The following is a 70,781-nucleotide window of genomic DNA, read 5'->3' on the forward strand; positions in this document are numbered from 1 at the left end:
AAGGCGGGGAATCAGAGCTGGGGAATCTGAGGCAGGGAATCAGAGTTGGGGATTCAGAGGCGGGGAATCAGATATGGGGAAACAGAGGCGGGGAATCAGAGGCGGGCAAACAGAGGCGGGGAATTAGATATGGGGAATCAGAGGTCGGGAATCAGAGGTGGTGAATCAGTGATGGGGAATCACAGGCGGGGAATCAGAGGCAGGGAATAGAACGCGGGAAATCATAGGCAGGGAATCAGAGCTGGGGAATCAGAGGAGGGGATTCATAGTTGGGAATCAGAGGCGGGAATCAGATATGGGGAAACAGAGGCGGGGAATCAGAGGCGGTGAAACAGAGGCGGGGAATCAGATATGGGGAATCGGATGCAGGGAATCAGAGGCGGGGAATCAGAGCTGGGGAATCAGATTCGGGGAATCAGAGTTGGGGCATCAGAGGTGGGGAATTAGATATAGGGAAACAGAGGCGGGGAATCAGAGGCGGGGAAACAGAGGCGGGGAATCAGATATGGGGATTCAGAGGTGGGGAATCAGAGGCAGGGAATCAGATGTGCGGAATCAGAGATGGGGAATAAGAGGCAGGGAATCAGAATCAGAAGCGGGGAATCAGAGGCCGGGAATCAGAGGCCGGGAATCAGATGCTGGGAATAAGAGGCCGGGAATCAGAGGTGGGGAATCAGATATGGGGAATCAGAGGTGGCGAATCAAAGGCGGTGAATCAGAGATGGGGAATCAGAGGCGGGGAATCAGAGGCAGGGAATCAGATGCGGGGAATCAGAGGCGGGGAATCAGAGCTGGCGAATCAGAGGCTGGGAATCAGAGGTGGGCATTCAGAGGCGGGGAATCAGATATGGGGAATCAGAGGCGGGGAATCAGAGGCGGGGAAACAGAGGCGGGGAATCAAATATAGGGTATCAGAGGTGGGGAATCAGAGGTTGTGAATCAGAGATGGGGAATCAAGGCGGGGAATCAGAGGCAGGGAATCAGACGCGGGGAATCAGAGGCGGGGATTCAGAGCTGGGGAATCAGAGGCGGGGAATCAGAGTTGGGGAATCAGAGGCAGGGAATCAGATATGGGGAATCAGAGGCGGGGAATCAGAGGCGGGGAAACAGAGGCGGGGAATCAGATGTGGGGAATCAGATATGGGGAAACAGAGGCGGGGAATCCGAGGCGGGGAAACAGAGGCGGGGAATCAGATATGGGGATTCAGAGGTGGGGAATCAGAGGTTGGGAATCAGAGGCAGGGAATCAGAGGCTTGGAATCAGATGCAGGGAATCAGATGCGGGGCATCAGAGGCGGGGAATCAGAGCTGGGGAATCAGAGGTGGGGAATCAGATTTGGGGAATCAGAGGTGGGGACTTAGATATTGGGAAACAGAGGCGGGGAATCAGAGGCGGGGAAACAGAGGTGGGGAATCAGATATGGGGAATCAGAGGTGGGGAATCAGAGGCAGGGAATCAGATGTGCGGAATCAGAGATAGGGAATCAGAGGCAGGGAATCAGAGGCCGGGAATCAGAGGCCGGAATCAGATGATGGGAATCAGAGGCCTGGAATCAGAGGCGGGGAATCAGAGGCAGGGAATCAGATGCGGGGAATCAGAGGCGGGGAATCATAGCTGGGGAATCAGAGGCGGGTATTAGAGTTGGGGAATCAGAGGCGGGGAATCAGATATGGGGAAACAGAGGTAGGGAATCAGAGGCGGGGAAACAGAGGCAGGGAATCAGATATGGGGAATCAGAGGCGGGGAATCAGAGGTGGGGAAACATAGGCAGGGAATCGGATGTGCGGAATCAGAGATGGGGAATCAGAGGCCGGGAATCAGAGGTGGTGAATCAGAGATGGGGAATCAGAGGCGGGGAATCAGAGGCAGGGTATCAGACGCGGGGAATCAGAGGTGGGCAATCAGAGGCGGGGAATCAGATATGGGGAATCAGAGGCGGGGAAACAGAGGCGGGGAATCAGATATGGGGAATCAGAGGTGGGGCATCAGAGGTTGTGAATCACAGATGCCGAATCAGAGGCGGGGAATCAGAGGCAGGGAATCAGACGCGGGGAATCAGAGGCGGGGATTCAGAGCTGGGGAATCAGAAGCGGGGAATCAGAGTTGGGGAATCAGAGGCGGGGAATCAGATATGGGGAATCAGAGGCAGGGAATCAGAGGCGGGGAATAAGAGGCAGGGAATCAGACGCGGGGAATCTGAGGCGGGGAATCAGAGCTGGGGAATCAGAGGTGGGGAATCAGAGTTGGGGAATCAGAGGCAGGGAATTGGATGTGCGGAATCAGAGATGGGGAATCAGAGGTGGGGAATCAGAGGCGGTGAATCAGAGATGGGGAATCAGAGGCGGGGAATCAGAGGCAGGAAATCAGACACGGGGATTCAGAGGCTGGGAATCAGACGGGGGGAATCAAAGGCGGGGAATCAGAGCTGGGGAATCTGAGGCAGGGAATCAGAGTTGGGGATTCAGAGGCGGGGAATCAGATATGGGGAAACAAAGGCGGGGAATCAGAGGCGGGCAAACAGAGGCGGGGAATTAGATATGGGGAATCAGAGGTAGGGAATCAGAGGTGGTGAATCAGTGATGGGGAATCACAGGCGGGGAATCAGAGGCAGGGAATAGAACGCGGGGAATCAGAGGCAGGGAATCAGAGCTGGGGAATCAGAGGCGGAGAATCATAGTTGAGAATCAGAGGCGGGAATCAGATATGGGGAAACAGAGGCGGGGAATCAGAGGCGGGGAAACAGAGGCGGGGAATCAGATATGGGGAATCGGATGCAGGGAATCAGAGGCGGGGAATCAGAGCTGGGGAATCAGAGGTGGGGAATCAGAGTTGGGGCATCAGAGGTGGGGAATTAGATATAGGGAAACAGAGGCGGGGAATCAGAGGCGGGGAAACAGAGGCGGGGAATCAGATATGGGGAATCAGAGGTGGGGAATCAGAGGCAGGGAATCAGATGTACGGAATCAGAGATGGGGAATCAGAGGCAGGGAATCAGAAGCGGGGAATCAGAGGCCGGGAATCAGAGGCCGGGAATCAGATGCTGGGAATAAGAGGCCGGGAATCAGAGGAGGGGAATCAGAGTCCGGGAATCAGAGATGGGGATTCAGAGGCGGGGAATGAGATATGGAGAATCAGAGGCGGGGAATCAGAGGCGGGGAAACAGAGTTGGAGAATCAGATATGGGGAATCAGAGGTGGCGAATCAAAGGTGGTGAATCAGAGATGGGGAATCAGAGGCAGGGAATCAGAGGCAGGGAATCAGATGCGGGGAATCAGAGGCGGGGAATCAGAGCTGGCGAATCAGAGGCTGGGAATCAGAGGTGGGCAATCAGAGGCGGGGAATCAGATATGGGGAATCAGAGGCGGGGAATCAGAGGCGGGGAAACAGAGGCGGGGAATCAAATATAGGGAATCAGAGGTGGGGAATCAGAGGTTGTGAATCAGAGATGGGGAATCAAGGCGGGGAATCAGAGGCAGGGAATCAGACGCGGGGAATCAGAGGCGGGGATTCAGAGCTGGGGAATCAGAGGCGGGGAATCAGAGTTGGGGAATCAGAGGCAGGGAATCAGATATGGGGAATCAGAGGTGGGGAATCAGAGGTTGGGAATCAGAGGCAGGGAATCAGAGGCTTGGAATCAGATGCAGGGTATCAGATGCGGGGAATCAGAGGCGGGGAATCAGAGCTGGGGAATCAGAGGTGGGGAATCAGATTTGGGGAATCACAGGTGGGGACTTTGATATTGGGAAACAGAGGCGGGGAATCAGAGGCGGGGAAACAGAGGCGGGGAATCAGATATGGGGAATCAGAGGTGGGCAATCAGAGGCAGGGAATCAGATGTGCGGAATCAGAGATGGGGAATCAGAGGCAGGGAATCAGAATCAGAAGCAGGGAATCAGAGGCCGGGAATCAGAGGCCGGAATCAGATGCTGGGAATCAGAGGCCTGGAATCAGAGGCGGGGAATCAGAGGCAGGGAATCAGATGCGGGGAATCAGAGGCGGGGAATCAGAGCTGGGGAATCAGAGGCGGGGTATTAGAGTTGGGGAATCAGAGGCGGGGAATCAGATATGGGGAAACAGAGGTGGGGAATAAGAGGCGGGGAAACAGAGGCAGGGAATCAGATATGGGGAATCAGAGGTGGGGCATCAGAGGTTGTGAATCACAGATGGGGAATCAGAGGCGGGGAATCAGAGGCAGGGAATAAGACGCGGGGAATCAGAGGCGGGGATTCAGAGCTGGGGAATCAGAAGCGGGGAATCAGAGTTGGGGAATCAGAGGCGGGGAATCAGATATGGGGAATCAGAGGCAGGGAATCAGAGGCGGGGAATCAGAGGCAGGGAATCAGATGCGGGGAATCTGAGGCGGGGAATCAGAGCTGGGGAATCAGAGGTGGGGAATCAGAGTTGGGGAATCAGAGGCAGGGAATTGGATGTGCGGAATCAGAGAGGGGGAATCAGAGGTGGGGAATCAGAGGCGGTGAATCAGAGATGGGGAATCAGAGGCGGGGAATCAGAGGCAGGAAATCAGACACGGGGATTCAGAGGCTGGGAATCAGACGGGGGGAATCAAAGGCGGGGAATCAGAGCTGGGGAATCTGAGGCAGGGAATCAGAGTTGGGGATTCAGAGGCGGGGAATCAGATTTGGGGAAACAGAGGCGGGGAATCAGAGGCGGGCAAACAGAGGCGGGGAATTAGATATGGGGAATCAGAGGTAGGGAATCAGAGGTGGTGAATCAGTGATGGGGAATCACAGGCGGGGAATCAGAGGCAGGGAATAGAACGCGGGGAATCAGAGGCAGGGAATCAGAGCTGGGGAATCAGAGGAGGGGATTCATAGTTGGGATTCAGAGGCGGGAATCAGATATGGGGAAACAGAGGCGGGGAATCAGAGGCGGTGAAACAGATGCGGGGAATCAGATATGGTGAATCAGAGGTAGGGAATCAGAGGTGGTGAATCAGTGATGGGGAATCACAGGCGGGGAATCAGAGGCAGGGAATAGAACGCGGGGAATCAGAGGCAGGGAATCAGAGCTGGGGAATCAGAGGCGGAGAATCATAGTTGAGAATCAGAGGCGGGAATCAGATATGGGGAAACAGAGGCGGGGAATCAGAGGCGGGGAAACAGAGGCGGGGAATCAGATATGGGGAATCGGATGCAGGGAATCAGAGGCGGGGAATCAGAGCTGGGGAATCAGAGGTGGGGAATCAGAGTTGGGGCATCAGAGGTGGGGAATTAGATATAGGGAAACAGAGGCGGGGAATCAGAGGCGGGGAAACAGAGGCGGGGAATCAGATATGGGGAATCAGAGGTGGGGAATCAGAGGCAGGGAATCAGATGTACGGAATCAGAGATGGGGAATCAGAGGCAGGGAATCAGAAGCGGGGAATCAGAGGCCGGGAATCAGAGGCCGGGAATCAGATGCTGGGAATAAGAGGCCGGGAATCAGAGGAGGGGAATCAGAGTCCGGGAATCAGAGATGGGGATTCAGAGGCGGGGAATGAGATATGGAGAATCAGAGGCGGGGAATCAGAGGCGGGGAAACAGAGTTGGAGAATCAGATATGGGGAATCAGAGGTGGCGAATCAAAGGTGGTGAATCAGAGATGGGGAATCAGAGGCAGGGAATCAGAGGCAGGGAATCAGATGCGGGGAATCAGAGGCGGGGAATCAGAGCTGGCGAATCAGAGGCTGGGAATCAGAGGTGGGCAATCAGAGGCGGGGAATCAGATATGGGGAATCAGAGGCGGGGAATCAGAGGCGGGGAAACAGAGGCGGGGAATCAAATATAGGGAATCAGAGGTGGGGAATCAGAGGTTGTGAATCAGAGATGGGGAATCAAGGCGGGGAATCAGAGGCAGGGAATCAGACGCGGGGAATCAGAGGCGGGGATTCAGAGCTGGGGAATCAGAGGCGGGGAATCAGAGTTGGGGAATCAGAGGCAGGGAATCAGATATGGGGAATCAGAGGCGGGGAATCAGAGGCCGGGAATCAGATATGGGGAAACAGAGGCGGGGAATCCGAGGCGGGGAAACAGAGGCGGGGAATCAGATATGGGGAATCAGAGGTGGGGAATCAGAGGTTGGGAATCAGAGGCAGGGAATCAGAGGCTTGGAATCAGATGCAGGGTATCAGATGCGGGGAATCAGAGGCGGGGAATCAGAGCTGGGGAATCAGAGGTGGGGAATCAGATTTGGGGAATCACAGGTGGGGACTTTGATATTGGGAAACAGAGGCGGGGAATCAGAGGCGGGGAAACAGAGGCGGGGAATCAGATATGGGGAATCAGAGGTGGGCAATCAGAGGCAGGGAATCAGATGTGCGGAATCAGAGATGGGGAATCAGAGGCAGGGAATCAGAATCAGAAGCAGGGAATCAGAGGCCGGGAATCAGAGGCCGGAATCAGATGCTGGGAATCAGAGGCCTGGAATCAGAGGCGGGGAATCAGAGGCAGGGAATCAGATGCGGGGAATCAGAGGCGGGGAATCAGAGCTGGGGAATCAGAGGCGGGGTATTAGAGTTGGGGAATCAGAGGCGGGGAATCAGATATGGGGAAACAGAGGTGGGGAATAAGAGGCGGGGAAACAGAGGCAGGGAATCAGATATGGGGAATCAGAGGTGGGGCATCAGAGGTTGTGAATCACAGATGGGGAATCAGAGGCGGGGAATCAGAGGCAGGGAATAAGACGCGGGGAATCAGAGGCGGGGATTCAGAGCTGGGGAATCAGAAGCGGGGAATCAGAGTTGGGGAATCAGAGGCGGGGAATCAGATATGGGGAATCAGAGGCAGGGAATCAGAGGCGGGGAATCAGAGGCAGGGAATCAGATGCGGGGAATCTGAGGCGGGGAATCAGAGCTGGGGAATCAGAGGTGGGGAATCAGAGTTGGGGAATCAGAGGCAGGGAATTGGATGTGCGGAATCAGAGAGGGGGAATCAGAGGTGGGGAATCAGAGGCGGTGAATCAGAGATGGGGAATCAGAGGCGGGGAATCAGAGGCAGGAAATCAGACACGGGGATTCAGAGGCTGGGAATCAGACGGGGGGAATCAAAGGCGGGGAATCAGAGCTGGGGAATCTGAGGCAGGGAATCAGAGTTGGGGATTCAGAGGCGGGGAATCAGATTTGGGGAAACAGAGGCGGGGAATCAGAGGCGGGCAAACAGAGGCGGGGAATTAGATATGGGGAATCAGAGGTAGGGAATCAGAGGTGGTGAATCAGTGATGGGGAATCACAGGCGGGGAATCAGAGGCAGGGAATAGAACGCGGGGAATCAGAGGCAGGGAATCAGAGCTGGGGAATCAGAGGAGGGGATTCATAGTTGGGATTCAGAGGCGGGAATCAGATATGGGGAAACAGAGGCGGGGAATCAGAGGCGGTGAAACAGATGCGGGGAATCAGATATGGTGAATCGGATGCAGGGAATCAGAGGCGGGGAATCAGAGCTGGGGAATCAGAGGCGGGGAATCAGAGTTGGGGCATCAGAGGTGGGGAATTAGATATAGGGAAACAGAGGCGGGGAATCAGAGGCGGGGAAACAGAGGCGGGGAATCAGATATGGGGAATCAGAGGTGGGGAATCAGAGGCAGGGAATCAGATGTGCGGAATCAGAGATGGGGAATAAGAGGCAGGGAATCAGAATCAGAAGCGGGGAATCAGAGGCCGGGAATCAGAGGCCGGGAATCAGATGCTGGGAATAAGAGGCCGGGAATCAGAGGTGGGGAATCAGATATGGGGAATCAGAGGTGGCGAATCAAAGGCGGTGAATCAGAGATGGGGAATCAGAGGCGGGGAATCAGAGGCAGGGAATCAGATGCGGGGAATCAGAGGCGGGGAATCAGAGCTGGCGAATCAGAGGCTGGGAATCAGAGGTGGGCAATCAGAGGCGGGGAATCAGATATGGGGAATCAGAGGCGGGGAATCAGAGGCGGGGAAACAGAGGCGGGGAATCAAATATAGGGAATCAGAGGTGGGGAATCAGAGGTTGTGAATCAGAGATGGGGAATCAAGGCGGGGAATCAGAGGCAGGGAATCAAACGCGGGGAATCAGAGGCGGGGATTCAGAGCTGGGGAATCAGAGGCGGGGAATCAGAGTTGGGGAATCAGAGGCAGGGAATCAGATATGGGGAATCAGAGGCGGGGAATCAGAGGCGGGGAAACAGAGGCGGGGAATCAGATGTGGGGAATCAGAGGTGGGGAATCAGGGGCAGGGAATCAGTGGCAGGGAATCAGACGCGGGGAATCAGAGGCGGGGAATCAAAGGCAGGGAATCAGACACGGGGAATCAGAGGCGGGGAATCAGAGATGGGGAATCAGAGGCGGGGAATCAGAGGCAGGGAATCGTATGCCGGGAATCAGAGTCGGGGAATCAGAGCTGGGGAATCAGAGGCGGGGAATCAGAGTTGGGGAATCAGAGGCGGGGAATCAGATATGGGGAAATAGAGGCGGGGAATCAGATATGGGGAATCAGAGGTGTGGAATCAGAGGTTGGGAATCAGAGGCAGGGAATCAGAGTCGGGGAAACTGAGGCGGGGAATCAGATATGGGGAATCAGAGGTGGCGAATCAAAGGCGGTGAAACAGAGATGGGGAATCAGGGCAGGGAATCAGAGGCAGGGAATCAAACACGGGGAATCAGAGCTGGGGAATCAGAGGCGGGGAATCAGAGTTGGGAATCAGAGGCGGGGAATCAGAGGCGGGGAAACAGAGGCGGGAATCAGATATGGGGAATCAGAGGTGGGGAATCCGAGGTTGGGAATCAGAGGCAGGGAATCAGAGGCGGAAAATCAGAGGCGGGGAATCAGAGGAAGGGAATCAGATGTGCGGAATCGGAGATGGGGAATCAGAGGCAGGGAATCAGAGGCGGGGAATCAGAGGCGGGGAATCAGAGGCCGGGAATCAGATATGGGGAAACAGAGGCGGGGAATCCGAGGCGGGGAAACAGAGGCGGGGAATCAGATATGGGGAATCAGAGGTGGGGAATCAGAGGTTGGGAATCAGAGGCAGGGAATCAGAGGCTTGGAATCAGATGCAGGGAATCAGATGCGGGGAATCAGAGGCGGGGAATCAGAGCTGGGGAATCAGAGGTGGGGAATCAGATTTGGGGAATCAGAGGCGGGGACTTAGATATTGGGAAACAGAGGCGGGGAATCAGAGGCGGGGAAACCCAGGCGGGGAATCAGATATGGGGAATCAGAGGTGGGGAATCAGAGGCAAGGAATCAGATGTGCGGAATCAGAGATGGGGAATCAGAGGCAGGGAATCAGAATCAGAAGCAGGGAATCAGAGGCCGGGAATCAGAGGCCGGAATCAGATGCTGGGAATCAGAGGCCTGGAATCAGAGGCGGGGAATCAGAGGCAGGGAATCAGATGCGGGGAATCAGAGGTGGGGAATCAGAGCTGGGGAATCAGAGGCGGGGTATTAGAGTTGGGGAATCAGAGGCGGGGAATCAGATATTGGGAAACAGAGGTGGGGAATCAGACGCGGGGAAACAGAGGCAGGGAATCAGATATGGGGAATCAGAGGCGGGGAATCAGAGGTGGGGAATCATAGGCAGGGAATCGGATGTGCGGAATCAGAGATGGGGAATCAGAGGCTGGGAATCAGAGTTGGTGAATCAGAGATGGGGAATCAGAGGCGGGGAATCAGAGGCAGGGAATCAGACGCGGGGAATCAGAGGTGGGCAATCAGAGGCGGGGAATCAGATATGGGGAATCAGAGGCGGGGAATCAGAGGCGGGGAAACAGAGGCGGGGAATCAGATATGGGGAATCAGAGGTGGGGCATCAGAGGTTGTGAATCACAGATGGGGAATCAGAGGCGGGGAATCAGAGGCAGGGAATCAGACGCGGGGAATCAGAGGCGGGGATTCAGAGGCGGGGAAACAGATATGGGGAATCAGAGGCAGGGAATCAGAGGCGGGAATACAGAGGCGGGGAATCAGATATGGGGAATCAGAGGCGGGGAATCAGAGGCAGGGAATCAGACACGGGGAATCAGAGGCGGGGAAACAGATATGGGGAATCAGAGGCAGGGAATCAGAGGCGGGAAAACAGAGGCGGGGAATCAGATATGGGGAATCAGAGGCGGGGAATCAGAGGCAGGGAATCAGACACGGGGAATCAGAGGCGGGGAATCAGAGATGGGGAATCAGAGGCGGGGAATCAGAGGCGGGAAATCAGAGCTGGGGAATCAGAGGCGGGGAATCAGAGTTGGGGAATCAGAGGCGGCGAAGCAGATATGGGGAAATAGAGGTGGGGAATCAGGTATGGGGAATCAGAGGCGGGGAATCAGATATGGGGAATCAGAGGCTGGGAATCAGAGGGGGGGAAACAGAGGCGGGGAATAAGATATGGGGAATCAGAGGTGGGGAATCAGGGGCGGGGAATCAGTGGCAGGGAATCAGAGGCGGGGAATCAGAGGCGGGGAATCAAAGGAAGGGAATCAGACACGGGGAATCAGAGGTGGGGAATCAGAGATGGGGAATCAGAGGCGGGGAATCACAGGCAGGGAATCAGACGCGGGGAATCAGAGGCGGGGAATCAGAGCTGGGGAATCAGAGGTGGGGAATCAGAGTCGGGGAATCATAGGCAGGGAATCGGTTGTGCGGAATCAGAGATGGGGAATCAGATGTGGGGAATCAGAGGCAATGAATCAGAGGCGGGGAAACAGAGGCGGGGAATCAAATATAGGGAATCAGAGGTGGGGAATCAGAGGTTGTGAATCAGAGATGGGGAATCAAGGCGGGGAATCAGAGGCAGGGAATCAGACGCGGGGAATCAGAGGCGGGGATTCAGAGCTGGGGAATCAGAGGCGGTGAATCAGAGTTGGGGAATCAGAGGCAGGGAATCAGATATGGGGAATCAGAGGTGGGGAATCAGAGGCGGGGAAACAGAGGCGGGGAATCAGATATGGGGAATCAGAATTGGGGAATCAGGGGCAGGGAATCAGTGGCAGGGAATCAGAGGCGGGGAATCAGAGGCGGGGAATCAGAGGCAGGGAATCAGACACGGGGAATCAGAGGCGGGGAATCAGAGATGGGGAATCAGAGGCGGGGAATCAGAGGCAGGGAATCGGACTCCGGGAATCAGAGTCGGGGAATCAGAGCTGGGGAATCAGAGGCGGGGAATCAGAGTTGGGGAATCAGAGGCGGGGAATCAGATATGGGGAAATAGAGGCGGGGAATCAGATATGGGGAATCAGAGGTGTGGAATCAGAGGTTGGGAATCAGAGGCAGGGAATCAGAGTCGGGGAAACAGAGGCGGGTAATCAGATATGGGGAATCAGAGGTGGCGAATCAAAGGCGGTGAAACAGAGATGGGGAATCAGGGCAGGGAATCAGAGGCAGGGAATCAAACACGGGGAATCAGAGCTGGGGAATCAGAGGCGGGGAATCAGAGTTGGGAATCAGAGGCGGGGAATCAGAGGTGGGGAAACAGAGGCGGGGAATTAGATATGGGGAATCAGAGGTGGGGAATCCGAGGTTGGGAATCAGAGGCAGGGAATCAGAGGCGGAAAATCAGAGGCGGGGAATCAGAGGAAGGGAATCAGATGTGCGGAATCGGAGATGGGGAATCAGAGGCAGGGAATCAGAGGCGGGGAATCAGAGGCGGGGAATCAGAGGCCGGGAATCAGATATGGGGAAACAGAGGCGGGGAATCCGAGGCGGGGAAACAGAGGCGGGGAATCAGATATGGGGAATCAGAGGTGGGGAATCAGATATGGGGAATTCAAGGCGGGGAATCAGAGGCGGGGAAACAGAGGCGGGGAATCAGATGTGGGGAATCAGAGGTGGGGAATCAGGGGCAGGGAATCAGTGGCAGGGAATCAGAGGCGGGGAATCAGAGGCGGGGAATCAAAGGCAGGGAATCAGACACGGGGAATCAGAGGCGGGGAATCAGAGATGGGGAATCAGAGGCGGGGAATCAGAGGCAGGGAATCGTATGCCGGGAATCAGAGTCGGGGAATCAGAGCTGGGGAATCAGAGGCGGGGAATCAGAGTTGGGGAATCAGAGGCGGGGAATCAGATATGGGGAAATAGAGGCGGGGAATCAGATATGGGGAATCAGAGGTGTGGAATCAGAGGTTGGGAATCAGAGGCAGGGAATCAGAGTCGGGGAAACTGAGGCGGGGAATCAGATATGGGGAATCAGAGGTGGCGAATCAAAGGCGGTGAAACAGAGATGGGGAATCAGGGCAGGGAATCAGAGGCAGGGAATCAAACACGGGGAATCAGAGCTGGGGAATCAGAGGCGGGGAATCAGAGTTGGGAATCAGAGGCGGGGAATCAGAGGCGGGGAAACAGAGGCGGGAATCAGATATGGGGAATCAGAGGTGGGGAATCCGAGGTTGGGAATCAGAGGCAGGGAATCAGAGGCGGAAAATCAGAGGCGGGGAATCAGAGGAAGGGAATCAGATGTGCGGAATCGGAGATGGGGAATCAGAGGCAGGGAATCAGAGGCGGGGAATCAGAGGCGGGGAATCAGAGGCCGGGAATCAGATATGGGGAAACAGAGGCGGGGAATCCGAGGCGGGGAAACAGAGGCGGGGAATCAGATATGGGGAATCAGAGGTGGGGAATCAGAGGTTGGGAATCAGAGGCAGGGAATCAGAGGCTTGGAATCAGATGCAGGGAATCAGATGCGGGGAATCAGAGGCGGGGAATCAGAGCTGGGGAATCAGAGGTGGGGAATCAGATTTGGGGAATCAGAGGCGGGGACTTAGATATTGGGAAACAGAGGCGGGGAATCAGAGGCGGGGAAACCCAGGCGGGGAATCAGATATGGGGAATCAGAGGTGGGGAATCAGAGGCAAGGAATCAGATGTGCGGAATCAGAGATGGGGAATCAGAGGCAGGGAATCAGAATCAGAAGCAGGGAATCAGAGGCCGGGAATCAGAGGCCGGAATCAGATGCTGGGAATCAGAGGCCTGGAATCAGAGGCGGGGAATCAGAGGCAGGGAATCAGATGCGGGGAATCAGAGGTGGGGAATCAGAGCTGGGGAATCAGAGGCGGGGTATTAGAGTTGGGGAATCAGAGGCGGGGAATCAGATATGGGGAAACAGAGGTGGGGAATCAGACGCGGGGAAACAGAGGCAGGGAATCAGATATGGGGAATCAGAGGCGGGGAATCAGAGGTGGGGAATCATAGGCAGGGAATCGGATGTGCGGAATCAGAGATGGGGAATCAGAGGCTGGGAATCAGAGGTGGTGAATCAGAGATGGGGAATCAGAGGCGGGGAATCAGAGGCAGGGAATCAGACGCGGGGAATCAGAGGTGGGCAATCAGAGGCGGGGAATCAGATATGGGGAATCAGAGGCGGGGAATCAGAGGCGGGGAAACAGAGGCGGGGAATCAGATATGGGGAATCAGAGGTGGGGCATAAGAGGTTGTGAATCACAGATGGGGAATCAGAGGCGGGGAATCAGAGGCAGGGAATCAGACGCGGGGAATCAGAGGCGGGGATTCAGAGGCGGGGAAACAGATATGGGGAATCAGAGGCAGGGAATCAGAGGCGGGAAAACAGAGGCGGGGAATCAGATATGGGGAATCAGAGGCGGGGAATCAGAGGCAGGGAATCAGACACGGGGAATCAGAGGCGGGGAAACAGATATGGGGAATCAGAGGCAGGGAATCAGAGGCGGGAAAACAGAGGCGGGGAATCAGATATGGGGAATCAGAGGCGGTTAATCAGAGGCAGGGAATCAGACACGGGGAATCAGAGGCGGGGAATCAGAGGCGGGGAATCAGAGTTGGGGAATCAGAGGCGGCGAAGCAGATATGGGGAAATAGAGGTGGGGAATCAGGTATGGGGAATCAGAGGCGGGGAATCAGATATGGGGAATCAGAGGCTGGGAATCAGAGGGGGGGAAACAGAGGCGGGGAATAAGATATGGGGAATCAGAGGTGGGGAATCAGGGGCGGGGAATCAGTGGCAGGGAATCAGAGGCGGGGAATCAGAGGCGGGGAATCAAAGGAAGGGAATCAGACACGGGGAATCAGAGGTGGGGAATCAGAGATGGGGAATCAGAGGCGGGGAATCACAGGCAGGGAATCAGACGCGGGGAATCAGAGGCGGGGAATCAGAGCTGGGGAATCAGAGGTGGGGAATCAGAGTCGGGGAATCATAGGCAGGGAATCGGTTGTGCGGAATCAGAGATGGGGAATCAGATGTGGGGAATCAGAGGCAGTGAATCAGAGGCGGGGAAACAGAGGCGGGGAATCAAATATAGGGAATCAGAGGTGGGGAATCAGAGGTTGTGAATCAGAGATGGGGAATCAAGGCGGGGAATCAGAGGCAGGGAATCAGACGCGGGGAATCAGAGGCGGGGATTCAGAGCTGGGGAATCAGAGGCGGTGAATCAGAGTTGGGGAATCAGAGGCAGGGAATCAGATATGGGGAATCAGAGGTGGGGAATCAGAGGCGGGGAAACAGAGGCGGGGAATCAGATATGGGGAATCAGAATTGGGGAATCAGGGGCAGGGAATCAGTGGCAGGGAATCAGAGGCGGGGAATCAGAGGCGGGGAATCAGAGGCAGGGAATCAGACACGGGGAATCAGAGGCGGGGAATCAGAGATGGGGAATCAGAGGCGGGGAATCAGAGGCAGGGAATCGGACTCCGGGAATCAGAGTCGGGGAATCAGAGCTGGGGAATCAGAGGCGGGGAATCAGAGTTGGGGAATCAGAGGCGGGGAATCAGATATGGGGAAATAGAGGCGGGGAATCAGATATGGGGAATCAGAGGTGTGGAATCAGAGGTTGGGAATCAGAGGCAGGGAATCAGAGTCGGGGAAACAGAGGCGGGTAATCAGATATGGGGAATCAGAGGTGGCGAATCAAAGGCGGAGAAACAGAGATGGGGAATCAGGGCAGGGAATCAGAGGCAGGGAATCAAACACGGGGAATCAGAGCTGGGGAATCAGAGGCGGGGAATCAGAGTTGGGAATCAGAGGCGGGGAATCAGAGGTGGGGAAACAGAGGCGGGGAATCAGATATGGGGAATCAGAGGTGGGGAATCCGAGGTTGGGAATCAGAGGCAGGGAATCAGAGGCGGAAAATCAGAGGCGGGGAATCAGAGGAAGGGAATCAGATGTGCGGAATCGGAGATGGGGAATCAGAGGCAGGGAATCAGAGGCGGGGAATCAGAGGCGGGGAATCAGAGGCCGGGAATCAGATATGGGGAAACAGAGGCGGGGAATCCGAGGCGGGGAAACAGAGGCGGGGAATCAGATATGGGGAATCAGAGGTGGGGAATCAGAGGTTGGGAATCAGAGGCAGGGAATCAGAGGCTTGGAATCAGATGCAGGGAATCAGATGCGGGGAATCAGAGGCGGGGAATCAGAACTGGGGAATCAGAGGTGGGCAATCAGATTTGGGGAATCAGAGGCGGGGACTTAGATATTGGGAAACAGAGGCGGGGAATCAGAGGCGGGGAAACCCAGGCGGGGAATCAGATATGGGGAATCAGAAGTGGGGAATCAGAGGCAAGGAATCAGATGTGCGGAATCAGAGATGGGGAATCAGAGGCAGGGAATCAGAATCAGAAGCAGGGAATCAGAGGCCGGGAATTAGAGGCCGGAATCAGATGCTGGGAATCAGAGGCCTGGAATCAGAGGCGGGGAATCAGAGGCAGGGAATCAGATGCGGGGAATGAGAGGAGGGGAATCAGAGCTGGGGAATCAGAGGCGGGGTATTAGAGTTGGGGAATCAGATATGGGGAATCAGATATGGGGAAACAGAGGTGGGGAATCAGAGGCGGGGAAACAGAGGCAGGGAATCAGATATGGGGAATCAGAGGCGGGGAATCAGAGGTGGGGAATCATAGGCAGGGAATCGGATGTGCGGAATCAGAGATGGGGAATCAGAGGCTGGGAATCAGAGGTGGTGAATCAGAGATGGGGAATCAGAGGCGGGGAATCAGAGGCGGGGAATCAGACGCGGGGAATCAGAGGTGGGCAATCAGAGGCGGGGAATCAGATATGGGGAATCAGAGGCGGGGAATCAGAGGCGGGGAAACAGAGGCGGGGAATCAGATATGGGGAATCAGAGGTGGGGCATCAGAGGTTGTGAATCACAGATGGGGAATCAGAGGCGGGGAATCAGAGGCAGGGAATCAGACGCGGGGAATCAGAGGCGGGGATTCAGAGCTGGGGAATCAGAGGCGGGGAATCAGAGTTGGGGAATCAGAGGCGGGGAATCAGATATGGGGAATCAGAGGCAGGGAATCAGAGGCGGGAAAACAGAGGCGGGGAATCAGATATGGGGAATCAGAGGCGGGGAATCAGAGGCCAGGAATCAGACACGGGGAATCAGAGGCGGGGAATCAGAGATGGGGAATCAGAGGCGGGGAATCAGAGGCAGGGAATCGGATGCCGGGAATCAGAGGCGGGAAATCAGAGCTGGGGAATCAGAGGCGGGGAATCAGAGTTGGGGAATCAGAGGCGGCGAAGCAGATATGGGGAAATAGAGGCGGGGAATCAGATATGGGGAATCAGAGGCGGGGAATCAGATATGGGGAACCAGAGGCTGGGAATCAGAGGGGGGGGAAACAGAGGCGGGGAATAAGATATGGGGAATCAGAGGTGGGGAATCAGGGGCGGGGAATCAGTGGCAGGGAATCAGAGGCGGGGAATCAGAGGCGGGGATTCAAAGGAAGGGAATCAGACACGGAGAATCAGAGGTGGGTAATCAGAGATGGGGAATCAGAGGCGGGGAATCACAGGCAGGGAATCAGACGCGGGGAATCAGAGGCGGGGAATTAGAGCTGGGGAATCAGAGGTGGGGAATCAGAGTCGGGGAATCAGAGGCAGGGAATCGGTTGTGCGGAATCAGAGATGGGGAATCAGATGTGGGGAATCAGAGGCAGTGAATCAGAGATGGGGAATCAGAGGCGGGGAATCAGAGGCAGGAAATCAGACAGGGATTCAGAGGCTGGGAATCAGACGGGGGGAATCAAAGGCGGGGAATCAGAGCTGGTGAATCAGAGGCAGGGAATCAGAGTTGGGGATTCAGAGGCGGGGAATCAGATATGGGGAAACAGAGGCGGGGAATGAGAGGCGGGCAAGCAGAGGCCGGGAATTAGATATGGGGAATCAGAGGTGGGAAATCAGAGGTGGTGAATCAGAGATGGGTAATCACAGGCGGGGAATCAGAGGCAGCGAATAGAACGCGGGGAATCAGAGGCAGGGAATCAGAGCTGGGGAATCAGAGGCGGGGAATCAGATATGGGGAAAGAGAGGCGGGGAATCAGAGGCGGGGAAACAGAGGCGGGGAATCAGACATGGGGAATCGGATGCGGGGAATCAGAGGCGGGGAATCAGAGCTGGGGAATCAGAGGTGGGGAATCAGAGTTGGGGCATCAGAGGTGGGGAATTAGATATGGGGAAACAGAGGCGGGGAATCAGAGGCGGGGAAACAGAGGCGGGGAATCAGATATGGGGAATCAGAGGTGGGGAATCAGAGGCAGGGAATCAGATGTGCGGAATCAGAGATGAGGAATCAGAGGCAGGGAATCAGAATCAGAAGCGGGGAATCAGAGGCCGGGAATCAGAGGCCGGGAATCAGATGCTGGGAATAAGAGGCCGGGAATCAGAGGTGGGGAATCAGAGTCTGGGAATCAGAGATGGGGATTCAGAGGCGGGGAATGAGATATGGAGAATCAGAGGCGGGGAATCAGAGGCGGGGAAACAGAGGTGGGGAATCAGATATGGGGAATCAGAGGCGGGGAATCAGAGGTGGGGAATCATAGGCAGGGAATCGGATGTGCGGAATCAGAGATGGGGAATCAGAGGCTGGGAATCAGAGGTGGTGAATCAGAGATGGGGAATCAGAGGCGGGGAATCAGAGGCGGGGAATCAGACGCGGGGAATCAGAGGTGGGCAATCAGAGGCGGGGAATCAGATATGGGGAATCAGAGGCGGGGAATCAGAGGCGGGGAAACAGAGGCGGGGAATCAGATATGGGGAATCAGAGGTGGGGCATCAGAGGTTGTGAATCACAGATGGGGAATCAGAGGCGGGGAATCAGAGGCAGGGAATCAGACGCGGGGAATCAGAGGCGGGGATTCAGAGCTGGGGAATCAGAGGCGGGGAATCAGAGTTGGGGAATCAGAGGCGGGGAATCAGATATGGGGAATCAGAGGCAGGGAATCAGAGGCGGGAAAACAGAGGCGGGGAATCAGATATGGGGAATCAGAGGCGGGGAATCAGAGGCCAGGAATCAGACACGGGGAATCAGAGGCGGGGAATCAGAGATGGGGAATCAGAGGCGGGGAATCAGAGGCAGGGAATCGGATGCCGGGAATCAGAGGCGGGAAATCAGAGCTGGGGAATCAGAGGCGGGGAATCAGAGTTGGGGAATCAGAGGCGGCGAAGCAGATATGGGGAAATAGAGGCGGGGAATCAGATATGGGGAATCAGAGGCGGGGAATCAGATATGGGGAACCAGAGGCTGGGAATCAGAGGGGGGGGAAACAGAGGCGGGGAATAAGATATGGGGAATCAGAGGTGGGGAATCAGGGGCGGGGAATCAGTGGCAGGGAATCAGAGGCGGGGAATCAGAGGCGGGGATTCAAAGGAAGGGAATCAGACACGGAGAATCAGAGGTGGGTAATCAGAGATGGGGAATCAGAGGCGGGGAATCACAGGCAGGGAATCAGACGCGGGGAATCAGAGGCGGGGAATTAGAGCTGGGGAATCAGAGGTGGGGAATCAGAGTCGGGGAATCAGAGGCAGGGAATCGGTTGTGCGGAATCAGAGATGGGGAATCAGATGTGGGGAATCAGAGGCAGTGAATCAGAGATGGGGAATCAGAGGCGGGGAATCAGAGGCAGGAAATCAGACAGGGATTCAGAGGCTGGGAATCAGACGGGGGGAATCAAAGGCGGGGAATCAGAGCTGGTGAATCAGAGGCAGGGAATCAGAGTTGGGGATTCAGAGGCGGGGAATCAGATATGGGGAAACAGAGGCGGGGAATGAGAGGCGGGCAAGCAGAGGCCGGGAATTAGATATGGGGAATCAGAGGTGGGAAATCAGAGGTGGTGAATCAGAGATGGGTAATCACAGGCGGGGAATCAGAGGCAGCGAATAGAACGCGGGGAATCAGAGGCAGGGAATCAGAGCTGGGGAATCAGAGGCGGGGAATCAGATATGGGGAAAGAGAGGCGGGGAATCAGAGGCGGGGAAACAGAGGCGGGGAATCAGACATGGGGAATCGGATGCGGGGAATCAGAGGCGGGGAATCAGAGCTGGGGAATCAGAGGTGGGGAATCAGAGTTGGGGCATCAGAGGTGGGGAATTAGATATGGGGAAACAGAGGCGGGGAATCAGAGGCGGGGAAACAGAGGCGGGGAATCAGATATGGGGAATCAGAGGTGGGGAATCAGAGGCAGGGAATCAGATGTGCGGAATCAGAGATGAGGAATCAGAGGCAGGGAATCAGAATCAGAAGCGGGGAATCAGAGGCCGGGAATCAGAGGCCGGGAATCAGATGCTGGGAATAAGAGGCCGGGAATCAGAGGTGGGGAATCAGAGTCTGGGAATCAGAGATGGGGATTCAGAGGCGGGGAATGAGATATGGAGAATCAGAGGCGGGGAATCAGAGGCGGGGAAACAGAGGTGGGGAATCAGATATGGGGAAATAGAGGCGGGGAATCAGATATGGGGAATCAGAGGTGTGGAATCAGAGGTTGGGAATCAGAGTTGGGAATCAGAGGCGGTGAATCAGAGGCAGGGAAACAGAGGCGGGGAATCAGATATGGGGAATCAGAGGTGGGGAATCCGAGGTTGGGAATCAGTGGCAGGGAATCAGAGGCGGGGAATCAGAGGCGGGGAATCAGAGGAAGGGAATCAGATGTGCGGAATCGGAGATGGGGAATCAGAGGCAGGGAATCAGAGGCGGGGAATCAGAGGCGGGGAATCAGAGGCCGGGAATCAGATATGGGGAAACAGAGGCGGGGAATCCGAGGCGGGGAAACAGAGGCGGGGAATCAGATATGGGGAATCAGAGGTGGGGAATCAGAGGTTGGGAATCAGAGGCGGGGAATCAGACATGGGGAATCAGAGGCAGGGAATCAGAGGCGGGAATACAGAGGCGGGGAATCAGATATGGGGAATCAGAGGCGGGGAATCAGAGGCAGGGAATCAGACACGGGGAATCAGAGGCGGGGAATCAGAGATGGGGAATCAGAGGCGGGGAATCAGAGGCAGGGAATCGGATGCCGGGAATCAGAGGCGGGAAATCAGAGCTGGGGAATCAGAGGCGGGGAATCAGAGTTGGGGAATCAGAGGCGGCGAAGCAGATATGGGGAAATAGAGGCGGGGAATCAGATATGGGGAATCAGAGGCGGGGAATCAGATATGGGGAATCAGAGGCTGGGAATCAGAGGGGGGGAAACAGAGGCGGGGAATAAGATATGGGGAATCAGAGGTGGGGAATCAGGTGCGGGGAATCAGTGGCAGGGAATCAGAGGCGGGGAATCAGAGGCGGGGAATCAAAGGAAGGGAATCAGACACAGGGAATCAGAGGTGGGGAATCAGAGATGTGGAATCAGAGGCGGGGAATCACAGGCAGGGAATCAGACGCGGGGAATCAGAGGCGGGGAATCAGAGCTGGGGAATCAGAGGTGGGGAATCAGAGTCGGGGAATCATAGGCAGGGAATCGGTTGTGCGGAATCAGAGATGGGGAATCAGATGTGGGGAATCAGAGGCAGTGAATCAGAGGCGGGGAAACAGAGGCGGGGAATCAAATATAGGGAATCAGAGGTGGGGAATCAGAGGTTGTGAATCAGAGATGGGGAATCAAGGCGGGGAATCAGAGGCAGGGAATCAGACGCGGGGAATCAGAGGCGGGGATTCAGAGCTGGGGAATCAGAGGCGGTGAATCAGAGTTGGGGAATCAGAGGCAGGGAATCAGATATGGGAAATCAGAGGTGGGGAATCAGAGGCGGGGAAACAGAGGCGGGGAATCAGATATGGGGAATCAGAATTGGGGAATCAGGGGCAGGGAATCAGTGGCAGGGAATCAGAGGCGGGGAATCAGAGGCGGGGAATCAGAGGCAGGGAATCAGACACGGGGAATCAGAGGCGGGGAAACAGAGATGGGGAATCAGAGGCGGGGAATCAGAGGCAGGGAATCGGACTCCGGGAATCAGAGTCGGGGAATCAGAGCTGGGGAATCAGAGGCGGGGAATCAGAGTTGGGGAATCAGAGGCGGGGAATCAGATATGGGGAAATAGAGGCGGGGATTCAGATATGGGGAATCAGAGGTGTGGAATCAGAGGTTGGGAATCAGAGGCAGGGAATCAGAGTCGGGGAAACAGGCGGGTAATCAGATATGGGGAATCAGAGGTGGCGAATCAAAGGCGGTGAAACAGAGATGGGGAATCAGGGCAGGGAATCAGAGGCAGGGAATCAAACACGGGGAATCAGAGCTGGGGATTCAGAGGCGGGGAATCAGAGTTGGGAATCAGAGGCGGGGAATCAGAGGCGGGGAAACAGAGGCGGGGAATCAGATATGGGGAATCAGAGGTGGGGAATCCGAGGTTGGGAATCAGAGGCAGGGAATCAGAGGCGGGGAATCAGAGGCGGGGAATCAGAGGAAGGGAATCAGATGTGCGGAATCGGAGATGGGGAATCAGAGGCAGGGAATCAGAGGCGGGGAATCAGAGGCGGGGAATCAGAGGCCGGGAATCAGATATGGGGAAACAGAGGCGGGGAATCCGAGGCGGGGAAACAGAGGCGGGGAATCAGATATGGGGAATCAGAGGTGGGGAATCAGAGGTTGGGAATCAGAGGCAGGGAATCAGAGGCTTGGAATCAGATGCAGGGAATCAGATGCGGGGAATCAGAGGCGGGAAATCAGAGCTGGGGAATCAGAGGTGGGGAATCAGATTTGGGGAATCAGAGGCGGGGACTTAGATATTGGGAAACAGAGGCGGGGAATCAGAGGCGGGGAAACCCAGGCGGGGAATCAGATATGGGGAATCAGAGGTGGGGAATCAGAGGCAAGGAATCAGATGTGCGGAATCAGAGATGGGGAATCAGAGGCAGGGAATCAGAATCAGAAGCAGGGAATCAGAGGCCGGGAATTAGAGGCCGGAATCAGATGCTGGGAATCAGAGGCCTGGAATCAGAGGCGGGGAATCAGAGGCAGGGAATCAGATGCGGTGAATCAGAGGCGGGGAATCAGAGCTGGGGAATCAGAGGCGGGGTATTAGAGTTGGGGAATCAGAGGCGGGGAATCAATATGGGGAAACAGAGGTGGGGAATCAGAGGCGGGGAAATAGAGGCAGGGAATCAGATATGGGGAAACAGAGGCGGGGAATCAGAGGTGGGGAATCATAGGCAGGGAATCGGATGTGCGGAATCAGAGATGGGGAATCAGAGGCTGGGAATCAGAGGTGGTGAATCAGAGATGGGGAATCAGAGGCGGGGAATCAGAGGCAGGGAATCAGACGCGGGGAATCAGAGGTGGGCAATCAGAGGCGGGGAATCAGATATGGGGAATCAGAGGCGGGGAATCAGAGGCGGGGAAACAGAGGCGGGGAAACAGAGGCGGGGAATCAGATATGGGGAATCAGAGGTGGGGCATCAGAGGTTGTGAATCACAGATGGGGAATCAGAGGCGGGGAATCAGAGGCAGGGAATCAGACGCGGGGAATCAGAGGCGGGGATTCAGAGCTGGGGAATCAGAGGCGGGGAATCAGAGTTGGGGAATCAGAGGCGGGGAATCAGATATGGGGAATCAGAGGCAGGGAATCAGAGGCGGGAAAATAGAGGCGGGGAATCAGAGGCAGGGAATCGGATGCCGGGAATCAGAGGCGGGAAATCAGAGCTGGGGAATCTGAGGCGAGGAATCAGAGGCAAGGAATCAGATGTGCGGAATCAGAGTTGGGGAATCAGAGGCAGGGAATCAGAATCAGAAGCAGGGAATCAGAGGCCGGGAATCAGAGGAGCATCAGAGGAGCATCAGAGGAGCATCAGAGGAGCATCAGAGGAGCATCAGAGGAGCATCATTGGAGCATCATTGGAGCATCAGAGGAGCATCAGAGGAGCATCAGAGGAGCAACAGAGGAGCATCAGAGGAGCATCAGAGGAGCATCAGAGGAGCATCAGAGGAGCATCAGAGGAGCATCAGAGGAGCATCACAGGAGCATCAGTGGAGCATCATTGGAGCATCATTGGAGCATCAGAGGAGCATCAGAGGAGCATCAGAGGAGCAACAGAGGAGCATCAGAGGAGCATCAGAGGAGCATCAGAGGAGCCTCAGAGGAGCATCAGAGGAGTATCAGAGGAGCATCAGATGAGCATCAGAGGAGCATCAGAGGAGCATCAGAGGTGCATCAGAGGAGCATCAGAGGAGCATCAGAGGAGCATCAGAGGAGCATCAGAGGAGCATCACAGGAGCATAAGTGGAGCATCATTGGAGCATCATTGGAGCATCAGAGGAGCATCAGAGGAGCATCAGAGGAGCCTCAGGAGCATCAGAGGAGCATCAGAGGAGCATCAGAGGAGCATCAGAGGAGCATCAGAGGAGCATCAGAGGAGCATCACAGGAGCATCAGTGGAGCATCATTGGAGCATCATTGGAGCATCAGAGGAGCATCAGAGGAGCATCAGAGGAGCAACAGAGGAGCATCAGAGGAGCATCAGAGGAGCATCAGAGGAGCATCAGAGGAGCATCATGGGAGCATCAGAGGAGAATCAGAGGAGCATCAGAGGAGCATCACAGAGGAGCATCAGAGGAGCATCTGAGGAGCATCATTGGAGCATCAGAGGAGCATCAGAGGATCATCAGAGGAGCAACAGAGGAGCATCAGAGGAGCATCAGAGGAGCATTAGAGGAGCATCAGAGGTGCATCAGAGGAGCATCTGAGGAGCATCAGAGGAGCATCACAGGAGCATCAGAGGCCGGGAATCAGAGGAGCATCAGAGGAGCATCAGAGGAGCATCAGAGGAGCATCAGAGGAGCATCAGAGGAGCATCAGAGGAGCATCAGAGGAGCATCAGAGGAGCATCAGAGGAGCATCAGAGGAGCATCAGAGGAGCATCAGAGGAGCCTCAGAGGAGCATCAGAGGAGTATCAGAGGAGCATCAGATGAGCATCAGAGGAGCATCAGAGGAGCATCAGAGCATCAGAGGAGCATCAGAGGAGCATCAGAGGAGCATCAGAGGAGCATCAGAGGAGCATCACAGGAGCATCAGTGGAGCATCATTGGAGCATCATTGGAGCATCAGAGGAGCATCAGAGGAGCATCAGAGGAGCAACAGAGGAGCATCAGAGGAGCATCAGAGGAGCATCAGAGGAGCATCAGAGGAGCATCATGGGAGCATCAGAGGTGCATCAGAGGAGCATCAGAGGAGCATCAGAGGAGCATCAGAGGAGCATCTGAGGAGCATCATTGGAGCATCAGAGGAGCATCAGAGGAGCATCAGAGGAGCAACAGAGGAGCATCAGAGGAGCATCAGAGGAGCATCAGAGGAGCATCAGAGGTGCATCAGAGGAGCATCTGAGGAGCATCAGAGGAGCATCACAGGAGCATCAGAGGAGAATCAGAGGAGCATCAGAGGAGCATCAGAGGAGCATCAGAGGAGCCTCAGAGGAGCATCAGAGGAGTATCAGAGGAGCATCAGAGGAGCATCAGAGGAGCATCAGAGGAGCATCAGAGGAGCATCAGAGGAGCATCAGAGGAGCATCAGAGGAGCATCACAGGAGCATCAGTGGAGCATCATTGGAGCATCATTGGAGCATCAGAGGAGCATCAGAGGAGCATCAGAGGAGCAACAGAGGAGCATCAGAGGAGCATCAGAGGAGCATCAGAGGAGCATCAGAGGTGCATCAGAGGAGCATCTGAGGAGCATCAGAGGAGCATCATAGGAGCATCAGAGGAGCATCAGAGGTGCATCAGAGGAGCATCTGAGGAGCATCAGAGGAGCATCAGAGGAGCATCATGGGAGCATCAGAGGAGAATCAGAGGAGCATCAGAGGAGCATCACAGAGGAGCATCAGAGGAGCATCTGAGGAGCATCATTGGAGCATCAGAGGAGCATCAGAGGATCATCAGAGGAGCAACAGAGGAGCATCAGAGGAGCATCAGAGGAGCATTAGAGGAGCATCAGAGGTGCATCAGAGGAGCATCTGAGGAGCATCAGAGGAGCATCACAGGAGCATCAGAGGCCGGGAATCAGAGGAGCATCAGAGGAGCATCAGAGGAGCATCAGAGGAGCATCAGAGGAGCATCAGAGGAGCATCAGAGGAGCATCAGAGGAGCATCAGAGGAGCATCAGAGGAGCATCAGAGGAGCATCAGAGGAGCATCAGAGGAGCCTCAGAGGAGCATCAGAGGAGTATCAGAGGAGCATCAGATGAGCATCAGAGGAGCATCAGAGGAGCATCAGAGCATCAGAGGAGCATCAGAGGAGCATCAGAGGAGCATCAGAGGAGCATCAGAGGAGCATCACAGGAGCATCAGTGGAGCATCATTGGAGCATCATTGGAGCATCAGAGGAGCATCAGAGGAGCATCAGAGGAGCAACAGAGGAGCATCAGAGGAGCATCAGAGGAGCATCAGAGGAGCATCAGAGGAGCATCATGGGAGCATCAGAGGTGCATCAGAGGAGCATCAGAGGAGCATCAGAGGAGCATCAGAGGAGCATCTGAGGAGCATCATTGGAGCATCAGAGGAGCATCAGAGGAGCATCAGAGGAGCAACAGAGGAGCATCAGAGGAGCATCAGAGGAGCATCAGAGGAGCATCAGAGGTGCATCAGAGGAGCATCTGAGGAGCATCAGAGGAGCATCACAGGAGCATCAGAGGAGAATCAGAGGAGCATCAGAGGAGCATCAGAGGAGCATCAGAGGAGCCTCAGAGGAGCATCAGAGGAGTATCAGAGGAGCATCAGAGGAGCATCAGAGGAGCATCAGAGGAGCATCAGAGGAGCATCAGAGGAGCATCAGAGGAGCATCAGAGGAGCATCACAGGAGCATCAGTGGAGCATCATTGGAGCATCATTGGAGCATCAGAGGAGCATCAGAGGAGCATCAGAGGAGCAACAGAGGAGCATCAGAGGAGCATCAGAGGAGCATCAGAGGAGCATCAGAGGTGCATCAGAGGAGCATCTGAGGAGCATCAGAGGAGCATCATAGGAGCATCAGAGGAGCATCAGAGGTGCATCAGAGGAGCATCTGAGGAGCATCAGTGGAGCATCAGAGGAGCATTAGAGGAGCATCAGAGGTGCATCAGAGGAGCATCGAGCAGGAGCAGGAGCATCAGAGGTGCAGGAGCAGGAGCCGGAGCAGGAGCCGGAGCAGGAGCCGGAGCAGGAGCAGGAGCAGGAGCAGGAGCAGGAGCAGGAGCAGGAGCAGGGGCAGGAGCAGGAGCAGGAGCAGGAGCAGGAGCAGGAGCAGGAGCAGGAGCAGGAGCAGGAGCAGGAGCAGGAGCAGGAGCAGGAGCAGGAGCAGGAGCAGGAGCAGGAGCATCAAAGGAGCATCAGAGGAGCATCAGAGGAACATCAGAGGAGCATCAGAGGAGCATCAGAGGAGCATCAGAGGAGCATCAGAGGAGCATCAGAGGAGCATCAGAGGAGCATCAGAGGAGAATCAGAGGAGCATTACAGGAGCATCACAGGAGCATCAGAGGAGCATCAGTGGAGCATCAGAGGAGGATCAGAGGATCATCAGAGGAGCATCAGAGGAGCATCAGAGGAGCATCAGCGGAGCATCAGAGGAGAATCAGAGGAGCATCAGAGGAGCATCACAGAGGCATCAGAGGAGCATCAGAGGAGCATCAGAGGAGCATCAGAGGAGCATCTAAGGAGCATCAGAGGAGTATCAGAGGAGCATCAGGAGAGCATCAGAGGTGCATCAGAGGAGCATCAGAGGTGCAGGAGCAGGAACAGCAGCAGGAGCAGGAACAGGAGCAGGAGCAGGAGCAGGAGCAGGAGCAGGAGCAGGAGCAGGAGCAGGAGCAGGAGCAGGAGCAGGAGCAGGAGCAGGAGCAGGAGCAGGAGCATCAGAGGAGCATCAGAGGAGCATCAGAGGAGCATCAGAGGAGCATCAGAGGAGCATCAGAGGAGGATCAGAGGAGCATCAGAGGAGCATCAGAGGAGCATCAGAAGAGCATCAGAGGAGCATCAGAGGAGCATCAGAGGAGCATCAGAGGAGCATCATAGGAGCATCAGAGGAGCATCAGAGGAGCATCGGAGGAGTATCAGAGGAGCATCAGAGGAGGATCAGAGGAGCATCAGAGGAGCATCAGAGGAGCCATAGAGGAGCATCAGAGGAGCATCAGAGGAGCATCAGAGGAGCATCAGAGGAACAGCAGAGGAGCATCACAGGAGCATCAGAGGAGCATCACAGGAGCATCAGAGGAGCATCAGAGGAGCATCAGAGGAGGATCAGAGGAGCATCAGAGGAGCAGGAGCAGGAGCAGGAGCAGGAGCAGGAGCATCAGAGGAGCATCAGAGGAGCATCAGAGGAGCATCAGAGGAGCATCAGAGGAGCATCAGAGGAGCATCAGAGGAGCATCAGTGGAGCATCAGAGGAGCATCAGTGGAGCATTAGAGGAGGATCAGAGGAGCATCAGAGGAGCATCAGAGGAGCATCAGAGGAGCATCAGAGGAGCTTCAGAGGAGCATCCGAGGAGCATCAGAGGAGCATCAGAGGAGCAGGAGCAGGAGCAGGAGCAGGAGCAGGAGCAGGAGCAGGAGCAGGAGCAGGAGCATCAGAGGAGCATCAGAGGAGCATCAGAGGAGCATCAGAGGAGCATCAGTGGAGCATCAGAGGAGGATCAGAGGAGGATCAGAGGAGCATCAGAGGAGCATCAGAGGAGCATCAGAGGAGCATCAGAGGAGCATCAGAGGAGCATCAGAGGAGCATCAGAGGAGGATCAGAGGAGCATCAGAGGAGCATCAGAGGAGCATCAGAGGAGCATCAGAGGAGCATCAGAGGAGCATCAGAGGAGGATCAGAGGAGCATCAGAGGAGCATCAGAGGAGCATCAGAGGAGCATCAGAGGAGCATCTGAGGAGCATCAGAGGAGTATCAGAGGAGCATCAGAGGAGCATCTGAGGAGCATCAGAGGAGTATCAGAGGAGCATCAGAGGAGCATCAGAGGTGCATCAGAGGAGCATCAGAGGTGCATCAGAGGAGCATCAGAGGAGCATCAGAGGAGCATCGGAGGAGCATCTGAGGAGCATCAGAGGAGTATCAGAGGAGCATCGGAGGAGCATCAGAGGAGCATCAGAGGAGCCTCAGAGGAGCATCAGAGGAGCATCAGAGGAGCATCAGAGGAGCATCAGAGGAGGATCAGAGGAGCATCAGAGGAGCATCAGAGGAGCAGGTGCAGGAGCAGGAGCAGGAGCAGGAGCAGGAGCATCAGAGGTCATCAGAGGAGCATCAGAGGAGCAGGAGCAGGAGCAGGAGCATCAGATGAGCATCAGAGGAGCATCAGAGGAGCGTCAGAGGAGCATCAGAGGAGCATCAGAGGAGCATCAGAGGAGCATCAGAGGAGCATCAGAGGAGCATCAGTGGAGCATCAGAGGAGCATCAGTGGAGCATCAGAGGAGGATCAGAGGAGCATCAGAGGAGCATCAGAGGAGCATCAGAGGAGCATCAGAGGAGCATCAGAGGAGCATCAGAGGAGCATCAGAGGAGCAGGAGCAGGAGCAGGAGCAGGAGCAGGAGCAGGAGCAGGAGCAGGAGCAGGAGCAGGAGCATCAGAGGAGCATCAGAGGAGCATCAGAGGAGCATCAGAGGAGCATCAGTGGAGCATCAGAGGAGGATCAGAGGAGGATCAGAGGAGCATCAGAGGAGCATCAGAGGAGCATCAGAGGAGCATCAGAGGAGCATCAGAGGAGCATCAGAGGAGGATCAGAGGAGCATCAGAGGAGCATCAGAGGAGCATCAGAGGAGCATCAGAGGAGCATCAGAGGAGCATCAGAGGAGCATCAGAGGAGGATCAGAGGAGCATCAGAGGAGCATCAGAGGAGCATCAGAGGAGCATCAGAGGAGCATCAGAGGAGCATCTGAGGAGCATCAGAGGAGTATCAGAGGAGCATCAGAGGAGCATCTGAGGAGCATCAGAGGAGTATCAGAGGAGCATCAGAGGAGCATCAGAGGTGCATCAGAGGAGCATCAGAGGTGCATCAGAGGAGCATCAGAGGAGCATCAGAGGAGCATCAGAGGAGCATCGGAGGAGCATCTGAGGAGCATCAGAGGAGTATCAGAGGAGCATCAGAGGAGCATCAGAGGAACATCAGAGGAGCATCTGAGGTGCATCAGAGGAGTATCAGAGGAGCATCAGAGGAGCATCAGAGGTGCATCAGAGGAGCATCAGAGGTGCAGGAGCAGGAGCAGGAGCAGGAACAGGAGCAGGAGCAGGAGCAGGAGCAGGAGCAGGAGCAGGAGCAGGAGCAGGAGCAGGAGCAGGAGCTGGAGCAGGAGCAGGAGCAGGAGCAGGAGCAGGAGCAGGAGCAGGAGCAGGAGCAGGAGCAGGAGCAGGAGCAGGAGCATCAGAGGAGCATCAGAGGAGCATCAGAGGAGCCTCAGAGGAGCATCAGAGGAGCATCAGAGGAGCATCAGAGGAGCAGCACAGGAGCATCAGAGGAGGATCACAGGAGCATCAGAGGAGCATCAGAGGAGCATCAGAGGAGCATCAGTGGAGCATCAGAGGAGCATCAGAGGAGCCTCAGAGGAGCATCAGAGGAGTATCAGAGGAGCATCAGATGAGCATCAGAGGAGCATCAGAGGAGCATCAGAGGAGGATCAGAGGAGCATCAGAGGAGCATCAGAGGAGCATCAGAGGAGCATCAGAGGAGCCTCAGAGGAGCATCAGAGGAGCATCAGAGGAGCATCAGAGGAGCATCAGAGGAGCCTCAGAGGAGCATCAGAGGAGCATCAGAGGAGCATCAGAGGAGCATCAGAGGAGCATCAGAGGAGCATCAGAGGAGCCTCAGAGGAGCATCAGTGGAGCATCAGAGGAGCATCAGAGGAGCCTCAGAGGAGCATCAGAGGAGTATCAGAGGAGCATCAGATGAGCATCAGAGGAGCATCAGAGGAGCATCAGAGGAGGATCAGAGGAGCATCAGAGGAGCATCAGAGGAGCATCAGAGGAGCATCAGAGGAGCCTCAGAGGAGCATCAGAGGAGCATCAGAGGAGCATCAGAGGAGCATCAGAGGAGCCTCAGAGGAGCATCAGAGGAGCATCAGAGGAGCATCAGAGGAGCCTCAGAGGAGCATCAGAGGAGCATCAGAGGAGCATCAGAGGAGCATCAGAGGAGCATCAGAAGAGCATCAGTGGAGCATCAGAGGAGCATCAGAGGAGCATCAGGGGAGCATCAGAGGAGCAACAGAGGAGCATCAGAGGAGCATCAGAGGAGCATCAGAGGAGCATCAGAGGAGCATCAGAGGAGCATCAGTGGAGCATCAGAGGAGCATCAGAGGAACATCAGAGGAGCATCAGAGGAGCATCAGAGGAGCATCAGAGGAGCAGGAGCAGGAGCAGGAGCAGGAGCAGGAGCAGGAGCAGGAGCAGGAGCAGGAGCATCAGAGCAGCATCAGATGAGCAGGAGCAGGAGAAGGAGCAGGAGCAGGAGCATGAGCAGGAGCAGGAGCAGGAGCAGGAACAGGAGCATCAGAGGATCATAGGAGGAGCATCAGAGGAGCATCAGAGGAGCATCAGAGGAGCATCAGAGGAGCATCAGAGGAGCATCAGAGGAGCATCAGAGGAGGATCAGAGGAGCATCAGAGGAGCATCAGAGGAGCATCAGAGGAGCATCAGAGGAGCATCAGAGGAGCTTCAGAGGAGCATCAGAGGAGCTTCAGAGGAGCATCAGAGGAGCATCAGAGGAGCATCAGAGGAGCATCAGAGGAGCATCAGAGGAGGATCAGAGGAGCATCAGAGGAGCATCAGAGGAGCCTCAGAGGAGCATCAGAGGAGAATCAGAGGAGCATCAGAGGAGAATCAGAGGAGCATCAGAGGAGCATAAGAAGAGCATCAGAGGAGGATCAGAGGAGCATCAGAGGTGCATCAGATGAGCCTCAGAGGAGCATCAGAGGAGCAGCAGAGGAGCATCAGAGGAGGATCACAGGAGCATCAGAGGAGCATCAGAGGAGCATCAGAGGAGCATCAGAGGAGCATCAGAGGAGCATCAGAGGAGCATCAGAGGAGCATCAGAGGAGCATCAGAGGAGCCTCAGAGGAGCATCAGAGGAGCATCAGAGGAGCATCAGAGGAGCATCAGAGGAACAGCGAGGAGCATCAGATGAGCATCAGAGGAGCATCACAGGAGCATCAGAGGAGCATCAGAGGAGCATCACAGGAGCATCAGAGGAGCATCATTGGAGCATCAGTGGAGCATCAGAGGAACAGCAGAGGAGCATCAGATGAGCATCACAGGAGCATCACAGGAGCATCAGAGGAGCATCAGAGGAGCATCACAGGAGCATCAGAGGAGCATCATTGGAGCATCAGAGGAGCATCAGAGGAGCATCAGAGGAGCATCAGAGGAGCATCAGAGGAGCATCAGAGGAGCATCAGAGGAGCATCAGAGGAGCATCAGAGGAGCATCAGAGGAGCATCAGAGGAGCATCAGAGGAGCATCAGATGAGGATCAGAGGAGCATCAGAGGAGCATCAGAGGAGCCTCAGAGGAGCATCAGAGGAGCATCAGAGGAGCATCAGAGGAGCAGCAGAGGAGCATCAGAGGAGGATCACAGGAGCATCAGAGGAGCATCACAGGATCATCAGAGGAGCATCAGAGGAGCATCAGAGGAGCATCAGAGGAGCAGCAGAGGAGGATCAGAGGAGCATCAGAGGAGCATCAGAGGAGCATCAGAGGAGCATCAGAGGAGCATCAGAGGAGCATCAGAGGAGCATCAGAGGAGCATCAGAGTAGCATCAGAGGAGCATCAGAGGAGCATCAGAGGAGCATCAGAGGAGCATCAGAGGAGCATCAGAGGAGGATGAGAGGAGCATAAGAGGAGCATCAGAGGAGCATCAGAGGAGCATCAGAGGAGAATCAGAGGAGCATCAGTTGAGCATCAGAGGAGCAGCAGAGGAGCATCAGAGGAGCATCACAGGAGCATCAGAGGAGCATCAGAGGAGCATCAGAGGAGCATCAGAGGTGGATCAGAGGAGCATCAGAGGAGCATCAGAGGAGCATCAGAGGAGCATCAGAGGAGAATCAGAGGAGCATCAGATGAGCATCAGAGGAGCAGCAGAGGAGCATCAGAGGAGCATCACAGGAGCATCAGAGGAGCATCAGAGGAGTATCAGAGGAGCATCAGAGGAGCATCAGAGGAGCATCAGAGGAGCATCAGAGGAGCATCAGAGGAGCCTCAGAGGAGCATCAGAGGAGCATCAGAGGAGCATCAGAGGAGCATCAGAGGAGGATCAGAGGAGCACCAGAGGAGCATCAGAGGAGCATCAGAGGAGCATCAGAGGAGCATCAGAGGAGAATCAGATCAGCATCAGAGGAGCAGCAGAGGAGCATCAGAGGAGCATCACAGGAGCATCAGAGGAGCATCAGTGGAGCATCAGAGGAGCATCACAGGAGCATCAGAGGAGCATCAGAGGAGCATCAGAGGAGCATCAGAGGAGCATCAGAGGAGCATCAGAGGAGCCTCAGAGGAGCATCAGAGGAGCATCAGAGGAGCATCAGAGGAGCATCAGAGGAGGATCAGAGGAGCATCAGAGGAGCATCAGAGGAGCAGGAGCAGGAGCAGGAGCAGGAGCAGGAGCAGGAGCATCAGAGGCCATCAGAGGAGCATCAGAGGAGCAGGAGCAGGAGCAGGAGCATCAGAGGAGCATCAGAGGAGCATCAGAGGAGCGTCAGAGGAGCATCAGAGGAGCATCAGAGGAGCATCAGAGGAGCATCAGAGGAGCATCAGAGGAGCATCAGTGGAGCATCAGAGGAGCATCAGTGGAGCATCAGAGGAGGATCAGAGGAGCATAAGAGGAGCATCAGAGGAGCATCAGAGGAGCATCAGAGGATCATCAGAGGAGCATCAGAGGAGCATCAGAGGAGCATCAGAGGAGCAGGAGCAGGAGCAGGAGCAGGAGCAGGAGCAGGAGCAGGAGCAGGAGCAGGAGCAGGAGCATCAGAGGAGCATCAGAGGAGCATCAGAGGAGCATCAGAGGAGCATCAGTGGAGCATCAGAGGAGGATCAGAGGAGGATCAGAGGAGCATCAGAGGAGCATCAGAGGAGCATCAGAGGAGCATCAGAGGAGCATCAGAGGAGCATCAGAGGAGCATCAGAGGAGGATCAGAGGAGCATCAGAGGAGCATCAGAGGAGCATCAGAGGAGCATCAGAGGAGCATCAGAGGAGCATCTGAGGAGCATCAGAGGAGTATCAGAGGAGCATCAGAGGAGCATCTGAGGAGCATCAGAGGAGTATCAGAGGAGCATCAGAGGAGCATCAGAGGAGCATCAGAGGAGCATCTGAGGAGCATCAGAGGAGTATCAGAGGAGCATCAGAGGTGCATCTGAGGAGCATCAGAGGAGTATCAGAGGAGCATCAGAGGAGCATCAGAGGTGCATCAGAGGAGCATCAGAGGTGCATCAGAGGAGCATCAGAGGAGCATCAGAGGAGCATCAGAGGAGCATCGGAGGAGCATCTGAGGAGCATCAGAGGAGTATCAGAGGAGCATCAGAGGAGCATCAGAGGAGCAGGAGCAGGAGCAGGAGCATCAGAGGAGCATCAGAGGAGCATCAGAGGAGCGTCAGAGGAGCATCAGAGGAGCATCAGAGGAGCATCAGAGGAGCATCAGAGGAGCATCAGAGGAGCATCAGTGGAGCATCAGAGGAGCATCAGTGGAGCATCAGAGGAGGATCAGAGGAGCATCAGAGGAGCATCAGAGGAGCATCAGAGGAGCATCAGAGGAGCATCCGATGAGCATCAGAGGAGCATCAGAGGAGCATCAGAGGAGCAGGAGCAGGAGCAGGAGCAGGAGCAGGAGCAGGGGCAGGAGCAGGAGCAGGAGCAGGAGCATCAGAGGAGCATCAGAGGAGCATCAGAGGAGCATCAGTGGAGCATCAGAGGAGGATCAGAGGAGGATCAGAGGAGCATCAGAGGAGCATCAGAGGAGCATCAGAGGAGCATCAGAGGAGCATCAGAGGAGCATCAGAGGAGCATCAGAGGAGGATCAGAGGAGCATCAGAGGAGCATCAGAGGAGCATCAGAGGAGCATCAGAGGAGCATCAGAAGAGCATCAGAGGAGGATCAGAGGAGCATCAGAGGAGCATCAGAGGAGCATCAGAGGAGCATCATAGGAGCATCTGAGGAGCATCAGAGGAGTATCAGAGGAGCATCAGAGGAGCATCTGAGGAGCATCAGAGGAGTATCAGAGGAGCATCAGAGGAGCATCAGAGGAGCATCAGAGGTGCATCAGAGGAGCATCAGAGGAGCATCAGAGGAGCATCAGAGGAGCATCGGAGGAGCATCTGAGGAGCATCAGAGGAGTATCAGAGGAGCATCGGAGGAGCATCAGAGGAGCATCAGAGGAGCATCTGAGGAGCATCAGAGGAGTATCAGAGGAGCATCAGAGGAGCATCAGAGGTGCATCAGAGGAGCATCAGAGGTGCAGGAGCAGGAGCAGGAACAGGAGCAGGAGCAGGAGCAGGAGCAGGAGCAGGAGCAGGAGCAGGAGCAGGAGCAGGAGCAGGAGCAGGAGCAGGAGCAGGAGCAGGAGCAGGAGCAGGAGCAGGAGCAGGAGCAGGAGCAGGAGCAGGAGCAGGAGCAGGAGCAGGAGCAGGAGCAGGAGCAGGAGCATCAGAGGAGCATCAGAGGAGCATCAGAGGAGCCTCAGAGGAGCATCAGAGGAGCATCAGAGGAACATCAGAGGAGCAGCACAGGAGCATCAGAGGAGGATCACAGGAGCATCAGAGGAGCATCAGAGGAGCATCAGAGGAGCATCAGAGGAGCATCAGAGGAGCATCAGAAGAGCATCAGTGGAGCATCAGAGGAGCATCAGAGGAGCATCAGGGGAGCATCAGAGGAGCAACAGAGGAGCATCAGAGGAGCATTAGAGGAGCATCAGAGGAGCATCAGAGGAGCATCAGAGGAGCATCAGTGGAGCATCAGAGGAGCATCAGAGGAACATCAGAGGAGCATCAGAGGAGCATCAGAGGAGCATCAGAGGAGCAGGAGCAGGAGCAGGAGCAGGAGCAGGAGCAGGAGCAGGAGCAGGAGCAGGAGCAGGAGCAGGAGCAGGAGCATCAGAGGAGCATCAGATGAGCAGGAGCAGGAGCAGGAGCAGGAGCAGGAGCATGAGCAGGAGCAGGAGCAGGAGCAGGAGCAGGAGCATCAGAGGATCATAGGAGGAGCATCAGAGGAGCATCAGAGGAGCATCAGAGGAGCATCAGAGGAGCATCAGAGGAGCATCAGAGGAGGATCAGAGGAGCATCAGAGGAGCATCAGAGGAGCATCAGAGGAGCATCAGAGGAGCATCAGAGGAGCTTCAGAGGAGCATCAGAGGAGCTTCAGAGGAGCATCAGAGGAGCATCAGAGGAGCATCAGAGGAGCATCAGAGGAGCATCAGAGGAGGATCAGAGGAGCATCAGAGGAGCATCAGAGGAGCCTCAGAGGAGCATCAGAGGAGCATCAGAGGAGCATCAGAGGAGCATCAGAGGAGCATCAGACGAGCATCAGAGGAGGATCAGACGAGCATCAGAGGTGCATCAGAGGAGCCTCAGAGGAGCATCAGAGGAGCAGCAGAGGAGCATCAGAGGAGGATCACAGGAGCATCACAGGAGCATCACAGGAGCATCAGAGGAGCATCAGAGGAGCATCAGAGGAGCATCAGAGGAGCATCAGAGGAGCATCAGAGGAGCATCAGAGGAGCATCAGAGGAGCCTCAGAGGAGCATCAGAGGAGCATCAGAGGAGCATCAGAGGAGCATCAGAGGAACAGCGAGGAGCATCAGATGAGCATCAGAGGAGCATCACAGGAGCATCAGAGGAGCATCAGAGGAGCATCACAGGAGCATCAGAGGAGCATCATTGGAGCATCAGTGGAGCATCAGAGGAACAGCAGAGGAGCATCAGATGAGCATCAGAGGAGCATCACAGGAGCATCAGAGGAGCATCAGAGGAGCATCACAGGAGCATCAGAGGAGCATCAGAGGAGCATCAGAAGAGGATCAGAGGAGCATCAGAGGAGCATCAGAGGAGCATCAGAGGAGCATCAGATGAGGATCAGAGGAGCATCAGAGGAGCATCAGAGGAGCATCAGAGGAGCATCAGAGGAGAATCAGAGGAGCATCAGAGGAGCATCAGAGGAGCATCAGAGGAGGATCAGAGGAGCATCAGAGGAGCATCAGAGGAGCCTCAGAGGAGCATCAGAGGAGCATCAGAGGAGCATCAGAGGAGCATCAGAGGAGCAGCAGAGGAGCATCAGAGGAGGATCACAGGAGCATCAGAGGAGCATCACAGGATAATCAGAGGAGCATCAGAGGAGCATCAGAGGAGCATCAGAGGAGCATCAGAGGAGCCTCAGAGGAGCATCAGAGGAGCATCAGAGGAGCATCAGAAGAGCATCAGAGGAGCATCAGAGGAGCATCGGAGGAGCATCTGAGGAGCATCAGAGGAGTATCAGAGGAGCATCGGAGGAGCATCAGAGGAGCATCAGAGGAGCCTCAGAGGAGCATCAGAGGAGCATCAGAGGAGCATCAGAGGAGCATCAGAGGAGGATCAGAGGAGCATCAGAGGAGCATCAGAGGAGCAGGTGCAGGAGCAGGAGCAGGAGCAGGAGCAGGAGCATCAGAGGTCATCAGAGGAGCATCAGAGGAGCAGGAGCAGGAGCAGGAGCATCAGATGAGCATCAGAGGAGCATCAGAGGAGCGTCAGAGGAGCATCAGAGGAGCATCAGAGGAGCATCAGAGGAGCATCAGAGGAGCATCAGAGGAGCATCAGTGGAGCATCAGAGGAGCATCAGTGGAGCATCAGAGGAGGATCAGAGGAGCATCAGAGGAGCATCAGAGGAGCATCAGAGGAGCATCAGAGGAGCATCAGAGGAGCATCAGAGGAGCATCAGAGGAGCAGGAGCAGGAGCAGGAGCAGGAGCAGGAGCAGGAGCAGGAGCAGGAGCAGGAGCAGGAGCATCAGAGGAGCATCAGAGGAGCATCAGAGGAGCATCAGAGGAGCATCAGTGGAGCATCAGAGGAGGATCAGAGGAGGATCAGAGGAGCATCAGAGGAGCATCAGAGGAGCATCAGAGGAGCATCAGAGGAGCATCAGAGGAGCATCAGAGGAGCATCAGAGGAGGATCAGAGGAGCATCAGAGGAGCATCAGAGGAGCATCAGAGGAGCATCAGAGGAGCATCAGAGGAGCATCAGAGGAGCATCAGAGGAGGATCAGAGGAGCATCAGAGGAGCATCAGAGGAGCATCAGAGGAGCATCAGAGGAGCATCAGAGGAGCATCTGAGGAGCATCAGAGGAGTATCAGAGGAGCATCAGAGGAGCATCTGAGGAGCATCAGAGGAGTATCAGAGGAGCATCAGAGGAGCATCAGAGGTGCATCAGAGGAGCATCAGAGGTGCATCAGAGGAGCATCAGAGGAGCATCAGAGGAGCATCAGAGGAGCATCGGAGGAGCATCTGAGGAGCATCAGAGGAGTATCAGAGGAGCATCAGAGGAGCATCAGAGGAACATCAGAGGAGCATCTGAGGTGCATCAGAGGAGTATCAGAGGAGCATCAGAGGAGCATCAGAGGTGCATCAGAGGAGCATCAGAGGTGCAGGAGCAGGAGCAGGAGCAGGAACAGGAGCAGGAGCAGGAGCAGGAGCAGGAGCAGGAGCAGGAGCAGGAGCAGGAGCAGGAGCAGGAGCTGGAGCAGGAGCAGGAGCAGGAGCAGGAGCAGGAGCAGGAGCAGGAGCAGGAGCAGGAGCAGGAGCAGGAGCAGGAGCATCAGAGGAGCATCAGAGGAGCATCAGAGGAGCCTCAGAGGAGCATCAGAGGAGCATCAGAGGAGCATCAGAGGAGCAGCACAGGAGCATCAGAGGAGGATCACAGGAGCATCAGAGGAGCATCAGAGGAGCATCAGAGGAGCATCAGTGGAGCATCAGAGGAGCATCAGAGGAGCCTCAGAGGAGCATCAGAGGAGTATCAGAGGAGCATCAGATGAGCATCAGAGGAGCATCAGAGGAGCATCAGAGGAGGATCAGAGGAGCATCAGAGGAGCATCAGAGGAGCATCAGAGGAGCATCAGAGGAGCCTCAGAGGAGCATCAGAGGAGCATCAGAGGAGCATCAGAGGAGCATCAGAGGAGCCTCAGAGGAGCATCAGAGGAGCATCAGAGGAGCATCAGAGGAGCATCAGAGGAGCATCAGAGGAGCATCAGAGGAGCCTCAGAGGAGCATCAGTGGAGCATCAGAGGAGCATCAGAGGAGCCTCAGAGGAGCATCAGAGGAGTATCAGAGGAGCATCAGATGAGCATCAGAGGAGCATCAGAGGAGCATCAGAGGAGGATCGGAGGAGCATCAGAGGAGCATCAGAGGAGCATCAGAGGAGCATCAGAGGAGCCTCAGAGGAGCATCAGAGGAGCATCAGAGGAGCATCAGAGGAGCATCAGAGGAGCCTCAGAGGAGCATCAGAGGAGCATCAGAGGAGCATCAGAGGAGCCTCAGAGGAGCATCAGAGGAGCATCAGAGGAGCATCAGAGGAGCATCAGAGGAGCATCAGAAGAGCATCAGTGGAGCATCAGAGGAGCATCAGAGGAGCATCAGGGGAGCATCAGAGGAGCAACAGAGGAGCATCAGAGGAGCATCAGAGGAGCATCAGAGGAGCATCAGAGGAGCATCAGAGGAGCATCAGTGGAGCATCAGAGGAGCATCAGAGGAACATCAGAGGAGCATCAGAGGAGCATCAGAGGAGCATCAGAGGAGCAGGAGCAGGAGCAGGAGCAGGAGCAGGAGCAGGAGCAGGAGCAGGAGCAGGAGCAGGAGCATCAGAGCAGCATCAGATGAGCAGGAGCAGGAGCAGGAGCAGGAGCAGGAGCATGAGCAGGAGCAGGAGCAGGAGCAGGAACAGGAGCATCAGAGGATCATAGGAGGAGCATCAGAGGAGCATCAGAGGAGCATCAGAGGAGCATCAGAGGAGCATCAGAGGAGCATCAGAGGAGCATCAGAGGAGGATCAGAGGAGCATCAGAGGAGCATCAGAGGAGCATCAGAGGAGCATCAGAGGAGCATCAGAGGAGCTTCAGAGGAGCATCAGAGGAGCTTCAGAGGAGCATCAGAGGAGCATCAGAGGAGCATCAGAGGAGCATCAGAGGAGCATCAGAGGAGGATCAGAGGAGCATCAGAGGAGCATCAGAGGAGCCTCAGAGGAGCATCAGAGGAGAATCAGAGGAGCATCAGAGGAGAATCAGAGGAGCATCAGAGGAGCATAAGACGAGCATCAGAGGAGGATCAGAGGAGCATCAGAGGTGCATCAGATGAGCCTCAGAGGAGCATCAGAGGAGCAGCAGAGGAGCATCAGAGGAGGATCACAGGAGCATCAGAGGAGCATCAGAGGAGCATCAGAGGAGCATCAGAGGAGCATCAGAGGAGCATCAGAGGAGCATCAGAGGAGCATCAGAGGAGCATCAGAGGAGCCTCAGAGGAGCATCAGAGGAGCATCAGAGGAGCATCAGAGGAGCATCAGAGGAACAGCGAGGAGCATCAGATGAGCATCAGAGGAGCATCACAGGAGCATCAGAGGAGCATCAGAGGAGCATCACAGGAGCATCAGAGGAGCATCATTGGAGCATCAGTGGAGCATCAGAGGAACAGCAGAGGAGCATCAGATGAGCATCAGAGGAGCATCACAGGAGCATCAGAGGAGCATCATTGGAGCATCAGAGGAGCATCAGAGGAGCATCAGAGGAGCATCAGAGGAGCATCAGAGGAGCATCAGAGGAGCATCAGAGGAGCATCAGAGGAGCATCAGAGGAGCATCAGAGGAGCATCAGATGAGGATCAGAGGAGCATCAGAGGAGCATCAGAGGAGCCTCAGAGGAGCATCAGAGGAGCATCAGAGGAGCATCAGAGGAGCAGCAGAGGAGCATCAGAGGAGGATCACAGGAGCATCAGAGGAGCATCACAGGATCATCAGAGGAGCATCAGAGGAGCATCAGAGGAGCATCAGAGGAGCAGCAGAGGAGGATCAGAGGAGCATCAGAGGAGCATCAGAGGAGCATCAGAGGAGCATCAGAGGAGCATCAGAGGAGCATCAGAGGAGCATCAGAGTAGCATCAGAGGAGCATCAGAGGAGCATCAGAGGAGCATCAGAGGAGCATCAGAGGAGCATCAGAGGAGCATCAGAGGAGGATGAGAGGAGCATAAGAGGAGCATCAGAGGAGCATCAGAGGAGCATCAGAGGAGAATCAGAGGAGCATCAGTTGAGCATCAGAGGAGCAGCAGAGGAGCATCAGAGGAGCATCACAGGAGCATCAGAGGAGCATCAGAGGAGCATCAGAGGAGCATCAGAGGTGGATCAGAGGAGCATCAGAGGAGCATCAGAGGAGCATCAGAGGAGCATCAGAGGAGAATCAGAGGAGCATCAGATGAGCATCAGAGGAGCAGCAGAGGAGCATCAGAGGAGCATCACAGGAGCATCAGAGGAGCATCAGAGGAGTATCAGAGGAGCATCAGAGGAGCATCAGAGGAGCATCAGAGGAGCATCAGAGGAGCATCAGAGGAGCCTCAGAGGAGCATCAGAGGAGCATCAGAGGAGCATCAGAGGAGGATCAGAGGAGCACCAGAGGAGCATCAGAGGAGCATCAGAGGAGCATCAGAGGAGCATCAGAGGAGAATCAGATCAGCATCAGAGGAGCAGCAGAGGAGCATCAGAGGAGCATCACAGGAGCATCAGAGGAGCATCAGTGGAGCATCAGAGGAGCATCACAGGAGCATCAGAGGAGCATCAGAGGAGCATCAGAGGAGCATCAGAGGAGCATCAGAGGAGCATCAGAGGAGCCTCAGAGGAGCATCAGAGGAGCATCAGAGGAGCATCAGAGGAGCATCAGAGGAGGATCAGAGGAGCATCAGAGGAGCATCAGAGGAGCAGGAGCAGGAGCAGGAGCAGGAGCATCAGAGGCCATCAGAGGAGCATCAGAGGAGCAGGAGCAGGAGCAGGAGCATCAGAGGAGCATCAGAGGAGCATCAGAGGAGCGTCAGAGGAGCATCAGAGGAGCATCAGAGGAGCATCAGAGGAGCATCAGAGGAGCATCAGAGGAGCATCAGTGGAGCATCAGAGGAGCATCAGTGGAGCATCAGAGGAGGATCAGAGGAGCATAAGAGGAGCATCAGAGGAGCATCAGAGGAGCATCAGAGGAGCATCAGAGGAGCATCAGAGGAGCATCAGAGGAGCATCAGAGGAGCAGGAGCAGGAGCAGGAGCAGGAGCAGGAGCAGGAGCAGGAGCAGGAGCAGGAGCAGGAGCATCAGAGGAGCATCAGAGGAGCATCAGAGGAGCATCAGAGGAGCATCAGTGGAGCATCAGAGGAGGATCAGAGGAGGATCAGAGGAGCATCAGAGGAGCATCAGAGGAGCATCAGAGGAGCATCAGAGGAGCATCAGAGGAGCATCAGAGGAGCATCAGAGGAGGATCAGAGGAGCATCAGAGGAGCATCAGAGGAGCATCAGAGGAGCATCAGAGGAGCATCAGAGGAGCATCTGAGGAGCATCAGAGGAGTATCAGAGGAGCATCAGAGGAGCATCTGAGGAGCATCAGAGGAGTATCAGAGGAGCATCAGAGGAGCATCAGAGGAGCATCAGAGGAGCATCTGAGGAGCATCAGAGGAGTATCAGAGGAGCATCAGAGGTGCATCTGAGGAGCATCAGAGGAGTATCAGAGGAGCATCAGAGGAGCATCAGAGGTGCATCAGAGGAGCATCAGAGGTGCATCAGAGGAGCATCAGAGGAGCATCAGAGGAGCATCAGAGGAGCATCGGAGGAGCATCTGAGGAGCATCAGAGGAGTATCAGAGGAGCATCAGAGGAGCATCAGAGGAGCAGGAGCAGGAGCAGGAGCATCAGAGGAGCATCAGAGGAGCATCAGAGGAGCGTCAGAGGAGCATCAGAGGAGCATCAGAGGAGCATCAGAGGAGCATCAGAGGAGCATCAGAGGAGCATCAGTGGAGCATCAGAGGAGCATCAGTGGAGCATCAGAGGAGGATCAGAGGAGCATCAGAGGAGCATCAGAGGAGCATCAGAGGAGCATCAGAGGAGCATCAGAGGAGCATCCGATGAGCATCAGAGGAGCATCAGAGGAGCAGGAGCAGGAGCAGGAGCAGGAGCAGGAGCAGGAGCAGGAGCAGGAGCAGGAGCAGGAGCATCAGAGGAGCATCAGAGGAGCATCAGAGGAGCATCAGTGGAGCATCAGAGGAGGATCAGAGGAGGATCAGAGGAGCATCAGAGGAGCATCAGAGGAGCATCAGAGGAGCATCAGAGGAGCATCAGAGGAGCATCAGAGGAGCATCAGAGGAGCATCAGAGGAGGATCAGAGGAGCATCAGAGGAGCATCAGAGGAGCATCAGAGGAGCATCAGAGGAGCATCAGAAGAGCATCAGAGGAGGATCAGAGGAGCATCAGAGGAGCATCAGAGGAGCATCAGAGGAGCATCATAGGAGCATCTGAGGAGCATCAGAGGAGTATCAGAGGAGCATCAGAGGAGCATCTGAGGAGCATCAGAGGAGTATCAGAGGAGCGTCAGAGGAGCATCAGAGGAGCATCAGAGGTGCATCAGAGGAGCATCAGAGGAGCATCAGAGGAGCATCAGAGGAGCATCGGAGGAGCATCTGAGGAGCATCAGAGGAGTATCAGAGGAACATCGGAGGAGCATCAGAGGAGCATCAGAGGAGCATCTGAGGAGCATCAGAGGAGTATCAGAGGAGCATCAGAGGAGCATCAGAGGTGCATCAGAGGAGCATCAGAGGTGCAGGAGCAGGAGCAGGAACAGGAGCAGGAGCAGGAGCAGGAGCAGGAGCAGGAGCAGGAGCAGGAGCAGGAGCAGGAGCAGGAGCAGGAGCAGGAGCAGGAGCATCAGAGGAGCATCAGAGGAGCATCAGAGGAGCCTCAGAGGAGCATCAGAGGAGCATCAGAGGAGCATCAGAGGAGCAGCACAGGAGCATCAGAGGAGGATCACAGGAGCATCAGAGGAGCATCAGAGGAGCATCAGAGGAGCATCAGAGGAGCATCAGAGGAGCATCAGAAGAGCATCAGTGGAGCATCAGAGGAGCATCAGAGGAGCATCAGGGGAGCATCAGAGGAGCAACAGAGGAGCATCAGAGGAGCATTAGAGGAGCATCAGAGGAGCATCAGAGGAGCATCAGAGGAGCATCAGTGGAGCATCAGAGGAGCATCAGAGGAACATCAGAGGAGCATCAGAGGAGCATCAGAGGAGCATCAGAGGAGCAGGAGCAGGAGCAGGAGCAGGAGCAGGAGCAGGAGCAGGAGCAGGAGCAGGAGCAGGAGCAGGAGCAGGAGCATCAGAGGAGCATCAGATGAGCAGGAGCAGGAGCAGGAGCAGCAGCAGGAGCATGAGCAGGAGCAGGAGCAGGAGCAGGAGCAGGAGCATCAGAGGATCATAGGAGGAGCATCAGAGGAGCATCAGAGGAGCATCAGAGGAGCATCAGAGGAGCATCAGAGGAGCATCAGAGGAGGATCAGAGGAGCATCAGAGGAGCATCAGAGGAGCATCAGAGGAGCATCAGAGGAGCATCAGAGGAGCTTCAGAGGAGCATCAGAGGAGCTTCAGAGGAGCATCAGAGGAGCATCAGAGGAGCATCAGAGGAGCATCAGAGGAGCATCAGAGGAGGATCAGAGGAGCATCAGAGGAGCATCAGAGGAGCCTCAGAGGAGCATCAGAGGAGCATCAGAGGAGCATCAGAGGAGCATCAGAGGAGCATCAGACGAGCATCAGAGGAGGATCAGACGAGCATCAGAGGTGCATCAGAGGAGCCTCAGAGGAGCATCAGAGGAGCAGCAGAGGAGCATCAGAGGAGGATCACAGGAGCATCAGAGGAGCATAGGAGCATCAGAGGAGCATCAGAGGAGCATCAGAGGAGCATCAGAGGAGCATCAGAGGAGCATCAGAGGAGCATCAGAGGAGCATCAGAGGAGCCTCAGAGGAGCATCAGAGGAGCATCAGAGGAGCATCAGAGGAGCATCAGAGGAACAGCGAGGAGCATCAGATGAGCATCAGAGGAGCATCACAGGAGCATCAGAGGAGCATCAGAGGAGCATCACAGGAGCATCAGAGGAGCATCATTGGAGCATCAGTGGAGCATCAGAGGAACAGCAGAGGAGCATCAGATGAGCATCAGAGGAGCATCACAGGAGCATCAGAGGAGCATCAGAGGAGCATCACAGGAGCATCAGAGGAGCATCAGAGGAGCATCAGAGGAGGATCAGAGGAGCATCAGAGGAGCATCAGAGGAGCATCAGAGGAGCATCAGATGAGGATCAGAGGAGCATCAGAGGAGCATCAGAGGAGCATCAGAGGAGCATCAGAGGAGAATCAGAGGAGCATCAGAGGAGCATCAGAGGAGCATCAGAGGAGGATCAGAGGAGCATCAGAGGAGCATCAGAGGAGCCTCAGAGGAGCATCAGAGGAGCATCAGAGGAGCATCAGAGGAGCATCAGAGGAGCAGCAGAGGAGCATCAGAGGAGGATCACAGGAGCATCAGAGGAGCATCACAGGATAATCAGAGGAGCATCAGAGGAGCATCAGAGGAGCATCAGAGGAGCATCAGAGGAGCCTCAGAGGAGCATCAGAGGAGCATCAGAGGAGCATCAGAAGAGCATCAGAGGAGCATCAGAGGAGCATCAGAGGAGGATATGAGGAGCATCAGAGGAGCATGAGAGGAGCATCAGAGGAGCATCAGAGGAGCATCAGAGTAGCATCAGAGGAGCATCAGAGGAGCATCAGAGGAGCATCAGAGGAGCATCAGAGAGGCATCAGAGGAGCATCAGAGGAGGATCAGAGGAGCATCAGAGGAGCATCAGAGGAGCATCAGAGGAGCATCAGAGGAGCATCAGTGGAGCATCAGTGGAGCATCAGAGGAGCATCAGAGGAGCATCACAGGAGCATCAGAGGAGCATCAGAGGAGAATCAGAGGAGCCTCAGAGGAGCATCACAGGAGCATCAGAGGAGCATCAGAGGAGCCTCAGAGGAGCCTCAGAGGAGCCTCAGAGGAGCCTCAGAGGAGCATCAGAGGAGCATCAGAGGAGCATCAGAGGAGCATCAGAGGAGCATCAGAGGAGCATCAGAGGAGGATCAGAGGAGGATCAGAGGAGCATCAGAGCAGCATCAGAGGAGCATCAGAGGAGCATCAGAGGAGCATCAGAGGAGCATCACAGGAGCATCACAGGAGCATCACAGGAGCATCAGAGGTGCATCATTGGAGCATCAGAGGAGCATCAGAGGAGCATCAGAGGAGCATCAGAAGAGCATCAGAGGAGCATCAGAGGAGCATCAGAGGAGCATCAGAGGAGCATCAGAGGAGCATCAGAGGAGCATCAGTGGAGCATCAGAGGAGCATCAGAGGAGCATCAGAGGAACATCAGAGGAGCATCAGAGGAGCAGGAGCAGGAGCAGGAGCAGGAGCAGGAGCAGGAGCAGGAGCAGGTGCAGGAGCAGGAGCATCAGAGGAGCATCAGAGGAGCAGGAGCAGGAGCAGGAGCAGGAGCAGGAGCATTAGCAGGAGCAGGAGCAGGAGCAGGAGCAGGAGCAGGAGCAGGAGCAGGAGCAGGAGCAGGAGCAGGAGCAGGAGCAGGAGCAGGAGCAGGAGCAGGAGCAGGAGCAGGAGCAGGAGCAGGAGCAGGAGCATCAGAGGAGCATCAGAGGAGCATCTGAGGTCATCAGAGGAGCATCAGAGGAGCAGGAGTAGGAGTAGGAGCATCAGAGGAGCATCAGAGGAGCATCAGAGGAGCATCAGAGGAGCATCAGAGGAGCATCAGAGGAGCATCAGAGGAGCATCAGAGGAGCATCAGAGGAGCATCAGATGAGCATCAGAGGAGCATCAGAGGAGCATCAGAGGAGCCTCTGAGGAGCATCAGAGGAGCATCAGAGGAACATCAAAGGAGCATCAGAGGAGCATCAGAGGAGGATCAGAGGAGATCAGAGGAGCATCAGAGGAGCATCAGAGGAGCATCAGAGGAGCATCAGAGGAGCATCAGAGGAGCATCAGAGTAGCATCAGTGTAGCATCAGAGGAGCATCAGAGGAGCATCAGAGGAGCATCAGAGGAGCATCAGAGGAGCATCAGAGGAGGATCAGAGGAGGATCAGAGGAGCATAAGAAGAGCATCAGAGGAGCATCAGAGGAGCATCAGAGGAGCATCATTGGAGCATCAGATGAGCATCAGAGGAGCAGCAGAGGAGCATCAGTGGAGCATCAGAGGAGCATCAGAGGAGCATCAGAGGAGCATCAGAGGAGCATCAGAGGAGCATCAGAGGAGCATCAGACAGCATCAGAGGAGCATCAGAGGAGCATCAGAGGAGAATCAGAGGAGCATCAGAGGAGCAGCAGAGGAGCATCACAGGAGCATCAGAGGAGCATCAGAGGAGCATCAGAGGAGCATCAGAGGAGCATCAGAGGAGCATCAGAGGAGCCTCAGAGGAGCATCAGAGGAGCATCAGTGGAGCATCAGAGGAGCATCAGAGGAGCATCAGTGGAGCATCAGAGGAGCATCAGAGGAGCATCAGAGAGGCATCAGAGGAGCATCAGAGGAGCATCAGAGGAGGATCAGAGGAGCATCAGAGGAGCATCAGAGGAGCATCAGAGGAGCATCAGAGGAGCATCAGTGGAGCATCAGAGGAGGATCAGAGGAGCATCAGAGGAGCATCACAGGAGCATCAGAGGAGCTTCAGAGGAGCATCAGAGGAGCCTCAGAGGAGAATCAGAGGAGCATCAGAGGAGCATCAGAGGAGCCTCAGAGGAGCCTCAGAGGAGCCTCAGAGGAGCCTCAGAGGAGCATCAGAGGAGCATCAGAGGAGCATCAGAGGAGCATCAGAGGAGCATCAGAGGAGGATCAGAGGAGGATCAGAGAAGCATCAGAGCAGCATCAGAGGAGCATCAGAGGAGCATCAGAGGAGCATCAGAGGAGCATCACAGGAGCATCACAGGAGCATCACAGGAGCATCAGAGGTGCATCATTGGAGCATCAGAGGAGCATCAGAGGAGCATCAGAGGAGCATCAGAAGAGCATTAGAGGAGCATCAGAGGAGCATCAGAGGAGCATCAGAGGAGCATCAGAGGAGCATCAGTGGAGCATCAGAGGAGCATCAGAGGAGCATCAGAGGAGCATCAGAGGAGCATCAGAGGAGCATCACAGGAGCATCAGAGGAGCATCAGAGGAGCATCAGAGGAGGATCAGAAGAGCATCAGAGGAGCATCAGAGGAGCATCAGAGGAGCATCAGAGGAGCATCAGAGGAGCATCAGACGCGCATCAGAGGAGGATCAGACGAGCATCAGAGGTGCATCAGAGGAGCCTCAGAGGAGCATCAGAGGAGCAGCAGAGGAGCATCAGAGGAGGATCACAGGAGCATCAGAGGAGCATAGGAGCATCAGAGGAGCATCAGAGGAGCATCAGAGGAGCATCAGAGGAGCATCATTGGAGCATCACAGGAGCATCAGAGGAGCATCAGAGGAGCATCAGAGGAGCATCAGAGGAGCATCAGAGGAGCATCAGAGGAGCCTCAGAGGAGCATCAGAGGAGCATCAGAGGAGCATCAGAGGAGCATCAGAGGAGGATCAGAGGAGCATCAGAGGAGCATCAGAGGAGCAGGAGCAGGAGCAGGAGCAGGAGCAGGAGCAGGAGCATCAGAGGCCATCAGAGGAGCATCAGAGGAGCAGGAGCAGGAGCAGGAGCATCAGAGGAGCATCAGAGGAGCATCAGAGGAGCGTCAGAGGAGCATCAGAGGAGCATCAGAGGAGCATCAGAGGAGCATCAGAGGAGCATCAGAGGAGCATCAGTGGAGCATCAGAGGAGCATCAGTGGAGCATCAGAGGAGGATCAGAGGAGCATAAGAGGAGCATCAGAGGAGCATCAGAGGAGCATCAGAGGAGCATCAGAGGAGCATCAGAGGAGCATCAGAGGAGCATCAGAGGAGCAGGAGCAGGAGCAGGAGCAGGAGCAGGAGCAGGAGCAGGAGCAGGAGCAGGAGCAGGAGCATCAGAGGAGCATCAGAGGAGCATCAGAGGAGCATCAGAGGAGCATCAGTGGAGCATCAGAGGAGGATCAGAGGAGGATCAGAGGAGCATCAGAGGAGCATCAGAGGAGCATCAGAGGAGCATCAGAGGAGCATCAGAGGAGCATCAGAGGAGCATCAGAGGAGGATCAGAGGAGCATCAGAGGAGCATCAGAGGAGCATCAGAGGAGCATCAGAGGAGCATCAGAGGAGCATCTGAGGAGCATCAGAGGAGTATCAGAGGAGCATCAGAGGAGCATCTGAGGAGCATCAGAGGAGTATCAGAGGAGCATCAGAGGAGCATCAGAGGAGCATCAGAGGAGCATCTGAGGAGCATCAGAGGAGTATCAGAGGAGCATCAGAGGTGCATCTGAGGAGCATCAGAGGAGTATCAGAGGAGCATCAGAGGAGCATCAGAGGTGCATCAGAGGAGCATCAGAGGTGCATCAGAGGAGCATCAGAGGAGCATCAGAGGAGCATCAGAGGAGCATCGGAGGAGCATCTGAGGAGCATCAGAGGAGTATCAGAGGAGCATCAGAGGAGCATCAGAGGAGCAGGAGCAGGAGCAGGAGCATCAGAGGAGCATCAGAGGAGCATCAGAGGAGCGTCAGAGGAGCATCAGAGGAGCATCAGAGGAGCATCAGAGGAGCATCAGAGGAGCATCAGAGGAGCATCAGTGGAGCATCAGAGGAGCATCAGTGGAGCATCAGAGGAGGATCAGAGGAGCATCAGAGGAGCATCAGAGGAGCATCAGAGGAGCATCAGAGGAGCATCAGAGGAGCATCCGATGAGCATCAGAGGAGCATCAGAGGAGCAGGAGCAGGAGCAGGAGCAGGAGCAGGAGCAGGAGCAGGAGCAGGAGCAGGAGCAGGAGCATCAGAGGAGCATCAGAGGAGCATCAGAGGAGCATCAGTGGAGCATCAGAGGAGGATCAGAGGAGGATCAGAGGAGCATCAGAGGAGCATCAGAGGAGCATCAGAGGAGCATCAGAGGAGCATCAGAGGAGCATCAGAGGAGCATCAGAGGAGCATCAGAGGAGGATCAGAGGAGCATCAGAGGAGCATCAGAGGAGCATCAGAGGAGCATCAGAGGAGCATCAGAAGAGCATCAGAGGAGGATCAGAGGAGCATCAGAGGAGCATCAGAGGAGCATCAGAGGAGCATCATAGGAGCATCTGAGGAGCATCAGAGGAGTATCAGAGGAGCATCAGAGGAGCATCTGAGGAGCATCAGAGGAGTATCAGAGGAGCGTCAGAGGAGCATCAGAGGAGCATCAGAGGTGCATCAGAGGAGCATCAGAGGAGCATCAGAGGAGCATCAGAGGAGCATCGGAGGAGCATCTGAGGAGCATCAGAGGAGTATCAGAGGAGCATCGGAGGAGCATCAGAGGAGCATCAGAGGAGCATCTGAGGAGCATCAGAGGAGTATCAGAGGAGCATCAGAGGAGCATCAGAGGTGCATCAGAGGAGCATCAGAGGTGCAGGAGCAGGAGCAGGAACAGGAGCAGGAGCAGGAGCAGGAGCAGGAGCAGGAGCAGGAGCAGGAGCAGGAGCAGGAGCAGGAGCAGGAGCAGGAGCAGGAGCATCAGAGGAGCATCAGAGGAGCATCAGAGGAGCCTCAGAGGAGCATCAGAGGAGCATCAGAGGAGCATCAGAGGAGCAGCACAGGAGCATCAGAGGAGGATCACAGGAGCATCAGAGGAGCATCAGAGGAGCATCAGAGGAGCATCAGAGGAGCATCAGAGGAGCATCAGAAGAGCATCAGTGGAGCATCAGAGGAGCATCAGAGGAGCATCAGGGGAGCATCAGAGGAGCAACAGAGGAGCATCAGAGGAGCATTAGAGGAGCATCAGAGGAGCATCAGAGGAGCATCAGAGGAGCATCAGTGGAGCATCAGAGGAGCATCAGAGGAACATCAGAGGAGCATCAGAGGAGCATCAGAGGAGCATCAGAGGAGCAGGAGCAGGAGCAGGAGCAGGAGCAGGAGCAGGAGCAGGAGCAGGAGCAGGAGCAGGAGCAGGAGCAGGAGCATCAGAGGAGCATCAGATGAGCAGGAGCAGGAGCAGGAGCAGCAGCAGGAGCATGAGCAGGAGCAGGAGCAGGAGCAGGAGCAGGAGCATCAGAGGATCATAGGAGGAGCATCAGAGGAGCATCAGAGGAGCATCAGAGGAGCATCAGAGGAGCATCAGAGGAGCATCAGAGGAGGATCAGAGGAGCATCAGAGGAGCATCAGAGGAGCATCAGAGGAGCATCAGAGGAGCATCAGAGGAGCTTCAGAGGAGCATCAGAGGAGCTTCAGAGGAGCATCAGAGGAGCATCAGAGGAGCATCAGAGGAGCATCAGAGGAGCATCAGAGGAGGATCAGAGGAGCATCAGAGGAGCATCAGAGGAGCCTCAGAGGAGCATCAGAGGAGCATCAGAGGAGCATCAGAGGAGCATCAGAGGAGCATCAGACGAGCATCAGAGGAGGATCAGACGAGCATCAGAGGTGCATCAGAGGAGCCTCAGAGGAGCATCAGAGGAGCAGCAGAGGAGCATCAGAGGAGGATCACAGGAGCATCAGAGGAGCATAGGAGCATCAGAGGAGCATCAGAGGAGCATCAGAGGAGCATCAGAGGAGCATCAGAGGAGCATCAGAGGAGCATCAGAGGAGCATCAGAGGAGCCTCAGAGGAGCATCAGAGGAGCATCAGAGGAGCATCAGAGGAGCATCAGAGGAACAGCGAGGAGCATCAGATGAGCATCAGAGGAGCATCACAGGAGCATCAGAGGAGCATCAGAGGAGCATCACAGGAGCATCAGAGGAGCATCATTGGAGCATCAGTGGAGCATCAGAGGAACAGCAGAGGAGCATCAGATGAGCATCAGAGGAGCATCACAGGAGCATCAGAGGAGCATCAGAGGAGCATCACAGGAGCATCAGAGGAGCATCAGAGGAGCATCAGAGGAGGATCAGAGGAGCATCAGAGGAGCATCAGAGGAGCATCAGAGGAGCATCAGATGAGGATCAGAGGAGCATCAGAGGAGCATCAGAGGAGCATCAGAGGAGCATCAGAGGAGAATCAGAGGAGCATCAGAGGAGCATCAGAGGAGCATCAGAGGAGGATCAGAGGAGCATCAGAGGAGCATCAGAGGAGCCTCAGAGGAGCATCAGAGGAGCATCAGAGGAGCATCAGAGGAGCATCAGAGGAGCAGCAGAGGAGCATCAGAGGAGGATCACAGGAGCATCAGAGGAGCATCACAGGATAATCAGAGGAGCATCAGAGGAGCATCAGAGGAGCATCAGAGGAGCATCAGAGGAGCCTCAGAGGAGCATCAGAGGAGCATCAGAGGAGCATCAGAAGAGCATCAGAGGAGCATCAGAGGAGCATCAGAGGAGGATATGAGGAGCATCAGAGGAGCATGAGAGGAGCATCAGAGGAGCATCAGAGGAGCATCAGAGTAGCATCAGAGGAGCATCAGAGGAGCATCAGAGGAGCATCAGAGGAGCATCAGAGAGGCATCAGAGGAGCATCAGAGGAGGATCAGAGGAGCATCAGAGGAGCATCAGAGGAGCATCAGAGGAGCATCAGAGGAGCATCAGTGGAGCATCAGTGGAGCATCAGAGGAGCATCAGAGGAGCATCACAGGAGCATCAGAGGAGCATCAGAGGAGAATCAGAGGAGCCTCAGAGGAGCATCACAGGAGCATCAGAGGAGCATCAGAGGAGCCTCAGAGGAGCCTCAGAGGAGCCTCAGAGGAGCCTCAGAGGAGCATCAGAGGAGCATCAGAGGAGCATCAGAGGAGCATCAGAGGAGCATCAGAGGAGCATCAGAGGAGGATCAGAGGAGGATCAGAGGAGCATCAGAGCAGCATCAGAGGAGCATCAGAGGAGCATCAGAGGAGCATCAGAGGAGCATCACAGGAGCATCACAGGAGCATCACAGGAGCATCAGAGGAGCATCAGAGGAGCATCAGAGGAGCATCAGAGGAGCATCAGAGGAGCATCAGAGGAGCATCAGTGGAGCATCAGAGGAGCATCAGAGGAGCATCAGAGGAACATCAGAGGAGCATCAGAGGAGCAGGAGCAGGAGCAGGAGCAGGAGCAGGAGCAGGAGCAGGAGCAGGTGCAGGAGCAGGAGCATCAGAGGAGCATCAGAGGAGCAGGAGCAGGAGCAGGAGCAGGAGCAGGAGCATTAGCAGGAGCAGGAGCAGGAGCAGGAGCAGGAGCAGGAGCAGGAGCAGGAGCAGGAGCAGGAGCAGGAGCAGGAGCAGGAGCAGGAGCAGGAGCAGGAGCAGGAGCAGGAGCAGGAGCAGGAGCAGGAGCATCAGAGGAGCATCAGAGGAGCATCTGAGGTCATCAGAGGAGCATCAGAGGAGCAGGAGTAGGAGTAGGAGCATCAGAGGAGCATCAGAGGAGCATCAGAGGAGCATCAGAGGAGCATCAGAGGAGCATCAGAGGAGCATCAGAGGAGCATCAGAGGAGCATCAGAGGAGCATCAGAGGAGCATCAGATGAGCATCAGAGGAGCATCAGAGGAGCATCAGAGGAGCCTCTGAGGAGCATCAGAGGAGCATCAGAGGAACATCAAAGGAGCATCAGAGGAGCATCAGAGGAGGATCAGAGGAGATCAGAGGAGCATCAGAGGAGCATCAGAGGAGCATCAGAGGAGCATCAGAGGAGCATCAGAGGAGCATCAGAGTAGCATCAGTGTAGCATCAGAGGAGCATCAGAGGAGCATCAGAGGAGCATCAGAGGAGCATCAGAGGAGCATCAGAGGAGGATCAGAGGAGGATCAGAGGAGCATAAGAAGAGCATCAGAGGAGCATCAGAGGAGCATCAGAGGAGCATCAGAGGAGCATCAGATGAGCATCAGAGGAGCAGCAGAGGAGCATCAGTGGAGCATCAGAGGAGCATCAGAGGAGCATCAGAGGAGCATCAGAGGAGCATCAGAGGAGCATCAGAGGAGCATCAGACAGCATCAGAGGAGCATCAGAGGAGCATCAGAGGAGAATCAGAGGAGCATCAGAGGAGCAGCAGAGGAGCATCACAGGAGCATCAGAGGAGCATCAGAGGAGCATCAGAGGAGCATCAGAGGAGCATCAGAGGAGCATCAGAGGAGCCTCAGAGGAGCATCAGAGGAGCATCAGTGGAGCATCAGAGGAGCATCAGAGGAGCATCAGTGGAGCATCAGAGGAGCATCAGAGGAGCATCAGAGAGGCATCAGAGGAGCATCAGAGGAGCATCAGAGGAGGATCAGAGGAGCATCAGAGGAGCATCAGAGGAGCATCAGAGGAGCATCAGAGGAGCATCAGAGGAGCATCAGTGGAGCATCAGAGGAGGATCAGAGGAGCATCAGAGGAGCATCACAGGAGCATCAGAGGAGCTTCAGAGGAGCATCAGAGGAGCCTCAGAGGAGAATCAGAGGAGCATCAGAGGAGCATCAGAGGAGTCTCAGAGGAGCCTCAGAGGAGCCTCAGAGGAGCCTCAGAGGAGCATCAGAGGAGCATCAGAGGAGCATCAGAGGAGCATCAGAGGAGCATCAGAGGAGGATCAGAGGAGGATCAGAGAAGCATCAGAGCAGCATCAGAGGAGCATCAGAGGAGCATCAGAGGAGCATCAGAGGAGCATCACAGGAGCATCACAGGAGCATCACAGGAGCATCAGAGGTGCATCATTGGAGCATCAGAGGAGCATCAGAGGAGCATCAGAGGAGCATCAGAAGAGCATTAGAGGAGCATCAGAGGAGCATCAGAGGAGCATCAGAGGAGCATCAGAGGAGCATCAGTGGAGCATCAGAGGAGCATCAGAGGAGCATCAGAGGAACATCAGAGGAGCATCAGAGGAGCAGGAGCAGGAGCAGGAGCAGGAGCAGGAGCAGGAGCAGGAGCAGGTGCAGGAGCAGGAGCATCAGAGGAGCATCAGAGGAGCAGGAGCAGGAGCAGGAGCAGGAGCAGGAGCAGGAGCAGGAGCAGGAGCAGGAGCAGGAGCAGGAGCAGGAGCAGGAGCAGGAGCAGGAGCAGGAGCAGGAGCAGGAGCAGGAGCAGGAGCAGGAGCAGGAGCAGGAGCAGGAGCAGGAGCAGGAGCATCAGAGGAGCATCAGAGGAGCATCAGAGGTCATCAGAGGAGCATCAGAGGAGCATCAGATGAGCATCAGAGGAGCATCAGAGGAGCATCAGAGGAGCATCAGAGGAGCATCAGTGGAGCATCAGATGAGCATCAGTGGAGCATCAGAGGAGCATCAGAGGAGCATCAGAGGAGCATCAGAGGAGCATCAGAGGAGCATCAGAGGAGCATCAGAGGAGGATCAGAGGAGCATCAGTGGAGCATCAGAGGAGCATCAGAGGAGGATCAGAGGAGCATCAGAGGAGCATCAGAGGAGCATCAGAGGAGCATCAGAGGAGGATCAGAGGAGCATCAGAGGAGCATTAGAGGAGCATCAGAGGAGGATCACAGGAGCATCAGAGGAGCATCAGAGGAGCATCAGAGGAGCATCAGAGGAGCATCAGAGGAGCATCAGAGGAGCATCAGAGGAGCCTCTGAGGAGCATCAGAGGAGCATCAGAGGAGCATCAAAGGAGCATCAGAGGAGCATCAGAGGAGGATCAGAGGAGCATCAGAGGAGCATCAGAGGAGCATCAGAGGAGCATCAGAGGAGCATCAGAGGAGCATCAGAGGAGCATCAGAGTAGCATCAGTGTAGCATCAGAGGAGCATCAGAGGAGCATCAGAGGAGCATCAGAGGAGCATCAGAGGAGAATCAGAGGAGGATCAGAGGAGCATAAGAAGAGCATCAGAGGAGCATCAGAGGAGCATCAGAGGAGCATCAGAGGAGCATCAGATGAGCATCAGAGGAGCAGCAGAGGAGCATCAGTGGAGCATCAGAGGAGCATCAGAGGAGCATCAGAGGAGCATCAGAGGAGCATCAGAGGAGCATCAGAGGAGCATCAGAGGAGCATCAGACAGCATCAGAGGAGCATCAGAGGAGCTTCAGAGGAGAATCAGAGGAGCATCAGATGAGCATCAGAGGAGCAGCAGAGGAGCATCAGAGGAGCATCACAGGAGCATCAGAGGAGCATCAGAGGAGCATCAGAGGAGCATCAGAGGAGCATCAGAGGAGCATCAGAGGAGCCTCAGAGGAGCATCAGAGGAGCATCAGAGGAGCATCAGAGGAGCATCACAGGAGCATCAGAGGAGCATCAGAGGAGCATCAGAGGAGGATCAGAGGAGGATCAGAGGAGCATCAGAGGAGCATCAGAGGAGCATCAGAGGAGAATCAGATGAGCATCAGAGGAGCAGCAGAGGAGCATCAGAGGAGCATCACAGGAGCATCAGAGGAGCATCAGAGGAGCATCAGAGGAGCATCAGAGGAGCATCAGAGGAGCCTCAGAGGAGCCTCAGAGGAGCCTCAGAGGAGCCTCAGAGGAGCCTCAGAGGAGCATCAGAGGAGCATCAGAGGAGCATCAGAGGAGTATCAGAGGAGGATCAGAGGAGCATCAGAGGAGCATCAGAGGAGCATCAGAGGAGCATCAGAGGAGCATCAGAGGAGGATCAGAGGAGGATCAGAGGAGCATCAGAGGAGCATCAGAGGAGCATCAGAGGAGCATCAGAGGAGCATCAGAGGAGCATCACAGGACCATCAGAGGAGCATCAGAGGAGCATCAGAGGAGCATCAGAGGAGCATCAGAGGAGCCTCAGAGGAGCATCAGAGGAGCATCAGAGGAGCATCAGAGGAGCATCAGAGGAGCATCAGAGGAGGATCAGAGGAGCATCAGAGGAGCATCAGAGGAGCAGGAGCAGGAGCAGGAGCAGGAGCAGGAGCAGGAGCATCAGAGGTCATCAGAGGAGCATCAGAGGAGCAGGAGCAGGAGCAGCAGCATCAGAGGAGCATCAGAGGAGCATCAGAGGAGCGTCAGAGGAGCATCAGAGGAGCATCAGAGGAGCATCAGAGGAGCATCAGAGGAGCATCAGAGGAGCATCAGTGGAGCATCAGAGGAGCATCAGTGGAGCATCAGAGGAGGATCAGAGGAGCATCAGAGGAGCATCAGAGGAGCATCAGAGGAGCATCAGAGGAGCATCAGAGGAGCATCAGAGGAGCATCAGAGGAGCAGGAGCAGGAGCAGGAGCAGGAGCAGGAGCAGGAGCAGGAGCAGGAGCAGGAGCAGGAGCAGGAGCAGGAGCATCAGAGGAGCATCAGAGGAGCATCAGAGGAGCATCAGAGGAGCATCAGTGGAGCATCAGAGGAGGATCAGAGGAGGATCAGAGGAGCATCAGAGGAGCATCAGAGGAGCATCAGAGGAGCATCAGAGGAGCATCAGAGGAGCATCAGAGGAGGATCAGAGGAGCATCAGAGGAGCATCAGAGGAGCATCAGAGGAGCATCAGAGGAGGATCAGAGGAGCATCAGAGGAGGATCAGAGGAGCATCAGAGGAGCATCAGAGGAGCATCAGAGGAGCATCAGAGGAGCATCAGAGGAGCATCTGAGGAGCATCAGAGGAGTATCAGAGGAGCATCAGAGGAGCATCTGAGGAGCATCAGAGGAGTATCAGAGGAGCATCAGAGGAGCATCAGAGGTGCATCAGAGGAGCATCAGAGGTGCATCAGAGGAGCATCAGAGGAGAATCAGAGGAGCATCAGAGGAGCATCGGAGGAGCATCTGAGGAGCATCAGAGGAGTATCAGAGGAGCATCAGAGGAGCATCAGAGGAGCAGGAGCAGGAGCAGGAGCATCAGAGGAGCATCAGAGGAGCATCAGAGGAGCGTCAGAGGAGCATCAGAGGAGCATCAGAGGAGCATCAGAGGAGCATCAGAGGAGCATCAGAGGAGCAGGAGCAGGAGCAGGAGCAGGAGCAGGGGCATCAGAGGAGCATCAGAGGAGCATCAGAGGAGCATCAGAGGAGCATCAGAGGAGCATCAGAGGAGGATCAGAGGAGCATCAGAGGAGCATCAGAGGAGCATCAGAGGAGCATCAGAGGAGCATCAGAGGAGCATCTGAGGAGCATCAGAGGAGTATCAGAGGAGCATCAGAGGAGCATCTGAGGAGCATCAGAGGAGCATCAGAAGAGCATCAGAGGAGGATCAGAGGAGCATCAGAGGAGCATCAGAGGAGCATCAGAGGTGCATCAGAGGAGCATCAGAGGTGCATCAGAGGAGCATCAGAGGAGCATCAGAGGAGCATCAGAGGTGCATCAGAGGAGCATCAGAGGAGCATCAGAGGAGCATCAGAGGAGCATCGGAGGAGCATCTGAGGAGCATCAGAGGAGTATCAGAGGAGCATCGGAGGAGCATCAGAGGAGCATCAGAGGAGCATCTGAGGAGCATCAGAGGAGCATCTGAGGAGCATCAGAGGAGTATCAGAGGAGCATCAGAGGAGCATCAGAGGTGCATCAGAGGAGCATCAGAGGTGCAGGAGCAGGAGCAGGAGCAGGAACAGGAGCAGGAGCAGGAGCAGGAGCAGGAGCAGGAGCAGGAGCAGGAGCAGGAGCAGGAGCAGGAGCAGGAGCAGGAGCAGGAGCAGGAGCAGGAGCAGGAGCAGGAGCAGGAGCAGGAGCAGGAGCAGGAGCAGGAGCAGGAGCAGGAGCAGGAGCATCAGAGGAGCATCAGAGGAGCATCAGAGGAGCCTCAGAAGAGCATCAGAGGAGCATCAGAGGAGCATCAGAGGAGCAGCACAGGAGCATCAGAGGAGGATCACAGGAGCATCAGAGGAGCATCAGAGGAGCATCAGAGGAGCATCAGAGGAGCATCAGAGGAGCATCAGAAGAGCATCAGTGGAGCATCAGAGGAGCATCAGAGGAGCATCAGGGGAGCATCAGAGGAGCAACAGAGGAGCATCAGAGGAGCATTAGAGGAGCATCAGAGGAGCATCAGAGGAGCATCAGAGGAGCCTCAGTGGAGCATCAGAGGAGCATCAGAGGAACATCAGAGGAGCATCAGAGGAGCATCAGAGGAGCATCAGAGGAGCAGGAGCAGGAGCAGGAGCAGGAGCAGGAGCATGAGCAGGAGCAGGAGCAGGAGCAGGAGCAGGAGCAGGAGCATCAGAGGAGCATCAGATGAGCAGGAGCAGGAGCAGGAGCAGGAGCAGGAGCATGAGCAGGAGCAGGAGCAGGAGCAGGAGCAGGAGCATCAGAGGATCATAGGAGGAGCATCAGAGGAGCATCAGAGGAGCATCAGAGGAGCATCAGAGGAGCATCAGAGGAGCATCAGAGGAGGATCAGAGGAGCATAAGAAGAGCATCAGAGGAGCATCAGAGGAGCATCAGAGGAGCATCAGAGGAGCATCAGATGAGCATCAGAGGAGCAGCAGAGGAGCATCAGTGGAGCATCAGAGGAGCATCAGAGGAGCATCAGAGGAGCATCAGAGGAGCATCAGAGGAGCATCAGAGGAGCATCAGACAGCATCAGAGGAGCATCAGAGGAGCATCAGAGGAGAATCAGAGGAGCATCAGAGGAGCAGCAGAGGAGCATCACAGGAGCATCAGAGGAGCATCAGAGGAGCATCAGAGGAGCATCAGAGGAGCATCAGAGGAGCATCAGAGGAGCCTCAGAGGAGCATCAGAGGAGCATCAGTGGAGCATCAGAGGAGCATCAGAGGAGCATCAGTGGAGCATCAGAGGAGCATCAGAGGAGCATCAGAGAGGCATCAGAGGAGCATCAGAGGAGCATCAGAGGAGGATCAGAGGAGCATCAGAGGAGCATCAGAGGAGCATCAGAGGAGCATCAGAGGAGCATCAGAGGAGCATCAGTGGAGCATCAGAGGAGGATCAGAGGAGCATCAGAGGAGCATCACAGGAGCATCAGAGGAGCTTCAGAGGAGCATCAGAGGAGCCTCAGAGGAGAATCAGAGGAGCATCAGAGGAGCATCAGAGGAGCCTCAGAGGAGCCTCAGAGGAGCCTCAGAGGAGCCTCAGAGGAGCATCAGAGGAGCATCAGAGGAGCATCAGAGGAGCATCAGAGGAGCATCAGAGGAGGATCAGAGGAGGATCAGAGAAGCATCAGAGCAGCATCAGAGGAGCATCAGAGGAGCATCAGAGGAGCATCAGAGGAGCATCACAGGAGCATCACAGGAGCATCACAGGAGCATCAGAGGTGCATCATTGGAGCATCAGAGGAGCATCAGAGGAGCATCAGAGGAGCATCAGAAGAGCATTAGAGGAGCATCAGAGGAGCATCAGAGGAGCATCAGAGGAGCATCAGAGGAGCATCAGTGGAGCATCAGAGGAGCATCAGAGGAGCATCAGAGGAACATCAGAGGAGCATCAGAGGAGCAGGAGCAGGAGCAGGAGCAGGAGCAGGAGCAGGAGCAGGAGCAGGTGAAGGAGCAGGAGCATCAGAGGAGCATCAGAGGAGCAGGAGCAGGAGCAGGAGCAGGAGCAGGAGCAGGAGCAGGAGCAGGAGCAGGAGCAGGAGCAGGAGCAGGAGCAGGAGCAGGAGCAGGAGCAGGAGCAGGAGCAGGAGCAGGAGCAGGAGCAGGAGCAGGAGCAGGAGCAGGAGCAGGAGCAGGAGCATCAGAGGAGCATCAGAGGAGCATCAGAGGTCATCAGAGGAGCATCAGAGGAGCAGGAGTAGGAGTAGGAGCATCAGAGGAGCATCAGAGGAGCATCAGAGGAGCATCAGATGAGCATCAGAGGAGCATCAGAGGAGCATCAGAGGAGCATCAGAGGAGCATCAGTGGAGCATCAGATGAGCATCAGTGGAGCATCAGAGGAGCATCAGAGGAGCATCAGAGGAGCATCAGAGGAGCATCAGAGGAGCATCAGAGGAGCATCAGAGGAGGATCAGAGGAGCATCAGTGGAGCATCAGAGGAGCATCAGAGGAGGATCAGAGGAGCATCAGAGGAGCATCAGAGGAGCATCAGAGGAGCATCAGAGGAGGATCAGAGGAGCATCAGAGGAGCATTAGAGGAGCATCAGAGGAGGATCACAGGAGCATCAGAGGAGCATCAGAGGAGCATCAGAGGAGCATCAGAGGAGCATCAGAGGAGCATCAGAGGAGCATCAGAGGAGCCTCTGAGGAGCATCAGAGGAGCATCAGAGGAGCATCAAAGGAGCATCAGAGGAGCATCAGAGGAGGATCAGAGGAGCATCAGAGGAGCATCAGAGGAGCATCAGAGGAGCATCAGAGGAGCATCAGAGGAGCATCAGAGGAGCATCAGAGTAGCATCAGTGTAGCATCAGAGGAGCATCAGAGGAGCATCAGAGGAGCATCAGAGGAGCATCAGAGGAGAATCAGAGGAGGATCAGAGGAGCATAAGAAGAGCATCAGAGGAGCATCAGAGGAGCATCAGAGGAGCATCAGAGGAGCATCAGATGAGCATCAGAGGAGCAGCAGAGGAGCATCAGTGGAGCATCAGAGGAGCATCAGAGGAGCATCAGAGGAGCATCAGAGGAGCATCAGAGGAGCATCAGAGGAGCATCAGAGGAGCATCAGACAGCATCAGAGGAGCATCAGAGGAGCATCAGAGGAGAATCAGAGGAGCATCAGATGAGCATCAGAGGAGCAGCAGAGGAGCATCAGAGGAGCATCACAGGAGCATCAGAGGAGCATCAGAGGAGCATCAGAGGAGCATCAGAGGAGCATCAGAGGAGCATCAGAGGAGCCTCAGAGGAGCATCAGAGGAGCATCAGAGGAGCATCAGAGGAGCATCACAGGAGCATCAGAGGAGCATCAGAGGAGCATCAGAGGAGGATCAGAGGAGGATCAGAGGAGCATCAGAGGAGCATCAGAGGAGCATCAGAGGAGAATCAGATGAGCATCAGAGGAGCAGCAGAGGAGCATCAGAGGAGCATCACAGGAGCATCAGAGGAGCATCAGAGGAGCATCAGAGGAGCATCAGAGGAGCCTCAGAGGAGCCTCAGAGGAGCCTCAGAGGAGCCTCAGAGGAGCCTCAGAGGAGCATCAGAGGAGCATCAGAGGAGCATCAGAGGAGTATCAGAGGAGGATCAGAGGAGCATCAGAGGAGCATCAGAGGAGCATCAGAGGAGCATCAGAGGAGCATCAGAGGAGGATCAGAGGAGGATCAGAGGAGCATCAGAGGAGCATCAGAGGAGCATCAGAGGAGCATCAGAGGAGCATCAGAGGAGCATCACAGGACCATCAGAGGAGCATCAGAGGAGCATCAGAGGAGCATCAGAGGAGCATCAGAGGAGCCTCAGAGGAGCATCAGAGGAGCATCAGAGGAGCATCAGAGGAGCATCAGAGGAGCATCAGAGGAGGATCAGAGGAGCATCAGAGGAGCATCAGAGGAGCAGGAGCAGGAGCAGGAGCAGGAGCAGGAGCAGGAGCATCAGAGGTCATCAGAGGAGCATCAGAGGAGCAGGAGCAGGAGCAGCAGCATCAGAGGAGCATCAGAGGAGCATCAGAGGAGCGTCAGAGGAGCATCAGAGGAGCATCAGAGGAGCATCAGAGGAGCATCAGAGGAGCATCAGAGGAGCATCAGTGGAGCATCAGAGGAGCATCAGTGGAGCATCAGAGGAGGATCAGAGGAGCATCAGAGGAGCATCAGAGGAGCATCAGAGGAGCATCAGAGGAGCATCAGAGGAGCATCAGAGGAGCATCAGAGGAGCAGGAGCAGGAGCAGGAGCAGGAGCAGGAGCAGGAGCAGGAGCAGGAGCAGGAGCAGGAGCAGGAGCATCAGAGGAGCATCAGAGGAGCATCAGAGGAGCATCAGAGGAGCATCAGTGGAGCATCAGAGGAGGATCAGAGGAGGATCAGAGGAGCATCAGAGGAGCATCAGAGGAGCATCAGAGGAGCATCAGAGGAGCATCAGAGGAGCATCAGAGGAGGATCAGAGGAGCATCAGAGGAGCATCAGAGGAGCATCAGAGGAGCATCAGAGGACGATCAGAGGAGCATCAGAGGAGGATCAGAGGAGCATCAGAGGAGCATCAGAGGAGCATCAGAGGAGCATCAGAGGAGCATCAGAGGAGCATCTGAGGAGCATCAGAGGAGTATCAGAGGAGCATCAGAGGAGCATCTGAGGAGCATCAGAGGAGTATCAGAGGAGCATCAGAGGAGCATCAGAGGTGCATCAGAGGAGCATCAGAGGTGCATCAGAGGAGCATCAGAGGAGAATCAGAGGAGCATCAGAGGAGCATCGGAGGAGCATCTGAGGAGCATCAGAGGAGTATCAGAGGAGCATCAGAGGAGCATCAGAGGAGCAGGAGCAGGAGCAGGAGCATCAGAGGAGCATCAGAGGAGCATCAGAGGAGCGTCAGAGGAGCATCAGAGGAGCATCAGAGGAGCATCAGAGGAGCATCAGAGGAGCATCAGAGGAGCAGGAGCAGGAGCAGGAGCAGGAGCAGGGGCATCAGAGGAGCATCAGAGGAGCATCAGAGGAGCATCAGAGGAGCATCAGAGGAGCATCAGAGGAGGATCAGAGGAGCATCAGAGGAGCATCAGAGGAGCATCAGAGGAGCATCAGAGGAGCATCAGAGGAGCATCTGAGGAGCATCAGAGGAGTATCAGAGGAGCATCAGAGGAGCATCTGAGGAGCATCAGAGGAGCATCAGAAGAGCATCAGAGGAGGATCAGAGGAGCATCAGAGGAGCATCAGAGGAGCATCAGAGGTGCATCAGAGGAGCATCAGAGGTGCATCAGAGGAGCATCAGAGGAGCATCAGAGGAGCATCAGAGGTGCATCAGAGGAGCATCAGAGGAGCATCAGAGGAGCATCAGAGGAGCATCGGAGGAGCATCTGAGGAGCATCAGAGGAGTATCAGAGGAGCATCGGAGGAGCATCAGAGGAGCATCAGAGGAGCATCTGAGGAGCATCAGAGGAGTATCAGAGGAGCATCAGAGGAGCATCAGAGGAGCATCTGAGGAGCATCAGAGGAGTATCAGAGGAGCATCAGAGGAGCATCAGAGGTGCATCAGAGGAGCATCAGAGGTGCAGGAGCAGGAGCAGGAGCAGGAACAGGAGCAGGAGCAGGAGCAGGAGCAGGAGCAGGAGCAGGAGCAGGAGCAGGAGCAGGAGCAGGAGCAGGAGCAGGAGCAGGAGCAGGAGCAGGAGCAGGAGCAGGAGCAGGAGCAGGAGCAGGAGCAGGAGCAGGAGCAGGAGCAGGAGCAGGAGCATCAGAGGAGCATCAGAGGAGCATCAGAGGAGCCTCAGAAGAGCATCAGAGGAGCATCAGAGGAGCATCAGAGGAGCAGCACAGGAGCATCAGAGGAGGATCACAGGAGCATCAGAGGAGCATCAGAGGAGCATCAGAGGAGCATCAGAGGAGCATCAGAGGAGCATCAGAAGAGCATCAGTGGAGCATCAGAGGAGCATCAGAGGAGCATCAGGGGAGCATCAGAGGAGCAACAGAGGAGCATCAGAGGAGCATTAGAGGAGCATCAGAGGAGCATCAGAGGAGCATCAGAGGAGCCTCAGTGGAGCATCAGAGGAGCATCAGAGGAACATCAGAGGAGCATCAGAGGAGCATCAGAGGAGCATCAGAGGAGCAGGAGCAGGAGCAGGAGCAGGAGCAGGAGCATGAGCAGGAGCAGGAGCAGGAGCAGGAGCAGGAGCAGGAGCATCAGAGGAGCATCAGATGAGCAGGAGCAGGAGCAGGAGCAGGAGCAGGAGCATGAGCAGGAGCAGGAGCAGGAGCAGGAGCAGGAGCATCAGAGGATCATAGGAGGAGCATCAGAGGAGCATCAGAGGAGCATCAGAGGAGCATCAGAGGAGCATCAGAGGAGCATCAGAGGAGGATCAGAGGAGCATCAGAGGAGCATCAGAGGAGCATCAGAGGAGCATCAGAGGAGCATCAGAGGAGCTTCAGAGGAGCATCAGAGGAGCTTCAGAGGAGCATCAGAGGAGCATCAGAGGAGCATCAGAGGAGCATCAGAGGAGCATCAGAGGAGGATCAGAGGAGCATCAGAGGAGCATCAGAGGAGCCTCAGAGGAGCATCAGAGGAGCATCAGAGGAGCATCAGAGGAGCATCAGACGAGCATCAGAGGAGGATCAGAGGAGCATCAGAGGTGCATCAGAGGAGCCTCAGAGGAGCATCAGAGGAGCAGCAGAGGATCATCAGAGGAGGATCACAGGAGCATCAGAGGAGCATCACAGGAGCATCAGAGGAGCATCAGAGGAGCATCAGAGGAGCATCAGAGGAGCATCAGAGGAGCATCAGAGGAGCATCAGAGGAGCATCAGAGGAGCCTCAGAGGAGCATCAGAGGAGCATCAGAGGAGCATCAGAGGAGCATCAGAGGAACAGCGAGGAGCGTCAGATGAGCATCAGAGGAGCATCACAGGAGCATCAGAGGAGCATCAGAGGAGCATCACAGGAGCATCAGAGGAGCATCATTGGAGCATCAGTGGAGCATCAGAGGAACAGCAGAGGAGCATCAGATGAGCATCAGAGGAGCATCACAGGAGCATCAGAGGAGCATCAGAGGAGCATCACAGGAGCATCAGAGGAGCATCAGAGGAGCATCAGAGGAGGATCAGAGGAGCATCAGAGGAGCATCAGATGAGCATCAGAGGAGCATCAGAGGAGGATCAGAGGAGCATCAGAGGAGCATCAGAGGAGCATCAGAGGAGCATCAGAGGAGCATCAGAGGAGCATCAGAGGAGGATCAGAGGAGCATCAGAGGAGCATCAGAGGAGCCTCAGAGGAGCATCAGAGGAGCATCAGAGGAGCATCAGAGGAGCATTAGAGGAGCAGCAGAGGAGCATCAGTGGAGGATCACAGGAGCATCAGAGGAGCATCACAGGATCATCAGAGGAGCATCAGAGGAGCATCAGAGGAGCATCAGAGGAGCATCAGAAGAGCATCAGAGGAGCATCAGAGGAGCATCAGATGAGGATCAGAGGAGCATCAGAGGAGCATCAGAGGAGCATCAGAGGAGCATCAGAGGAGCATCAGAGTAGCATCAGAGGAGCATCAGAGGAGCATCAGAGGAGCATCAGAGGAGCATCAGAGAGGCATCAGAGGAGCATCAGAGGAGGATCAGAGGAGCATCAGAGGAGCATCAGAGGAGCATCAGAGGAGCATCAGAGGAGCATCAGAGGAGCCTCAGAGGAGAATCAGAGGAGCATCAGAGGAGCATCAGAGGAGCCTCAGAGGAGCCTCAGAGGAGCATCAGAGGAGCATCAGAGAGGCATCAGAGGAGCATCAGAGGAGGATCAGAGGAGCATCAGAGGAGCATCAGAGGAGCATCAGAGGAGCATCAGAGGAGCATCAGAGGAGCATCAGTGGAGCATCAGAGGAGCATCAGAGGAGCATCACAGGAGCATCACAGGAGCATCAGAGGAGCATCAGAGGAGCATCAGAGGAGCCTCAGAGGAGAATCAGAGGAGCATCAGAGGAGCATCAGAGGAGCCTCAGAGGAGCCTCAGAGGAGCCTCAGAGGAGCCTCAGAGGAGCATCAGAGGAGCATCAGAGGAGCATCAGAAGAGCATCAGAGGAGCATCAGAGGAGCATCAGAAGAGCATCAGAGGAGCATCAGAGCAGCATCAGAGGAGCATCAGTGGAGCATCAGAGGAGCATCAGAGGAGCATCAGAGGAACATCAGAGGAGCATCAGAGGAGCAGGAGCAGGAGCAGGAGCAGGAGCAGGAGCAGGAGCAGGAGCAGGTGCAGGAGCAGGAGCATCAGAGGAGCATCAGAGGAGCAGGAGCAGGAGCAGGAGCAGGAGCAGGAGCAGGAGCAGGAGCAGGAGCAGGAGCAGGAGCAGGAGCAGGAGCAGGAGCAGGAGCAGGAGCAGGAGCAGGAGCAGGAGCAGGAGCAGGAGCAGGAGCAGGAGCAGGAGCAGGAGCAGGAGCAGGAGCAGGAGCAGGAGCAGGAGCAGGAGCAGGAGCAGGAGCAGGAGCATCAGAGGAGCATCAGAGGAGCATCAGAGGTCATCAGAGGAGCATCAGAGGAGCAGGAGTAGGAGTAGGAGCATCAGAGGAGCATCAGAGGAGCATCAGAGGAGCATCAGAGGAGCATCAGAGGAGCATCAGAGGAGCATCAGAGGAGCATCAGAGGAGAATCAGATCAGCATCAGAGGAGCAGCAGAGGAGCATCAGAGGAGCATCACAGGAGCATCAGAGGAGCATCAGAGGAGCATCAGAGGAGCATCAGTGGAGCATCAGAGGAGCATCAGAGGAGGATCAGAGGAGCATCAGAGGAGCATCAGAGGAGCATCAGAGGAGCATCAGAGGAGCATCAGAGGAGGATCACAGGAGCATCAGAGGAGCATCAGAGGAGCATCAGAGGAGCATCAGAGGAGCATCAGAGGAGCATCAGAGGAGCATCAGAGGAGCATCAGAGGAGCCTCTGAGGAGCATCAGAGGAGCATCAGAGGAGCATCAAAGGAGCATCAGAGGAGCATCAGAGGAGGATCAGAGGAGCATCAGAGGAGTATCAGAGGAGCATCAGAGGAGCATCAGAGGAGCATCAGAGGAGCATCAGAGGAGCATCAGAGGAGCATCAGAGTAGCATCAGAGTAGCATCAGAGGAGCATCAGAGGAGCATCAGAGGAGCATCAGAGGAGCATCAGAGGAGCATAAGAGGAGGATCAGAGGAGCATAAGAAGAGCATCAGAGGAGCATCAGAGGAGCATCAGAGGAGCATCAGAGGAGCATCAGATGAGCATCAGAGGAGCAGCAGAGGAGCATCAGTGGAGCATCAGAGGAGCATCAGAGGAGCATCAGAGGAGCATCAGAGGAGCATCAGAGGAGCATCAGAGGAGCATCAGAGGAGCATCAGAGGAGCATCAGAGGAGGATCAGAGGAGCATCAGACAGCATCAGAGGAGCATCAGAGGAGCATCAGAGGAGAATCAGAGGAGCATCAGAGGAGCATCACAGGAGCATCAGAGGAGCATCAGAGGAGCATCAGAGGAGCATCAGAGGAGCATCAGAGGAGCATCAGAGGAGCATCAGAGGAGCATCAGAGGAGCATCAGAGGAGCATCAGAGGAGCATCAGAGGAGCATCAGAGGAGGATCAGAGGAGGATCAGAGGAGCATCAGAGGAGCATCAGAGGAGCATCAGAGGAGAATCAGATGAGCATCAGAGGAGCAGCAGAGGAGCATCAGAGGAGCATCACAGGAGCATCAGAGGAGCATCAGAGGAGCATCAGAGGAGCATCAGAGGAGCCTCAGAGGAGCATCAGAGGAGTCTCAGAGGAGCCTCAGAGGAGCCTCAGAGGAGCATCAGAGGAGCATCAGAGGAGCATCAGAGGAGCATCAGAGGAGGATCAGAGGAGCATCAGAGGAGCATCAGAGGAGCATCAGAGGAGCATCAGAGGAGCATCAGAGGAGGATCAGAGGAGGATCAGAGGAGCATCAGAGGAGCATCAGAGGAGCATCAGAGGAGCATCAGAGGAGCATCAGAGGAGCCTCAGAGGAGCATCAGAGGAGCATCAGAGGAGCATCAGAGGAGCATCAGAGGAGCATCAGAGGAGCCTCAGAGGAGCATCAGAGGAGCATCAGAGGAGCATCAGAAGAGCATCAGAGGAGCATCAGAGGAGCATCAGAGGAGGATCAGAGGAGCATCAGAGGAGCATCAGAGGAGCATCAGAGGAGCATCAGAGGAGCATCAGAGTAGCATCAGAGGAGCATCAGAGGAGCATCAGAGGAGCATCAGAGGAGCATCAGAGAGGCATCAGAGGAGCATCAGAGGAGGATCAGAGGAGCATCAGAGGAGCATCAGAGGAGCATCAGAGGAGCATCAGAGGAGCATCAGAGGAGCATCAGTGGAGCATCAGAGGAGCATCAGAGGAGCATCACAGGAGAATCACAGGAGCATCAGAGGAGCATCAGAGGAGCATCAGAGGAGCCTCAGAGGAGAATCAGAGGAGCATCAGAGGAGCATCAGAGGAGCCTCAGAGGAGCCTCAGAGGAGCCTCAGAGGAGCCTCAGAGGAGCATCAGAGGAGCATCAGAGGAGCATCAGAAGAGCATCAGAGGAGCATCAGAGGAGCATCAGAAGAGCATCAGAGGAGCATCAGAGGAGCATCAGAGGAGCATCAGTGGAGCATCAGAGGAGCATCAGAGGAGCATCAGAGGAACATCAGAGGAGCATCAGAGGAGCAGGAGCAGGAGCAGGAGCAGGAGCAGGAGCAGGAGCAGGAGCAGGTGCAGGAGCAGGAGCATCAGAGGAGCATCAGAGGAGCAGGAGCAGGAGCAGGAGCAGGAGCAGGAGCAGGAGCAGGAGCAGGAGCAGGAGCAGGAGCAGGAGCAGGAGCAGGAGCAGGAGCAGGAGCAGGAGCAGGAGCAGGAGCAGGAGCAGGAGCAGGAGCAGGAGCAGGAGCAGGAGCAGGAGCAGGAGCAGGAGCAGGAGCAGGAGCAGGAGCAGGAGCAGGAGCAGGAGCAGGAGCAGGAGCAGGAGCAGTCGCATCAGAGGAGCATCAGAGGAGCATCAGAGGTCATCAGAGGAGCATCAGAGGAGCAGGAGTAGGAGTAGGAGCATCAGAGGAGCATCAGAGGAGCATCGGAGGAGCATCAGAGGAGCATCAGAGGAGCATCAGAGGAGCATCAGAGGAGCATCAGAGGAGAATCAGATCAGCATCAGAGGAGCAGCAGAGGAGCATCAGAGGAGCATCACAGGAGCATCAGAGGAGCATCAGAGGAGCATCAGAGGAGCATCAGTGGAGCATCAGAGGAGCATCAGAGGAGGATCAGAGGAGCATCAGAGGAGCATCAGAGGAGCATCAGAGGAGCATCAGAGGAGCATCAGAGGAGGATCACAGGAGCATCAGAGGAGCATCAGAGGAGCATCAGAGGAGCATCAGAGGAGCATCAGAGGAGCATCAGAGGAGCATCAGAGGAGCATCAGAGGAGCCTCTGAGGAGCATCAGAGGAGCATCAGAGGAGCATCAAAGGAGCATCAGAGGAGCATCAGAGGAGGATCAGAGGAGCATCAGAGGAGTATCAGAGGAGCATCAGAGGAGCATCAGAGGAGCATCAGAGGAGCATCAGAGGAGCATCAGAGGAGCATCAGAGTAGCATCAGAGTAGCATCAGAGGAGCATCAGAGGAGCATCAGAGGAGCATCAGAGGAGCATCAGAGGAGCATAAGAGGAGGATCAGAGGAGCATAAGAAGAGCATCAGAGGAGCATCAGAGGAGCATCAGAGGAGCATCAGAGGAGCATCAGATGAGCATCAGAGGAGCAGCAGAGGAGCATCAGTGGAGCATCAGAGGAGCATCAGAGGAGCATCAGAGGAGCATCAGAGGAGCATCAGAGGAGCATCAGAGGAGCATCAGAGGAGCATCAGAGGAGCATCAGAGGAGGATCAGAGGAGCATCAGACAGCATCAGAGGAGCATCAGAGGAGCATCAGAGGAGAATCAGAGGAGCATCAGAGGAGCATCACAGGAGCATCAGAGGAGCATCAGAGGAGCATCAGAGGAGCATCAGAGGAGCATCAGAGGAGCATCAGAGGAGCATCAGAGGAGCATCAGAGGAGCATCAGAGGAGCATCAGAGGAGCATCAGAGGAGCATCAGAGGAGGATCAGAGGAGGATCAGAGGAGCATCAGAGGAGCATCAGAGGAGCATCAGAGGAGAATCAGATGAGCATCAGAGGAGCAGCAGAGGAGCATCAGAGGAGCATCACAGGAGCATCAGAGGAGCATCAGAGGAGCATCAGAGGAGCATCAGAGGAGCCTCAGAGGAGCATCAGAGGAGTCTCAGAGGAGCCTCAGAGGAGCCTCAGAGGAGCATCAGAGGAGCATCAGAGGAGCATCAGAGGAGCATCAGAGGAGGATCAGAGGAGCATCAGAGGAGCATCAGAGGAGCATCAGAGGAGCATCAGAGGAGCATCAGAGGAGGATCAGAGGAGGATCAGAGGAGCATCAGAGGAGCATCAGAGGAGCATCAGAGGAGCATCAGAGGAGCATCAGAGGAGCCTCAGAGGAGCATCAGAGGAGCATCAGAGGAGCATCAGAGGAGCATCAGAGGAGCATCAGAGGAGCCTCAGAGGAGCATCAGAGGAGCATCAGAGGAGCATCAGAGGAGCATCAGAGGAGCATCAGAGGAGCCTCAGAGGAGCATCAGAGGAGTCTCAGAGGAGCCTCAGAGGAGCCTCAGAGGAGCATCAGAGGAGCATCAGAGGAGCATCAGAGGAGCATCAGAGGAGGATCAGAGGAGCATCAGAGGAGCATCAGAGGAGCATCAGAGGAGCATCAGAGGAGCATCAGAGGAGGATCAGAGGAGGATCAGAGGAGCATCAGAGGAGCATCAGAGGAGCATCAGAGGAGCATCAGAGGAGCATCAGAGGAGCCTCAGAGGAGCATCAGAGGAGCATCAGAGGAGCATCAGAGGAGCATCAGAGGAGCATCAGAGGAGCCTCAGAGGAGCATCAGAGGAGCATCAGAGGAGCATCAGAAGAGCATCAGAGGAGCATCAGAGGAGCATCAGAGGAGGATCAGAGGAGCATCAGAGGAGCATCAGAGGAGCATCAGAGGAGCATCAGAGGAGCATCAGAGTAGCATCAGAGGAGCATCAGAGGAGCATCAGAGGAGCATCAGAGGAGCATCAGAGAGGCATCAGAGGAGCATCAGAGGAGGATCAGAGGAGCATCAGAGGAGCATCAGAGGAGCATCAGAGGAGCATCAGAGGAGCATCAGAGGAGCATCAGTGGAGCATCAGAGGAGCATCAGAGGAGCATCACAGGAGAATCACAGGAGCATCAGAGGAGCATCAGAGGAGCATCAGAGGAGCCTCAGAGGAGAATCAGAGGAGC

This window comes from Narcine bancroftii, chromosome 4 (assembly GCF_036971445.1).
Source record: "Narcine bancroftii isolate sNarBan1 chromosome 4, sNarBan1.hap1, whole genome shotgun sequence".
NCBI classification, from domain to species: Eukaryota; Metazoa; Chordata; class Chondrichthyes; order Torpediniformes; family Narcinidae; genus Narcine; species Narcine bancroftii.